Source organism: Zea mays, chromosome 8 (genome assembly GCF_902167145.1).
Source record: "Zea mays cultivar B73 chromosome 8, Zm-B73-REFERENCE-NAM-5.0, whole genome shotgun sequence".
NCBI lineage: Eukaryota > Viridiplantae > Streptophyta > Magnoliopsida > Poales > Poaceae > Zea > Zea mays.
In genome coordinates this window covers 22,743,428-22,815,516 of record NC_050103.1, presented here as the reverse complement: position 1 = coordinate 22,815,516, position 72,089 = coordinate 22,743,428, and the positions used below count along the sequence as shown (strand labels likewise).

The window sequence follows — 72,089 nt, the reverse complement described above, 5'->3', positions numbered from 1 at the left end:
GGCCTTGATGTTGACATGAAAGCTTTAGTAGGATGTGTGAAAGTTGCCTAGAGGGGGGTGAATAGGCAAGTTAAAACTTTTTCAACAAAAACTAGAAGCAAACTGGGTAAAACTGAATTAATCTCGAAATTCACCCAGTTAACTTTGGAAATGAGATGTTCTAAATGATCCACAGGGTTCAAAGTAGTAGATCTGAGAAGGGCACTTCTCAAAATCCACTCACCAAAAAGATATAAACAAATCTTCCACGCAATGGTGAGAGAACGAAGAACACAAACAAACACAATGAGCAAGAACACAAGAGACACAAGATTTATCTCGAGGTTCGGTCACACCACAAAAGGTGCCCTACTTCCTCGTTGAGGCGCCCACAAAGAGCCGGGTCTCTTTCAACCCTAATCCTCCCTTTGCCGACCACAAAGGTCAAGCCCACACAATAATCTTTGCTCAAACGAGCGGGTAATACAAACTTTCTTGTGGTCTTCCACAAGATTTGGAGACTCACAAGAGACACCTAGTCGTCTAGGAGCTAGAAGCTCCAAGAGTAATGAATCCACAAAGAACTCGATGTAGTACCAAAGCTCGAATGAAGAAGAAGAGCAAGAGAGATTTAGAGATGAAGCACAAAACCGCAGCTCTCAAGCTCACTCAAAGATTTCTCTCAAAAGATTTGAAATGGGAGAGGCAAGAGATGTGTGAGAGAGAGAGGGAGGTGTTTCTTGGGTTAGAAATGGAGTTCAAATCGTGCTCTCTTCTGTGGGGAGAGAGGTAGGAGGTAGTATATATAGGTGGAGCTCAAAACTAGCCGTTGGGCAGATTTTTCTGTTTGAGGGCGGTTGAACCTCCCCCTAGGGCGGTTGAGCCTCCCCTGGCAGGCCTGGCAGCCTGTCTGCCAGTCTGACTGGCAGACTGACGCGCAGACGGACCGCAGACTGGTCAAAGTTGACCAAAACCAGTTGAACCGCCCAGGGGGGGCGGTTGAACCGCCCCTGACAGCTCCTGGCGACCTGTTTGCCAGTCTGACTGGCAGACTGCAGATCAGAGGTCAGAGGGGTCAGAGACCAGCTGAACTGCCCCTCAGGACCAGTTCAACCGGTCTTGACCAGAGAGTTTAGGAGAGAAAACCCCAGCTCAACTGCCCGGAGGCAAGTTCAGCTGGTGTATGGTCAAAGAGGTTCACAGCTGAAGTTGAGTTCAGCTGAAGTTCAGCCCAGCTGAAAAGCTCAGCTGCAGCTGAAGAAGCTCAACTCAGCTGAAGTTCAGCTCAGCTGAAAAGCTCAGCTGTAGCTGAAGAAGCTCAGCTCAGCTGAAGTCCAGCTCAACTGAAAAGCTCAGCTGTAGCTGAAGAAGCTCAGCTCAGCTGAAGTCCAGCTCAGCTGAAAAGCTCAGCTGCAGCTGAACAAGTTCAGCTGCTTTTCAGCAAGAACACTCTAGGTTTCTCAAACCTAACCATGGTCAACCATAGAACGATAAAGAGTTTTTTGCTTTTCATAAATAGCTTTTGAATAGAGAGGTTTGAGCTTTGGCAAACACCAACCTTCTTTTTGGATCCCCCTTTATAGTACGACGATTCCTATACTCAAGTTAAATAAAATAAAATGAAGTAAACTCCTTGAGTCATTGGTGTCTCATGTGTGATTTCTCCATGGCATTGCTTCATAAGGATCACAAACATCTTTGTCTCACCTTTTGAAGCAAACTCAAATCAAACCCTGTGACTTGTACCATATCACCATATGTGAGTTCAAATCATGGCTTCAAGTCACTGTACTGATGCATCAACATCTTATAACTCTTCATAGCTGATTAGTTCATCGACTTAGTGCAAGTACTCTCTTCTTCACCTTAGCCATGGTACCTCGGTCCACAAGCCGTCGCTTGGCCTTCACCTTCGCTTAGTTCCTCGAAGCCATTTCCTTGCTATCTTCACCCTATCAAGCCATTCTTGAGTCACATCATATTGATCATCCATTGAGAGAATCATTTCTTCAATATTGTGAACCTTGCTTGAATGTCTCCTAGATATAACCGTTAAGATCAATCAAGCTCTAGTTTGATTCTCATAGAAGCATATATGGACTGATAGTAATATGGTCAAGCCAATTCACGATTCCTCATATCTTATTCACTTTGGCTTGACCTATCCTCTTAATCACTTCATCCTTTATTTTGATCATATGTATGTAGTGATTTCTCGGGTCTTGTCCATATATTCAAACCAATATAGAGATCATATAATATCCATTTGCATTGTCTCATTGGTTATTTAACCTCGTGTTGAACCTTCGTTCACTGATCATTATACACTATTCAAGTATGTTCATCATACCGAATTTCCTGTTCAACACTTAGCAAACTCGTTAGACCTTTAAATGTGTTGTTATCCAAATCACCAAAACTCACAAAAGGGATGAATGCACTTTCAATCTCCCCCTTTTTGGTGATTGATGACAACACATTTAAAGCTTACATAAGATTTGATAAATAAGATTTTAAATCCTATGATATAGTTTCCTCCCCCTAAATATGTGCATTTCAGAAAATAACACTTTTGTACTCAAATGCCAAAAGCACATATTTAGGTCAAAGTATAGACAACTTATATCATACTATTCATAGGGTGCAGTGTGTCATAAAATAAACGTGATGCTCATGACATGGAATGCACTTATCAACTTTCTTCATCTTATGTTTCCCTTTTTTGTTAATTATTTCTCCCCTTTTTAAAAGTCTTCTAACACTTAGTTACATAAGACTAAAGGTAAGCTTTAATGCACAATTTCTCCCCCTTTGTCATAACTCTCCAAAAAGGATACAAAGAATATAAAGGATAGAAATTATGATTAAGCGAGATGTGAACACACTATCATGAAAGGGATCCTTAGATGGCACAAAGGTAATGGATAAGTGTCACAAGTGATGTACCTTTGCGTTTTACCTTTTCAAGGGGTTTCCAGACTTGTGTTGTATTTAGAGTTCATTTTGCAATCTCTTGTCGGCATAATTGTGACATAGGTCCAAGATACCAAATGAATATTGTCATACTAATTGAAAGATAAATCTTGATACCTGGAGTCTAGATGTCACCTAGCATTTTCTTATCATAACAAGAGGCAGCATGAAAATTGCACAAGTATGGATTATGCAACTAGTGATCATGTATGAAAAATATCAATTGAAAAACACCAATTGATACAATTTGATAGATAAATAGATCACTAATAGCATATTACACTAAGTTCTCCTCAAGTTTTAGTGCACACATATATATATGAATTCAATTGATATCTGTTGAGAGTACTTATTTGAAATTTAAAGTACCATTAGCATAAAAGGAGTATCAATTGAACATAATCATGCAACATAAGGAACATGTGCACTATTTAATCAATTAAGTTCTAGACAGGAGAATCTATAAGCTATGCTACTTTAGATATTTGTAATCCAAAAAGATGTGATACATATTTACCAATTTTAGATGACGTTGGAGTAGCATATACAAGAGAAACTCATTCTCTTATGAAATGTATAGAAGTTACATTTATTGGAGCAAAGAATCTTTGATACTCATCAAAATTTGCAGTGGAAGCGATTGTCTTTGCTTTGAAGATACCTTTCTAATTTGAGACTTTGTTCCATGCCATATGGTCTTCATTATAATCATGAATTTCTATCTTAGCTTTTGATAGGCTTGACATTTCAAAGAGAAACTTATCCTCTTTAAACGATCAAGAGAAACTCATTCTCTTCAAAGAACTACACAAATTCACTAAAAGAAAATGTTAGTCTTTAAGGACACAAGATATAGAATGAGCTCCCCCTAAATGTATGCATCAAGTACTCGAATTACTTGTAACATGCACTTGATTCAAATAAGATTCTTAGAGGAGTTCATCATATATCTTGGTCAGGGCATAATATATATGAAACAATTGAATTTATGCTAGAGAACACATATCATTCCTCAATAGAACTAATCCATGGGGTGACATGTGGTAAATATTTGATCATTTCCTTGGAACCACTCATCCTCATTTGATGTTCTCCAAGGTGTGAGACTACACAACATGAACTTGAAAGAAATCATTAGTCTCACAAGATATAGGCTAAACTCTCTTATGCATACAAGAGTACACAAAGTACACTTATGCACATCAACAATACGAGGTTAAAGGAGATGTTTGCACTATATCTTGGTTTAACATAACATGCTTTACATAGATGATGAAAATTAAACCAATTGAAAGTTTAAGAACTGAAGTATATCAATTGAAATTCAATGATTGAAACAACCAAGACTCTTATATCCGTAGATTTTGAATCCATCTTGAAAGCACTTGGAAAGACCTTATTGAAACACTTAGAAAAGAGAGCATTAAAAACACATGGGAAGGTTTCACAAATGATGATCCTTATATGTGGATGAAAATGAATCATCATTCTTGAAACCCAAAAAGATAAATTAAATTCCTTTAAATTAGTGCACACATATAGTTGATGACAAAGTTATATGCACTATTGAACATTTTATATTGCAAGGAAATTAACCTATACTATGGAACATCCCACTAAGGATAGAATACTAAAACAACTGAAGGAGAGGAAGTATTCATACCTTGGCCTCTTATCAACTTCATCTTACTTTAGTTGAATAGTATCCTTTAAGCTTGTGGTTTATCCAATGTAAAACAAGCACCATCTCTTAACATAGATTTTCTATGGATAAACTCAACATAAGAGATGACATTAGTAGCACAAGCACTAGTTTCTTATTTAGCAACCCTTTTATATGTGGGAGGCAAGCGAGTTGCTAAAATAGAGAAACCTCATAATATGGACTAAATTTCCTTGAACCCTCATGCACAATATATTTTGAATGACATGAATAATATGCATGGTTATTCAATGAAGCCTAGAGGGATGACTTAATCCATATTATGGTGAGTGTCTAATATAGAAGAATCAAATCCAAATTAACTAGAGAGAGAGTACATCACATAGTTTTGGATTTGTTGACCATATGATAATATTCATTTATCTTCCAATTAGACCATTATTTCATAATCAATAACTGATGTATATCCTCAAGTGCTTCTTTTCCCTTAGTGGCTACACATGTCACAACAGAGATAAGATTTGAAAATAATATGCACTTGAGATTCAGTTGTTACCACCCTTGCTACTATCTCCAAATATGATTTATATATTCATCATCGAGCACCCAACTTGATCCATTGAAGGAGTGATCCTGCAAAACAAGTTTAAGCTTCGTATTTTGGTACCCAATTTTAATTGGGTCCTTTGAGATTAGTAGTAAGAGCCTTGGGTACCCACACATTTCTTATTGTGGCCTTTCTCTTTGTGTAGGCACCCACATATACTTGACAACCATCTCACATGGTTTCAAGTCAATATTTAATCACATAGATAAAAGCTAGAGTTGAGAATAGGAGCCTTTTCTCCTTTTCTTGATACATCATTGTGTTGCCTTCTTGATGATGAACCTAGCTTGACCTTGGGTGCACCTAGCTTATCATGGTTAGTCGCACAAGCATTCATATCATGAAGACAAGTTATGCATGGAATTTTCAACTTAGTGATCCAATTCAATGTGAAGCATATGGATACCGATTGAAGTAGATTTCTAAGATATCAAAATATGGGTTTCCAAAATTTAAAGAGTATGGATCACTAATTGTACCTTTTACAGTTTAAAAATCATATCCATGTTAGTGCATATGTATGTGATGAATATCAACAAAAAAGATTCTTATGCACTTTTAGATTTAACGATAAGGGAATTTTAAACTGCATCAAGAGTAGCTATATAGAAAACAAAGATTACAATCCATATGAATGAGATACAAATTTACCATTTTGGATTGTCCTAGTATAGCTTACTCAAGTGAAATTTATTCTCTATGACACAAGATATATAATGTTCTCCCACTAGATATGTGCATCAAGTATTTGAATGACTTGCCACATGCACTTTCAATTCAGTTAAGAGTCTCATGAGGAGTATATTACATATCATGGTCAAGGCATGACAAATTTGCAATGAATTAACTTATGCCTAAGAATACTTACCACCATATAGAATGTACCATTTGTTATACCAATTTGACAGATCTTACTATCTATGGTGGTGTCACCTTAGTATTCTTCTTTTCATCATTTGTGGAGACTTCCTTCTTTGTTATCTCTTTTCCTTTTAAAACTAGTCGATAAAACACCTTGAAAAGAGGTATTAGTAGTACAAGGAAGTATTTAATGAATGATGATATCTATATATGAAAGGCAAACAAATCATCATTTATGAGGCATAAAGGCATAAATTAAATTCCTTTTAAATTAATGCACATGGATGAGTGAACTAATAATATGCACCAATTTACAAATTTAAGCCAAAAGGAATTTAACATTCATATTGGCATTTCTTTCCATAAAATAGATTATTACCAATTGAAAGGATGCCACTTGAAAGGAACTATTATTGGTCACATACCAAATGAAACAACTAGTTCCATACCTTTGCCTTGAGCATTCTTAATCTTTCTTTTAGGTGAAGATTAACCTTTAATGCTTGTGATTTTACCAAATGAAAGAGCACAATCTCTACTTATGAATTTCCATAAAATGGCTTAAAAGAGATTGCATTATAAACACAAACAATAGTTTCCTATTTAGAAACCTCTAGTATATGAATGACAAGAAGGTTACTAAAATAAGGAAACCTCATGATATGAACTAAATTGCCCTTACAAGCATCATGCATAACACCAAAATTAAACAAGGTGAAAAAACATGATTATTTAATTAAGTTTACATGGCAAGTTTAATTCATAGCATGGTGAGTGATTAATGTAGAAGACTCAAAACCAATTTAAATGAGAATGAATACATCACATAGTATTGGTTCGATCTTCTTTGAATGTTGAATGTCACACTCCATTTGAGAAACACATTCTCATGTTGTGAGACTACATAAACACTTGGATAGAAACATTAGTCTCACAACTCTAGTCATATAGAGAATTCCCTTTTGGTAAGTGCTTTAAGAATTTGAATTTCTTACTTAGCACTCTATTCATTTAAGAACATGGGATAATACTCTTTATGTCTAGGTCATGGCAATAATATGATGAATAACTTGAAATATGCCACAAGATACATACAATCAATTTAAAGCATGTAGATTGTCACCATATAAAAATATGAACTTGCAATCTACCATATATTTAGATCCTTTCCAAAGCAAGGTAAAATCTTTTAAGTTCATTCTCAAGTGCTTCATTTTTCCTATGTGGCTACAAAAGACACGAAGGAATATACCAATTAAAAGCAATGTGCACTTAAGAATTAATTGTTACCATCCTTTGGATATCACTTGGTTGTAGGCCTTTTGCTTGATTCCCACAAAGGTTAATCCTTATTCCCTACAACACAAGTTCTTGCTAGAGATGAATATGAAGTTAGTGATATAACAACTCAATTCATCTTTGGGTCAATCTTAAAGGATAGACAATGTAAGATTGATAGCTTGAGATAAGAATTGAGTTAAACCGCTCAAGCACCCCAAAGCTTCATATCATCTGTGGGTACCTGCAAAACTTATCAAGTACATTTTGGTACCCATCTTTGGATGGGTCCACCAAGGTTAGCTAACAAGTACTTAGGCACCCAAATGGCCTTTGTGCTAGTTTTAGGTGAACTAATTACCTTTCTAGCACAAATGTCATTTTTGGGTCTCCTAAGCGAATATGAATGAATTGACATGGTAGGCTTAGGATACTTACTCATGGGACAATCCTTGCATAGGTGTCCCTTTCTTCGGCAAGTGTAGCAAATCTGATTTTTAATTTTGCAAGACTCCTTCTTGCCTTGCTTCTTGTTTGCTACATGGTTAGTGAGCCTCTTTCTTTCTAAAGTTAAGCCACTATCTTTTATGTAGGGACATGACTTAATCTCATGTCCCTTCTCATGACATTGATAACACTTTCTAGTGCATCTTCTCTTATTTGGAAGAGTGGCTTGTTTGTTACCTTGTGTGGAGCATGTGGAGACGTGGTTGATGCACTTGTCATGAGCTTTGGATTTCTTATCTTGATGTTTGCTCATGACTTTCTTGGAAAGCTTGGTATTCTTTTGAAGGGGTTTTGTGCATGCTACGGTTGTCCCCTTCTCAAGCTTTTTCACCATATTATCACGGTTATCTTGAGAAGGTTGAGCATGACACTTTCCCTTCAAACGAGTTAAGCTCCTTCTTAGCATTCCAACTTCTTCCTTGAGCTCTTTATTTTCTTGTGTGATAGAAATATCACTAATTCCTGAAATTTCTAGCTCAATGGAAGATCGGCTTTCTTGAGAGCAACATTTGTTAGCACATGATAATATAGTTTCTACTTGAGTACATGTGCATATGTGAGGTTGGTATGATTTCAAATTAGTTAACACAACCTCATGAGCCATTTCTAACATGATATGTGAATCCATAAATTTATTATGAGAGCACACAAGCATATCATGTTTTTCTTGCAAAGCTAGATTTTCAATATTTAGCCTTTCTATCGTGTTCTTGAGCATAGTATTTTCTTTTTCTAATTGAGCAATGCAAGATAAAGCATTTGAAGTACTAGTTTGCTCAATTGAAATCTTTTCATACCTTTGGACCAAATCATCATGAGAGCACTTTAGCTTCTCATGCTCTTTGGTCAACTTCTCCAAGTCTTTGATTTTTTCGATGAGGATATCTTCTTGCTTATGAAGCATTTCCTTTTGTTCTTCCGCTCTTTTCATAAGTTTGAGCAAGCTCATCCGGTTCTTCTTACTTAGTTGAGCGAAGAATTTTTGAAGATCATCCTCATCTTCACTATCACTTTCATGCTCCTCCTCATCCTCACTTTCGCTTTCACTGTCACTCTCATTAGCAACAAAGCACATATGAGAAGTGGATTTGAAAGACGAACCTTGTGAAGAGGTGGATTCATCGTTTGGTCTCCATCGATCATTTTCTTCTTCTTCAATAATGTTCTTCGCCTCATCTTCCTTCATTTTGAGGAACATCCTTTCGGCGATTCTCATGGCAAGATCTATTGCCCTAGGATCAACATCTGCACCAAAAGATAAAGTCGAGGCAACCTCAACTTTTTCAAGCTTAGAAGCACTTTTGTTTCTTAGTCCCCCCGACATGATCTTTCCTCACGCGGTTAAGCGTTAGAACGAGGATTAGGCTCTGATACCAATTGAAAGTTGCCTAGAGGGGGGGTGAATAGGCAAGTTAAAACTTTTTCAACAAAAACTAGAAGCAAACTGGGTAAAACTGAATTGATCTCGAAATTCACCCAGTTAACTTTGGAAATGAGATGTTCTAAATGATCCACAGGGTTCAAAGTAGTAGATCTGAGAAGGGCACTTCTCAAAATCCACTCACCAAAAAGATATAAACAAATCTTCCACGCAATGGTGAGAGAACGAAGAACACAAACAAACACAATGAGCAAGAACACAAGAGACACAAGATTTATCCCGAGGTTTGGTCACACCACAAAAGGTGCCCTACTTCCTCGTTGAGGCGCCCACAAAGAGCCGGGTCTCTTTCAACCCTAATCCTCCCTTTGCCGACCACAAAGGTCAAGCCCACACAATAATCTTTGCTCAAACGAGCGGGTAATACAAACTTTCTTGTGGTCTTCCACAAGATTTGGAGACTCACAAGAGACACCTAGTCGTCTAGGAGCTAGAAGCTCCAAGAGTAATGAATCCACAAAGAACTCGATGTAGTACCAAAGCTCGAATGAAGAAGAAGAGCAAGAGAGATTTAGAGATGAAGCACAAAACCGCAGCTCTCAAGCTCACTCAAAGATTTCTCTCCAAAGATTTGAAATGGGAGAGGCAAGAGATGTGTGAGAGAGAGAGGGAGGTGTTTCTTGGGTTAGAAATGGAGTTCAAATCGTGCTCTCTTCTGTGGGGAGAGAGGTAGGAGGTAGTATATATAGGTGGAGCTCAAAACTAGTCGTTGGGCAGATTTTTCTGTTTGAGGGCGGTTGAACCTCCCCCTAGGGCGGTTGAGCCTCCCCTGGCAGGCCTGGCAGCCTGTCTGCCAGTCTGACTGGCAGACTGACGCGCAGACGGATCGCAGACTGGTCAAAGTTGACCAAAACCAGTTGAACCGCCCAGGGGGGCGGTTGAACCGCCCCTGACAGCTCCTGGCGACCTGTTTGCCAGTCTGACTGGCAGACTGCAGATCAGAGGTCAGAGGGGTCAGAGACCAGCTGAACTGCCCCTCAGGACCAGTTCAACCGGTCTTGACCAGAGAGTTTAGGAGAGAAAACCCCAGCTCAACTGCCCGGAGGCAAGTTCAGCTGGTGTATGGTCAAAGAGGTTCACCGCTGAAGTTGAGTTCAGCTGAAGTTCAGCCCAGCTGAAAAGCTCAGCTGCAGCTGAAGAAGCTCAACTCAGCTGAAGTTCAGCTCAGCTGAAAAGCTCAGCTGTAGCTGAAGAAGCTCAGCTCAGCTGAAGTCCAGCTCAGCTGAAAAGCTCAGCTGTAGCTGAAGAAGCTCAGCTCAGCTAAAGTCCAGCTCAGCTGAAAAGCTCAGCTGCAGCTGAACAAGTTCAGCTGCTTTTCAGCAAGAACACTCTAGGTTTCTCAAACCTAACCATGGTCAACCATAGAACGATAAAGAGATTTTTGCTTTTCATAAATAGCTTTTGAATAGAGAGGTTTGAGCTTTGGCAAACACCAACCTTCTTTTTGGATCCCCCTTTATAGTACGACGATTCCTATACTCAAGTTAAATAAAATAAAATGAAGTAAACTCCTTGAGTCATTGGTGTCTCATGTGTGATTTCTCCATGGCATTGCTTCATAAGGATCACAAACATCTTTGTCTCACCTTTTGAAGCAAACTCAAATCAAACCCTGTGACTTGTACCATATCACCATATGTGAGTTCAAATCATGGCTTCAAGTCACTGTACTGATGCATCAACATCTTATAACTCTTCATAGCTGATTAGTTCATCGACTTAGTGCAAGTACTCTCTTCTTCACCTTAGCCATGGTACCTCGGTCCACAAGCCGTCGCTTGGCCTTCACCTTCGCTTAGTTCCTCGAAGCCATTTCCTTGCTATCTTCACCCTATCAAGCCATTCTTGAGTCACATCATATTGATCATCCATTGAGAGAATCATTTCTTCAATATTGTGAACCTTGCTTGAATGTCTCCTAGATATAACCGTTAAGATCAATCAAGCTCTAGTTTGATTCTCATAGAAGCATATATGGACTGATAGTAATATGGTCAAGCCAATTCACGATTCCTCATATCTTATTCACTTTGGCTTGACCTATCCTCTTAATCACTTCATCCTTTATTTTGATCATATGTATGTAGTGATTTCTCGGGTCTTGTCCATATATTCAAACCAATATAGAGATCATATAATATCCATTTGCATTGTCTCATTGGTTATTTAACCTCGTGTTGAACCTTCGTTCACTGATCATTATACACTATTCAAGTATGTTCATCATACTGAATTTCCTGTTCAACACTTAGCAAACTCGTTAGACCTTTAAATGTGTTGTTATCCAAATCACCAAAACTCACAAAAGGGATGAATGCACTTTCAATGTGTATTAGCAACTTGCTTTCCAGCTTGACATGCACTGCATGGCTTGTCTTTTTCAAACACCACATCCTTTAAACCTCTAACCATATCTTTCTTTAATACCTTCTTGAGTGTGCTCATCCCGACATGTGCAAGCCTCCTATGCCAAAGCCATCCAAGAGAAGCTTTGGTGAAGAGGCAAGTTCTTAAGTCTGCATCTTCTGAAGTGAAATCCACTAAGTAGAGGTTGTTGTATCTAAAACCCTTGAATACCATTGATTCATCATCCATTTTTGTTACAATAACCTCTGATGGAGTGAATAAGCATTGAAGTCCAAGATCACAGAGTTGTCCCACTGATAATAAATTGAAGCTCAAAGGTGCAACTAAGAGAACATTTGATATTGATAAGTCATTTGAGATTGCCACCTTGCCAAGTCCTTGTACTTTTCCTTTTGAGTTGTCTCCAAATGTGATTTTATCTTGACCATCAACATTCTCATCTAATGAGGTGAACATCCGTGGGTTGCCTGTCATATGTTGTGTGCATCCACTGTCAATAACCCAATGGCTCCCACCGGTCTTGTAGTTCACCTACATTCACAGACAATTCAAGCTTGAGTTTTGAGAGCCCTATATTGCATAGGACCAGTGACTATCTCAATTAAGGACTTTGCCACCCAGATTTGTCTAGGTCTACTCTTATTTGGTGGACCTAGGAATGTAACCTTAATCTTTCCATTTGCAACCTTTCTTAGAACATAGTGAGCATTGAAAGCAAATGGTCTTGAGTGCTTAGGCAAGGGAGTTGGTGGTTTAGCTTTGCAGTTGTGGGCAAAATGACCTTCATTTCCACACTCAAAGCATTTGATAGGCTTGTGAGTCTGCTTTGGCTTGTATTGAGTGATAGCTTTCTTTTGCACAAAAGTATTGTATCCAATACCACTCTTGTTATTTTTCATAACAGTGTTCATAAGCAGCTCATTTTGGAGGTATTGACCCTTGTTGAACTTTTGCACACTTGTTGCAAGATGTTCATTTTCACTTTTTAGTTTCTTGACCTCATTCTTAAGCCTTTGATTATCCACTGCCAACTCATTGTTGAAATCATTGTTCTCAATAGCAACTTTTCCTCTAGTAGTTGCATCAGTCAAGTAATTCTTCAATTTTTGGTTGTCTAAAGTCAGGACTTCAACTTTTTCAGTCAATTCATCATGTAGACTAGTTTGCTCTTCTTGAATCAAGTCATCACATGAGGTTGCTACATCAAGCTTAACAACAGGGTTAATAGCCTCATGTGTTTTGCAAGATAAAAGTTCATTTTCAACAAGAAGATTGTCATGATCAAATTTAATTTGAGTATAGTCTTCCTTGATCTTTACTAGTCTATTTTGCAACTCCCTATTAGCTTCATTTAATTTGTCATATTTTTCCTTAGCATCTTTTAGGGAGTTTGTGAGCTCATTTATGGTTGATGACATAGTTTTATTTTCTTCTTTTATTTCATCACTAGCCTTTATAACTATGTCATACTTGGCATTTAAAGATTCATTTTCATTTTTCAACCTATCACATTTAGCTTTTGACTTTCTAATGATTTGAGTATATTCTTTAAGTAAGTCAGCTAACTCATCATATGAAGGTGAAGCAAATTCTTCATCACTATCACTATCACTATCATCATCAATATTAATATCATTTTGTACCTTCCGTTCACCCCTAGCCATGAGGCATAGGTGAGAGGTGGATGATGGCGATGGTGGTGGTGAAGAGAAGTCCCCGGCGATGGCAGCAACCTTTTCATCATTTTCTTCTTCACTTGAAGAAGACCCACTTGATGATTCGATGTCGGTGAGCCAGTCGCCAACAATATAGGCCTTTCCATTCTTCTTCTTGTGGAACCTCTTTTGCTTCCCTTCCTTCCTCTTGAAGAATTTCTTTTCCTTCTTTTCATCATCGCTGTCATCTTCCTTCTTGCCCTTGAACTTGTTCTTCTTGGGCTTGTTGCATTGATGAGCAAGATGACCAAGCTCACCACAGTTGTAGCAGTCCATCTCAGAAATGGGCTTTCTTTTGTTGGAAAAGAACTTCTTCTTTCTTGAATCAAATTTGATGCCTTCTCTATTTAGCTTCTTCAACATCTTGGTGGTCTTCCTTACCATCAAGGCAATGTTTGCATCAAGGTCATCATCACTTGAGGACTCTTCCTCAACTTGTATTTTTGCTTTTCCTTTTCTTTCATGATTTGCTTTGAGAGCCAAATCCTTTCTTTTGGAAGATGATTCTTCTTTGTTGATGTGCATGTACATTTCATGGGCATTGATCTTTCCCAAAATTTGTGTAGGTGTGGTAACTGAAAGATCCATTTGATGTAGCACAGTGACAATGTGTCCATATTTGTCTATTGGGAGGACACTGAGAATCTTCCTCACAACATCCGGTTGTGAGATTTGAGTAAGCCCCAATCCATTGACTTCCTCTACAAGAATATTGAGTCGTGAGTACATAGCGTTTGCATTTTCATTAGCAAGCATTTCAAAAGAATTTAACTTTCGCATAGCTATGTGATATCTTTCCTCACGTTCACTTCTAGTTCCTTCGTGTAGAGCACAAATGTCCATCCACAAATCATGAGCATTTTTATGATTCCGAACTCTATTGAACACATCTTTGCAAAGGCCTCTAAAAAGGGTGTTTTTGGCCTTCGCATTCCATTTCTCATAATTGAACTCATCACCCACAAGATTTGTGGGATCTCTAGGTTGGGGAAACCCTTGAGTGGCGGCTTTATAGACACCAATGTCTATAGCCTCTAAGTATGCTTCCATACGAATTTTCCAATAAGGAAAATCGTCACCATCAAAAACGGGAGGAGGTCCATCCCCACCGGACATCGTAACTCTAGCGGTTAAGCTAATCTATGAGCAACAAGGCTCTGATACCAATTGAAAGGATCACGATGCCCAAGAGGGGGGGTGAATTGGGCTTTTCTAAAAATCAAAAATAATTAAAACCTAAGCAAGAGCTAAACAAGAGCCCAACTTCACCCCAACAACTAGCACTAAGAATATAATACTAGAAATGTAACAAAGCTAAGATAATACTTCAAATACTTGCTAAACAAATACCCAATGTAAAGTGCTTAAATTAAGTGCGGAATGTAAAGCAAAGTTTAGAAGACTCCTCCAATTTTTCCCGAGGTATCGAAGAGTTGGCACTCTCCACTAGTCCTCGTTGGAGCACCCGCGCAAGGGTATCGCTCCCCCTTGGTCCTCGCAAGAACCAAGTGCTCACTACGAGATGATCCTTTGCCACTCCGGCGCGGTGGATCCCTCGAGACCGCTTACAAACTTGAGTCGGGTCACCAACAAGATCTTCACGGTGATCACCGAGCTCCCAACGCCACCAAGCCGTCTAGGTGATGCCGATCACCAAGAGTAACAAGCCATAGACTTTCGCTTGACCAAGAGAAGCCTAATGCAAGTGGTGTGTGCTCTAGGTGGCTCTCACTAGCGCTAATGAGGAACAAGCGCGGATTATGATTCTCTAATCTCCTCACTAGGCTTTTGGTGCTTGCAATACTCTACCAAGGTGCTGGAATAAATGTGGAGTGCAAGACTTTGAATATGGTGGGTGGAGGGGGTATAAATAGCCCTCACCCACCAACTAGCCGTTACAGGCAATGTGCTGCTCGATGGCGCACCGGACAGTCCGGTGCGCCACCGGTGCGCCAACGGTGCGCCACCGGTGCGCCAACGGTCACTTCCAACGGCTAGTTCTGACACAGAGCCGTTGGACTCATGGCGCACCGGACAGTGAACAGTCCACTGTCCGGTGCACACCGGACAGTCCGGTGCGGTGTCCGGTGTGCCACTAAAATTCATCTCCGAAGGCTGCGCTCTCGGGTTTTCGCGACTAGGGAAGACTCTGCTGTGGACCAGCCTGGCCCCACCTGGCAGAGGGTGCACCGGACAGTCCGGTGCACACCGGACAGTCCGGTGCCCCAAAGCCAGAAACCCTAAGTCTTGTTTTTCAGCTGATTTTCAAATCGGTTTTTGCTCTAACTTGTGTGTGAGTTCTAGAGTGACACCTAGCACTGTATATGAGTGTGATTGTGCACCAACACTACACTAGAACTCTCTTGGTCAAACTACTCATCGACAACCCCTCTTTATAGTACGGCTAAAAGAGAATAAAAGACCTAACTAAATCGCGAGTGTCCACATCTCCTTGACACTCGGACTCCGTAGACCTTCACCTTTTGTTCCGTTGTTTTAGCCGTCGCTTCGAGTTCTTATCTCCGGGATTGCTTTCACATTGTAGTGCTTTTACCTGTCATGCGACCTAACTTACCATTTGTCTCTGCAAAACACACGTTAGTCACATATAATATTGCGTTGTCATTAATCACTAAAACCAACCAGGGGCCTAGATGCTTTCAGACCGGAAGTTTGGGAAATGGTCGCCAAGCTGGGAGGGGGCTTATAAAGTAAAACATATAATGTCTGGTAACACCTATTTACTATAAATATTAAAAGGCAATGATTTATCCAAGGCTTTGAATGAGCGTTTACTCAAACAGTACCATCCTAGTATGTGGCAAGATGCCTAAGAGAACCAATGTAATCACATCGAGTTAGCTACTTTTGGTTTGCTTAGCTCTACCAAAAGGCAGGGGGGCATATGTTGAGCACTAAATTGAGCGGCGGACGGTCCGTGCGTGCGCAGAGCAGATTAGGGTTCCGAGTTTTGTGCTACGGTTGTTAGCTAGATTCGCGGAAATAGCTCGAAAATTAGTTTGTAAAGGGTCCAGCCCCCGGCCCCTCCTCTATAAATAGAGAGGTATACAGGCGATTTGTAATCATCAATCGAATCAATAACACTTTTATCTCGCATTTATTTCCTGTACAATTAGGAGTAGTTCTAGTCTAGTTCTAGTTTAGCCTCTCAATCCCCAAATTCTCCGCTTCTTTTCGACTCTACGTCGATTAGAGGAGTCTAGGTTGGTCTGCCCGAGCCTAGACATCACTTAGGATCTCTCCTCCCCGACGGGGTCCCTCCCGGGAGCGAGATCCAGGCGTCGCCGGCGATCTTCCGCCGCCCCTGCGCACGCACGGACCGTCCGGCCCTGGGGCGCTACAGGAAAACACTTAATTCCCGTCGGCCAAAAACCGACGGGAATAAGCCCTAAACCGACGGGAATTACTTATTCCCGTCGGTTTAGGGCTTATTCCCGTCGGTTTCAGGCCGACGGGCGTCCCTTGTCGGGGATAAGGTTATCCCCGTCAGCAGCTGACGGGAATAATTAATTCCCGTCGGCTAGATAGTGGCCGACGGGAATTACGTCTAATTCCCGTCGGTTCTGGAGGCCGACGGGAGTTATTGATTAATTCCCGTCGGTTCCCTAGGCCGACGGGAGTTATTAATTAATTCCCGTCGGTTCCCTAGGCCGACGGGAGTTATTAATTAATTCTCGTCGGTCCCACGTGGCCGACGGGAATTAACTGGGCCGACGGGAGTTAATAGTTAATTCCCGTCGGTTCGACCATAGCCGACGGGAATTAACTGGGCCGACGGGAATTACTGTATACTGCTACAAAACCGGCACTAAATTCTGTCACTATTTCTGCACACATAACATATATCAAACATAATCACATATAACAGCCACATTACAAACACATGTAGAGATACGACATCCACAAACACATGCATTTAGACATAGTGCATTTATAATTAAAACATCCACCAACGTGTACGACATAGTATTCAAACATAACATCCACCAACATCAAACAACGAGTACGACATAGTATTGAACATAACATCCATCAACGAGTACGACATTTCAAACATAAGTTTAAGTGTTTAGAGATAACCACCACTTGGGTGGTTAGAGCTATGACCGCTGCCGCCTTCACCACCAGGAGGAGGGAACGCGAAGAGCGAGTCAACAAATCCAGTCCCTACTGCTGGATCAGACCCACTGCCACCCGCTTCAGGCGTAACCTATGCAAGTTAGCAAATATCAACACGTTAAATGCAAATATCAAAAAGTATACAAGTGTATAAATTAATGGAGAGTTATCAAACGTACCCTATCTCCAGGTGCAGGTATATGTGTCGGAGGGGTGGTGAACTGTGGTGGTGGAACTGGTGTGTTTGCAAATTGGCTCCATTGTGGTGGCGGTGGAAAATTTGATGTCATGCCCTGTTGCTGCATTAACTGTTAAACACATATGTGTTACTACTGAAGATGTTGTATTGAAATATAATAATTTAGAGTTCGGATTATGTGTACTCACTTGATACATCGCTTGATTATGAGCATTGCAAGCTTCCATAAATTCGCGTTGTTGTCTCATCTCTTCACGCATCCTCATAATCTCCAACTCCTGCTCGTTCGGTCGACGAGAGCATGAGCTACGGGAAGATGAACCCGTCCTCTGAGATCTCACCGACGACGAGTCAATGAATCCGTCGAAGAGTGCGTATCTATAAGTGATTCAAAAAATGTTATTACTGCATAATCAATTTAGTGTCAACCATATAATTTCATAAGTTAGAGCTTACCGTCCATGCGCTTTGCCACCACCACTTGCGTACACCACCGAGGGATCCACCGGTTCATGGCGCCAGTCGTAGTCAGGGCCATGGCGACGAACCATCTCCTCCCCATATTCCGCCTATACATCATTCACAACCTTACAAATGCAGGAATTTATATACTTTGAACGTTTGAACTTTTGAGCCAAAACTCACCAAGCGATCCGTGGCTGTCTGGCTGCAGAGCTGGTCAGGGTTGTTCGGGTCTGGTCCTTTGTGGCCCTCCTGGTAGACCTCAATGTCACTAGGCTTTTGGCCACTCGTAGCTTCCTGTATAAACAAAAAACATTCATAAGCAATCGTATTATTTGTTGATCGACATAGAAAGATGAAACTTACCATTCTTTTAGCTTTTCGTATCATGTCGTCACCGCCAAACTTGTGGTTAGGATTGGTTCCTCGACATTGTCTGTGATGCGCTGACGCTTTCTGGAAGCCTTCGGAAGCCCAATATCGACACCAAGCATAGTACGCATCAGGCACGGGCGCCATCCATGGAACCATCACCTGCACACACACAATGTTACATATTATATCAATCACGACAATAAATATAAAGGGTAAAACAAATTGAATACTAACCTCACGATATTGATCCTCAGTCAAATATATCTTTGAGGACCCTTCCTTTTTATTCAAGGGGCCTGCTTCTTCCGGATGCTTTTGAAAATACAGGTTTGTAGCCTGAATTCTCGCATAGTATATGGCATCCTTCACCAGCTTCTTTGCATTGTTTTGCAAGACACGTTCAGCGTGCCCCATGTAATCCTCTCCGTCAGGCAACCGATATCGAAGCTACAACATAAAGAATACAAATGGTATAAGTCATAGATTTACAATATTAAGAAACATAACAAAAATAATAAAGAATTCATACCCAAAAGTCATTACGCACAAGTCCCTGTCTGTCGGTGTGGTTTCGTTCCTTTTTAAACTTGTACTCATCCCAGGTACTGACGAGCACCTCATCCTCGGTATCACCGTTTGACACCTTCACTATACCAGGGTAGTGAAGGCGGCAAAGAGAACCCAACGTAAGGTTAACCTGAGTGTGGTGTCCCTTGCCGTCAAAGGACAGGTCCTCCCAATTCCTGCATTACACAAAAACATTAACAATACACATAATAGTTATATTAGATAAGTTAATATATTACACTCACCGATCTCCATGTGGCATGATTAAAATCCTATCAGCCTCTCGCTCTATCGCGTGACGAGGCTTTACTGAGTGGCTTTTTCTTGAGCGACGTGTGCATGTCGCTGAAGAGCCTCCCGAGCCATCATCCATCGGGTTGTCAGCCGGTTCGCCCTGTTGGCCCCACTGGTCCCACGCCTGTTGCTGCTCTCTCTGGTGGTCCCACTGGTCCCATGGGTGGTGATGCTGTGCGGCCTGGTCCCATGTCACGTGCTCCACCTCCTCATTGAGCTCCACCTCCTCATTGTGCTGCTCAGCCTCATTGTGCTGCTCCTCCTCAATGTGCTGCTCCTCAGTGTGCTGCTCATCCTGGTACATACAACTCAAGATTTATTTGTAAATATGTAAACAAATTTATTTGTACAAGATATGTTACCTCATCTCCATGTACCGCGCTCAATAGCTCTCGACGTCTGCTGCTGCTCGAAGAACTGCCCTGAAAAAGGCCCAGGCCCTTGAACAACCCCTTCACTGACTTCTTTGATTTTGGCGGCATCCTGCATAAAAAATAAGAAATTATTCATTAGTGCATCAAAATGACATAATACTTAAAATATAAATAAATGAAATAACAAAACAACTTTACTTGTTAAATATCATCAAAATCAGGATCTATTTGTTCTCTTCTATGCAGAGGTCGCCATGTAACTTTTCTCCTAACAGGTTGTCTTCTCCGTCTCTCGGGAAAAGTTAAGTCGTTAACGTCTGCAACTAGTGAATCTAATGCCGGTGCAGGATCAATATGAAAACTAGTTGGCAACTCTTCTTCTTGAAACACCTCATCAACCTGCTCAAGGTGACCAATTTGATATTCGTCCTCACCAGGAGTGTATAGGCGTTCTCGGGGATTTACATTGTACACAACCCTCCATTTAGACAACTTTTTGCATGGATATGTCGAGAAATAAACTTGGTCTGCTTGATGGGCAAGGATATACGTGTCGTGTCCTTGAAGCAATTTCTCAGGTTGGATCTGTGTCATCCCAAATTCGGTCCTATAATACTTCGGGTCATACCATTTACACTCAAAGAAAACTAGCGCTAAAGGCTTATTTCCAGCAAATGTAATCTCGATTATATTTTTGATTTTCCCGTAATAGCAGGCTTCGTGTCCTTCCATGTCGGTTGCCCTAGTAACGACTCCACTATTTTGAGTGGCGGCCATAGGATGACTTGATTCGAAAATGCTTGAACGAAAGCGATATCCATTGACGTCGTAACGTCCATAGCTTTTGGCAGTTACGCTTCCAATAGATAACTGACATAAGTCATCATTCAAATTCATTTCCTCCCCAAACTGTCAATCATGCCACAAAGCATTAGCAAATTCTGTAATATTAGTTAAATGAAATTAGCTCTCGGAGCCACATAATTAAGACTTACACGGTCCCGAAGCCACATAATGAAATTAGGTCGCCCATGCATACCATCGTGTCGCAATTTGTCTATGTCTCTCGCTGTTGGCCTACCGAGATACCTCATGTTTTGTTCATCAAACTCGCTGTCAAATATTATTGTATGACATGAGATATTTGATAACATAAACTAATTCACATATGAACAGTTTAAGAAAACAAGTCTTACACAAAGTATTTCTCCACCTCAGGCATATTCGTGAACATGTACAGTAAAGCAGACTTCCGTTCTTCCATACTGAGGTGATATGACTTGGGTGGACCAACGGCTTTGCCGTTTGTCTGAAAAATCGAAAGATCACTACACGGAGGCATCTCTCGTTTATCATCATGGTACCTTTTCTTTCGAGCAAATACATTATGTTCTTCTGCAAAGTAACAACTTGTGAAGTGTGCTACCTCCTTTAGTTTAAATTGTTCCGCAATACATCCTTCAACTCTTGCCTTATTGCCCACCATTGCTCTAAGCTTCTTTAATGCTCTTTCTATATGAAACATCCACCTATACTGAACAGGACCACCGACCTTAGCCTCATATGGAAGATGTATAAAGAGATGCTGCATAGGATTGAAGAAACCCGGTGGAAATATTTTTTCCAATTTGCACAAAAGCACCGGTGCCTCTTTCTCCAGCTGTTCCATCACATCTCTTCTGATTTCTTTAGCACACAACTGTCTGTAGAAATAGCTAACTTCAGCTAACGTTTTCCACACAGCTTCGGAAATGTACCCACGAAACATTACAGGCATGAGTCTCTCCATAATTATGTGGAAGTCATGGCTCTTCAGTCCATTCATCTTCATTGTCTTCAAGTTCACAGATCTTCTAAAACCAGCAGCATAACCATCGGGGAATTTAATATCCTTCATCCACTTCATCACTTCTTTCCGTTGCTTAGATTTCAGACAATAGTCAGCTTTTGGTTTGCCTCCGTTTTCTCTAAGCACTTGGGTTGGACGATCACATATCACTGCTAAGTCCATGCGTGCCTTGTCATTGTCTTTCGTTTTATCAGGGAAATCCATGCATGTATTTATGAGGGCTTGGCAAAAGTTACTCTCTTGATGCATGACATCGATGTTGTGCATCAAAATCAATGACTTAGCATAAGGAAGCTCCCACAAGCCACATATGTGAGTCCAGTTATGCTCCTCACCGAAACCTTGATACCTTTTCCCACTCTCGTCTAGGACAAGTTTCATATGCTCTTCTGTAATTTCTATCCCACTACGTCGCTTGGGCGGCCCCTTCGTGACAATGGTGCCCTTCCTAAATTCCTTTCTCTGCCTTCTGAAGGGGTGATTGAAGGGTAGAAAACATCTATGGCAATCAAAGTAACATATCTTGCCACCAGCACTAAGACGAAAACAATCTGTATCTTTAGCACAATAAGGACACGTCAATCTACCATGCACGCTCCATCCAGAGAAAATACCATACGCCATAAAATCATGAACCGAGAACAGATATGCAACACGAAGATTGAATTTCTGCTTCTTGAAGCAGTCATAGGCTTCCACACCTTGCCATAGCTTCTTTAACTCTTCAATCAGTGGTTGAAGCATCACATTGAGGCATAAGCCAGGATGCTCAGGCCCAGGTATAACAAGACATAGGAACATAAACTCATATTTCATGCAAAGAGCATGTGGAAGGTTGTACGGTATGGCAATGACAGGCCAACATGAATACGACGCAGCGGTCATATTGAACGGCGTGAAACCATCAGTTGCCAAGCCAATACGAACGTTTCTTGCATCGCTGGCAAAATCTGGATCAAATTTGTCAAGAGCCTTCCATGCATCACCATCTGACGGGTGCACCATTAACCCATCTTGTCTGTCCGTACAATCTTTATGCCACCTCATGTGCATAGCGGTCTTCCTCGAGAGAAACAAACGTTTCACTCTAGGAGTGAGGCATGTACCGAAGCTGTTTATGTGCAACCTTTGTCACCACCTTCTCACCATCTTCATTTACAAGCTCCACGTACCTCGACTTCCCACATTTTAAGCATTTCTGTTCTCTGCCATGTTCCTTCCAAAAAAGCATACAATTGTCTTGGCAAACATCAATCTTCTCATACTCCATACCAAGACCTTCAAGCAATTTTTTGGACTGGTACATGTCTTTGGGCATCTTGTGACCCGTAGGAAGAACCTCACTAATCAAATCCACAAGCTCCTTGTAACAATTAATTGAAAATGCAAACTTGGACTTGATTGACATCAGTCGGGTCACGAATTCGAGCACGGTCACGTTAGTGTGCCCGTGAAGAGGCTCTTCTGACGCTTTAAGTAGGTCGAAGAACTTCTGAACCTCCGGTGTAGGTGAATCATGATGATCTGGTGCCAGTTCAGGCTGCAGATCCTCAAGCATCTGGTCCATCCTATCAACATCATCTTCACCGTCATCAACTTCTACTTCTGCTGCTCGTTCAGCATCTTCACCATGGAGATACCAGACCTTATAGCCTGGCACGAAACCATGCGAGCACAGGTGTAGTGTGACCTGCCTCTTGGTGTGGCTCGTCATATTTCTACATTTATTGCATGGACACCTAATATTATCTATTTGTGACAAAGCAGCTGCATGGTCCAGAAACATCTGCGTCTTGGCAAACCATTCACTTGTGTGACACCCACCCTTCTTGAAACCTTCATACATCCAATCACGTCTATCACCCATTATTGCGGCTGTGTGTACGAGTAAAGAGTGTGTGAGACAATATCACGTTTCTAAACGTAACACATACATCTATATGTAAGTAGTAAAACTATATATATACATAAATAACTATATATATACATAAAAACTATATATATACATAAATATATAGTTATATACATAAATAACATTAAATTTATCAATAGCGAAACCTTCATACAACCTAATATGATAAGTTAAATCTATTCAATAAATAACATCAAATTCAACAATTTAATAGAATAAGTTAAATTTATTATAATAATAAAAATTTTGAATTATACGTAACATCAAGGCACACATGTGATATTAAACTAACTCTATTCACACTCTAATCACATGTTATATTAAATTAACTCTAATTACACTCTAATCACACCCTAAACTAACTCTAATCACATGAAAGTTAACTCCCGTCGGCCATAAAAAACCGACGAAAATAAACATTTGTACACACATTTAAAAATAACACTCGCATCATTATAATTCAAACCATAATATACCTTAACGGTCCGGGGCGGCTGCGGTGCTCCGCGGCGGCGGCGTTGGTGGCGGCGAGCAGCGGGCGACGCTTCGGGGGCGGGCGGCGCAACGGGGACGGGCGGCAGACGGCGCTCCGGGGCCGGCGGCGCGGCGGACGGCGCTCCGGAGGCGGGGCGGGCGGCGGTCGTTGCTCCTAGAGCGGGCGGCGCTCCGTGGGCGTGGGTGGGCGGCGCTCCGGGGGCGTGGGCGGACGGCGGGCGGCGCTAGGGGGCGGCGGCGGGCGGCGCTACGGGGGCGGCGGCGGGCGGCGCTACGACGCCGGGGCGGTGGCGGTTGGGGGCGGCGCTCCCGGGGCGGCGGCGGGCGCGTTCTAGGCCGCGGGCGGGCGGCGGGCGGCGGTGGTGAGCGGCAGCCGGCGTCGAGAGGTGGTGAGCGGCGGCGGCGTGAAAACGACAGAGGCAAGCGAGAAAATGAGCCGCGCGGCGGCGGCGTCGGGCACATAAACATTTAATTCCCGTCGGCTGGCGTCAGGGCCGACGGGAATTAGTTAACTCCCGTCGGCTGGCGGCTGGGCCGACGGGAGTTAAACTAAAGCCCGTCGGCTGGTGGCTGGGCCGACGGGAATTAAAATAAAGCCCGTCGGCTGGCGGCTGGCCGACGGGAGTTAAAATAAAGCCCGTGGGCTGGAATTGAGCCGACGGGAGTTATTTAATTCCCGTCGGCCCGCGCTCGGGCCGACGGGAATTAAAGTGGCCGTCCGGCTGTCAGGCAGGAAACTCTAGCCTCGCGTCAGGTCGCGGACCGTCCACCCCTGTGCAGAGAGCACCACCACTGGTTCGTGTTGAGTGATTGGCGCACCAAAAAGGTTTATACACGATCACATTTGCAGCACAATGGTTTCCGCTTCTCCAAATTAAGGACCATATATGCATGTTTGCATATTTGACCTTTCTTCTTATTCTTCACTAGACCAATTATTTATTGGAAACAAAAAGGCTGTTGTCTTCAATGGCGGCCCAATTAAAAAAAAACTTGATTTTGACAGCAACCTCGCTTTCGTTGACGTACGTTTCGGAAGGATTAGTTTTGGCGTCATCAGCTGCATAAGCGCATGTGGTAAGCTTTTTGCTTTCACGTGTGTGGGGATCGATAGCTGGCACTGCCGCACACACACGGGTGTTGCTTTCGCGCGCACATCCTATGCAAGCCGACAGGTAGTTAGAAACATCGTCGTCATTAGGGGTGAAAACGGTCGGAAACGATCGGTAAATACAAAAAACATTTTTGTTTTCATATTTTTCTTCGGAAACGAGATCGAAAACGGTAACTCCGGAAATGAAAACGATATCAGTAATTCGAAAACATCGGAAACAAAAGTTCGGTACGAAAATTACACCAGTTACGATCGGAATCTAAAAATTCGATCGGTAAAAACTGTAACATGTACCCTCAATTGACTTCAAAAATTCACGTAAGTCATACATTTATATAAATTAATAATAATATATAAGGTAGGAGGCCACAATAAATATATAAAGTAAGAAGTCATAAAACAATAAAGTCGTTATTATGTATTTAAATGAAGTAGAATCAAGATGTGTATAATGATATGACACTTACATTCTATTTATACACCTACTACTTGGTATAGTCAATATAATTAGTGTCCTCTTGGTACTTCTTAAGTTCTCATGCAAATTATGAATATATGTATCAAGAGTAATAACGGGTAAGAAAACATAAATAAGATTTATAAAAGTTTCAAACGATTCTAAACTATATACCATTAGATAGATCTTGATTTTAGAAAAATAATAAAATTAGTTTCATACTGATACAAATTAGATCTAGTTTATGATATATATTGATACAAATTATACTACATGATGTAGCTATTTATGACTGCGTAAAAAATCTGGCATGTTGTTCACTGGTGGACGCATCTACGGGTTGGAGCGTAATAACCTTAAGTTTTGAGCATAAAATCCTTCAATTATAAGCGTAAATACCGAGCCAATGTGAGAGGTTGAAAGCTCTAGTAGGTTGTTATTACGATCCTATTTTTATGGCAGATCCAAAAAAACATGGCAGCCGCATGCATGCGGTTATACAGATCCAAAAATTATGGCAAAATGTATGCATTAGTCAAACACGTTCCCTTGCATGCGCGTAAATTTAGAAAAGATATGTGTGGCGGTTTCTATGTTAAATGCTTTATTTCCTCCATAAATTTAGGATCGCTGCAACAGCCATGCAGCTAGACTCGTAATGACCATTTTATGATATATACTGATACTAAATATGCCACACTTTGTAGATAATTATGCAATTCGGTATGCTGCGTAAAAAATCTGGCATGTTGTTCACTGGTGGACGCATCTCCGGTGGAGCGTAAAAACCTTAAGCTTTGAGCATAAAATCCCTCAATTATAAGCGTAAATACCGAGTCAATGTGAGAGGTTGATAGCTTTAGTAGGTTGTTATTACTATCCTATTTTTACAGATCCGAAAACATGGCAGCCGCATGCATGCGGTTTCTATTTTTTATACAGATCCAAAAAATATGGCAAAAATCGTGGGAGCTTCCATTGCATGCGCGCAAATTACGAACAACATAAATTAAGGAATTGTCTTTCCAATGTGCATGCAGTAAACTGATATACGAACTCTATGTTTAAGCATAAAATCGTACAGTTTTTGGCGTAAATAATACATGTGGTAGGCATAAAACACAATAATCGAAAAGAAAACTGCGCCGAATCGGAGGATGTCACGCGCAATCATCGCTGCGCGCATCTCGGGCATTCCGTGACGCCGCTCGCTCAAACATCGCACCTCATGCGTCGCCGTCGCTACTCGCACGTCGACGGACGTCGCTTGCTCGCCGGCCTTGGAAGTGTCGCCTCCTCGGGACCTCGGGGACGCCGCCGCTTGCCCGCACAAGGGCCCCGCTGTCGCTCGCCCTCTGGATCAGGGAGCCGCCGCCACCGATCTGGGAACCGCCGCCACTACTCCGGATTGAGGAACCTCCGCTACCGCGCGTCGAGGTTATGGAGTTGCGGCCACCGGTTGGGGGTCCACCGCCGCGCACGCTCTGTGCAACCGCCATCGTCGCACGCGGCGTCGCTAATGAATCGGGGTGGAGCATAAAAAACTGAACTCTAGCACTCCGGGTCCTATTTTATAGACGTCCGGATGTGATCTGGCTCGACCGGATTGCACCGTCCGACCTGGGCTTCCTCTAGTTATTGGAAGCTCAGACTTCCTTATATATATATATATATATATAAACAGCGAAAGCTAGCTTAATAATAAAGACGACAGAGGGCATGGTTCGTGAACTAGATTTTGACTAGTAGCAGAAACAGTTCGGTAATTATTTCTTTTTTTTTCTTCTTTGGGCATCATCACGCTCGCCAGCGCGATAACGATTGGTGGAGCAAGCTAACGCGACGAGTTGATTGGTCGATTGGATTCCAAAACCGATGTACTCTGTATTTGGATTTATGTTGTCCAGCTAGCCGCCGTAAAAAGTAGCCATCGATCGTCGTTTCGTTTGCATTGGAGATCTGGTACAGATCTCTCTGCAGTCTGCACCCGGCCGGCCGGTCCTGGCGATGGATCGAGGATGAGATCTCCCAGGATATACTACTATACATACACACGTGGATGTCTCCCCTGTTGTCCGGCCGGAGCCGGCCGGACGGCCGACGATCGATGGAACCTGTCGGTGTCGGCTGTGCCGTGCGTAGAGATGGCAACGGGTATCCGCGACCTGATACTCGATTGATATTTACTTCATTAGGGTATGTATGTAGGCTAAATATTCTACCCGCGAGTCTGTTATTGGGCAAAAATCTTCACCCAATGGGTAAACGGGTATTAGAACGTTCCGGCTTCACCCATACCCGTTAACCCGTGGATATAAAATACCCAATATAAACTTAGCCCAAGCATGAACTTGAATTTAGTCATCCATCTTTTTTACTATTTAACAATCTTTTAGACCATAATGTCATAAAAGATTAACGACAATTTAATGACCATGTAATGAAACATGTAATGTGCTATGTAGTACTATCCTAGTGTTACTATTTTATCCAATTATTTTTGGTGTGTTGAATGGATGGTTACATGATGCTAGAAAATTTTGTAATGGTATTTATATGGATATACTTGACAATTGTATAGTATAATATTTTGATAGATGTTTAATTTTCGTGGGTATGGGTGACCCGATGAGTGATCCATAACCACATGGGTATGGGTATGGGGATAAATCCATACTCACTAGTGTATATGGTTGACCCGGTAGGGTTATTTTTGTGTCGCGGGTATGAATATGGGTAGTAATACCCGGTGGGTATTTACCCATTGCCATCTCTAGCCGTGCGTGCGTGGCCAATCTGTCGTCCGTCGTCTTTGATTGATCGAGCTAGCTGTGCTGCACGCTGCGGCTGCTGCGTCAACGAACTCCAATCGAGTCGTCGTCGTCGGATTCCGTCCTGGCTTTACTGAAACAGGCAGGCACTATCTTCTAAGCTTTGACAAGTCGCGGATCTGGTTGTTTGTTCGTTCCTAGCAGAGAGCTTGACGCAGGTCAGGACGATTCAGATGGATACAGCCATACAGGTGAATATCCCAGTCCTGAATGGAAACGGATCCGCCCGCGATCGCGCCGCGCGGCTGGAAAGAGACACTACTGATCCCATCAGCTAGCTAGCTAGCTAATCCGGCAGCAGCTAAACTGAGCTGCTGCGCTGTGTGATTCTTCGTCCAATCGCTATCTAGGCTTCTTTACCGCGCCGTATGCACATAGTACACAGGCCAAGAGATATACGATTAGAGATGGCCAAACGGGCCGCCCGGCCCGGACCGAGCCCGGTGAAGCCTGGTCGTAAACTGGGCCGGACCTGCTGAGCCCGCGGGTTCAATTTTCTGTCCGAGCCTGGCCCGCAGCGGGTCTAAACGGGCCGGGCCGACCCGTTTAGCATGAAAAAAAGCGGCCCGAACGGACCGGTAAGCATGTTTTAGTGTAAAAAAATGGGCTTAGAGGTAAACGGACAGTGCCGGGCTAGCCCGCCGTGCCTAGTTTCCTGTCCAAGCCCGGCACGGCACGAAAAGCGGACCGGGCTCGGACCGGGTCTAAAAAACGGGCTTCATGCCGGGCTCGCGGGTCTCGTGCTTATTGGCCATCTATATATATGATAGATATACGATGGTGTCATGCATGATCCACTCTTCGGAATTTTTTTTATGTGGTGCTCGATCGCCTGCTGGCCAAGCCCTGACAGCAGCATGTCGTCATTTGATCACGAAGGAAAATGCTGTGTGTGTATATAGCTTATGTTTCTCATATGTTTGTTGTATATATATCATATCTTTGTTGTATATATCTACTTATCCAAAATTTACTCTAATTTTCTAAAGAGTCATCCAAAATAAATATAAAAGAAAAAGGGAAAAAAACTACATATAAATAAGCAGATATCAGGTTTTAGAGATGAGACAGGATTTATACCCTTCATTTTATCTCTACTAACTATTAAGAGCACAGTGTAGACTGCCCCCGCCGATTCCCTTACCCCGCGGATCACGCGCACGGCCGCCCACACCCCCCGCGCCGTCCCTACAAATCCTGCCGCACATCTGCACGCCATGCCCCTACGAACACCCGCCGCCATGCCGCTCCCTACGCCCGCACAGCCCGCCGCAAACCCGCCACGGCCGCCGCGATCGCCGCGAAGGTGGATCCGGTGCCATCTGCCCCCGGCCCCGTCCCCATCTTTGCTGCATTTCCGTAATGGCGTCGGGCTCCTCTCACTCCCAAATCGACCAGGTAAAACCCTAACCCTAGCACCAGGCTACATTCCCCTCCCTACATCCGATCCCTAACTCCTCCCTGCGGTTCGTCGGCAATGGTGGTGGCGGGGGCGAGGAGGAGGCCGGCGAGAGCCGCAAGCTCTTCACCGCGAGTGGCACCGCGAAGCCATCCGCGCTGTACGGAGGCTCAACGACGAGAAAGGGTTCGCGGTCGCCGTGATGATGGACACCGAGGGCAGCGAGATCCACATGGGCGACCTTGGCGGCGCGCCCTCCGCGAAGGCCGAGGTCAGCGCGCGACCCTGCTGCCTCAGCTTCATCTCGTTCGTTCGCCATCCTAGATTCATTCCATGCTTAAACACTGGCAGTTTGTTCCTCGCGCTCCTCGCCTTTTGTTCCTTGTTTTTGCAGTTTGCTCATCGGGCTCCTCGCTCTCTCGCAGCTGTTTTCTCTCATCTATCGACGGGGAGGAAGCCACGCCGATGGAGGTTCGTCGGGGGGGGGGGTGGGGGTGGCGGTTGAAACTTGTGTATTCAGGGATTGCGATCTGGTTGGCCATCTCCAGCGCCCTATCCAAGCGAGGAGGTGGGAGCATTCAGTGAGTGCTTCAGTTTTGTCTCAGTATTTGAACCCTAGCAAGTTTCTTTTATTCAATGGAATCATTCTGGTGCTTCGGTTCCACTTGAAATGTGTGCAGATTGGGACAACTAAATGGAATAGCAGTACTACATATTTTTTTGCAGGTTTTTTGTATGTGTTTTTATGCCTTTTTTGTACTCAGACATTTGTTTTTTAGTGTGTCAGTCATTGTTGTGTGTAGGGTTTTTACCATGAACTTTTTTAATGATCAATTTGTTTTTTGACTTCATAAATGTTATTTGTGAATGTTTTTTGGTGTGCTAAGTCATTGTAATTGTGCAGTTAGTCATTGTAAACTATGCTTAGTCGTTGTCAGTCATTGTAAGCGTGTTGAGTATTTTTCATTGTAATTTGTGTAGTCAGCCATTCTAATAACATATTATACATTACAATTTTTGTAGTCAGTTATTCTGTTTTTTTACATTTTTAGGCTACGGCTATCAGCAGAGTAATTTCAAAAATCAAATCAAAAGGCAAAGCAGTTGTTCCAATTTCTGATGATGACAGTGATTTTCCAACTTCACTAGAGGAGAAGAAGGGAAAAATAGTGAGATTTACAACTGATGTATGCTCTATCATTTTTTATTTAGTAATTCATTGTATTCAGTTATTGCAGTTTATTTTTGTGCCGGTCATTCCTTGTTATGAGTTCAGTTATCAATGCCGAGTCACTACATCTTTTTTTAATAGTTAGTCATTTTTTAGTTTTGTTATGTGCAGTACTGTTCTAGCACATTTCACATTGAATGAGAAGTTGCAAGTTGCATCGGATGGGCGTGGTGGGCTATGATCTCTGTGTTGTTGGGTCAACGATGATCATTCTACATGCTCCCCAATAGAGGACCCCTAGCTCCGTGGAATGGATTTGGTAGAGCTTGGTAGAGCAAGTATATTCTCCAAATTATTCTCATTATCTTTTCTGTTGATTACTGCAGACCTGTTTGCACCACTCGCGCCAAAAGTATACTTGCATATCAAGGGAACGACGAGGTTGGGAAGCAAAGAGAGGATGACTCCCTTGCATGTGAATTCATCACTATTGTGCGGCAAGCATGCTTGGTGTCACATGTGTTCTTTCTGAGACCCTCTGCTGCAGTTGTAGACAAAATCCGGTGCGCACCCATCAACACCAGGTCGAGGCAATTCCAAGCTTTTGTAGAAATTGTGACCAGCACACTGTTTCCAAGTCAGTGCCCACAATATTTCTTTACCTGCACTGTCCCCCCTAGGATGATTTAAAAATAGTTGCCATGATAAAAAAAATTGTTGGAGACTCATATTCGACCAACTATTCAAGATGACAGTGGTGACATTGAATATTCGATCTGTGTGTCTTTCCCTTCCTCCCCTTATGTGTGGTCTGGTCTGCTGATATGAAGATTTTGGTTTCCTTGCCTTACTAGAACACTATCCTTTCAGAGAAATAGGAATAATTAAGCTTAAAATGCAAGGTGCCTGTAGCGGCTATTCAAGTTCATCAGTCACATTGAATTCTTGGATAGAAAACATGCTTATGCACTATGGGCCTGTCAGGCCCAAGCAGCATCCCATGCCATTGATTTTGGACGCCTGATGGCTACGATGGAATGCCTGGCAGGCATCTGCCTGGGAGGTTGCAATCCAAACTGCCCATTGTGCCTCATGTGATGTGAAGCAATTTAATATGTTCTTTGTTGATGATATTTCCTAATGCCTGTGGTTCAAAAATCAATGTTCTCTATTTGATAACTAGAATGTGAAGTGATTTACTTTGTTCTTGTTGTTGTTTCTCAAAAGATATTCTCTGTTAGGTAACCAGAATGGTTGTCATTTGGGAAATCAGCTCCTATTGCAATTGTTATCTATGATGGGTTTTCCTTAATTATCCATCTATTCTACTGGGTGCTTGTGGTTCAAAAAACAATGTTCTCTATTTTATAACTAGAATGTGAATTGAGTTATTCTGTTCTTGTTGTTGTTGTTCCTTAATGCCCGTGGCTCAAAAGATGTTCTCTGCTAGATAACTAGAATGGTTGTCATTTGGGAAACAAACTTCTATTGCAATGTTTATCTATGATGGGGTTTCCTTAATTATCCATATATTCTACTGGGTTTTCCTTAATTGTCAATTGATCCAACTATTCTATTCTCATTGGTAGTTCGCAAGTTAGGTCTGGTGTGCACTGCGCAAGATCATGGGTGTCGAGCGGTTCGCGCGTGCATCGGCTGGACGTGCTCTAGCACCGCCAGAGTGAGAAGCTGCAGCAGCTCGTGGATCGAACGAGGCCTAGAAGGTACGATTTCCCTGCCTGCTTCTCGGTCTCTCTCGCTTTTGTCAATTCTCCTCTCGCTTTTGTCAAGATCATGGGTGACTGATGCTTGTTAGTGTGGTGCCTTGGCGAGAGTTTGGCTACCAGGTTAGGATTGATTGCTGCGTTGAGGTGCATACACTATTCAGAAATTAGCAGTATGCTCAATCGCTTGTAAAACAGTTTCATTGTTCGTAAGTAGCATTATGCTCGATCTCTTGTAGTATGATTGTGCAATTTCCCTTTTGCAAAATGGTTGATAGTGACCTACGTGAGTAATTAATTATTTTAAGGGCTCATTTGGAGCGGAGGAAATTTTCCCGTTTCTTGCGTTTTTCCTGTGAAAACGAACTGATTCTTGTATGATTCCTCTAAAATTATGTTTAATACTAATTTTTAACTCTCGTGGCAACGCACGGGTATATATCTAGTGATTAATGAAGGGAAAAGACGACTTTTAGCATTATTGTTTACGTAAAATGGACATTTGTTTAATATGAATAAGGTCTGGCCTACAAATGACCCTGAGAAAACGGCCCATAATCACAATGACGGCCCAGCAGCGGAACTCTAGGCCTCCACTCCACTCCACGCTCCGCCGCAAGCATCCAACTGAGCCCGCAACCAGCAGCATCTCCCCGCCCGCATGGATCTCGCCGCCGACTTACCCCCGACGCGGGGCCGAGGCGGCCCCGGCGCGGGGCCCGTCGCGCTCGCTTCCGCTCTGCTCCGACGCGAGAACCACCGGCGCCGCGCGCTCGCCTGCGGGGCCGTCCTCGCCTCCGCGCTGCTCCTCGTGGCCACGCCGCGGTTCCGCCACACCCCTGCGCTCCACCTATTCGCCGACATGCGCAATCTCCTCGGCGTGCCCAACACGCTCAACGTGCTCACCGCCTACCCGCTTCTACTCGCCGGGGTCCCGGGCCTCGTCCTCTGCCTCTGCGGCAGCGGGTGCTTCGGCGTCAGGTGCCCCCCTTGGCCCTTACCCTACCTTTGTTTGATGAAATGTCTAAAGAAGTTCGTCTTATGTCCTAGTTTAGTAATTTGCTTACACCTGAGTCAAGTGAACAGATCGATGATCCTTAAATTGAATAATTTTTTTTTGGCTAACCAATGCTTTTGGCATAGTAGTTGTAAAATAGTCCGATCTTTTGAGTCTTGCTTGAAAGCTTCGGAACTCAGAAGAGGTCAAGAGGAGGCAATAGGTGTTTTTTTTTTCTATTATGTCCGAATGAGGTTCCACTAATCCTGTGGATTTTTAAGTTAAACGAGATGGCACTCATGAATCATGTTGAGAACCTTTGCTTATACGTCTTCTAGCCATCTGCTTGCTTGCTTGAGGAAATGCTTTGCTTCAGAATGTGCAATTTAATCTTGCCATATTATAGAATGGCTGGGTAATGGGGATTTGAATCATGGGCGTTCAATTAAAAGTAGGTTGATATGCTTCAATGGAAGCCAATAAATGAAATGTGTGCGATCCTCCTACTTTTTCAGATAAGCCTCTTCATGTGAAACTAATCTGGTTTTCTGTGAGGTGTGCTGCTTCAAGAACTTTTTCTATCGCTCATGGCAACACTCATTGCCTTGGATTAAATTTCACAAATTGATAACATGCCACTTTGTGGAATCAAGTAGCTTTAAACTATATATGATTTTCTGTGAGGTGTGCTGCTTCAAGAAATTTTATATAAGGAATGACAGCATACTCGTTCCCTTGAAATAAATTTAAAAATTTGATAACATGCCATTTTGTGGAATCATGTAGCTTGAGGTGGGAGGCCTCGGGATGGTTTCTCTTTTATGCTGGGAATGTAGCAGCAGCATTTGGCTCAGCTTACTATCACCTCAAGCCAGATGATGACCGCTTAATATGGGACAGGTTGCCGGTACCTGAACACTACTTTCTTGCTGTCACCTTTTCCTCTACTGTTTACTCATTCCTTTTGTTTTGGCATGGTTTGGATTCCTTTTTGAGAAATTAGTGTTCAAAAAATGAGTTTAATAATACAAATCTTTGGCCATAACTAAAACTGTGCACACCTAGGTTTTCAGGGTTTTAAGTCCAGAATGCTAACAGCAGCAACAAAGGCTTTTAATCCCAAGCAAGTTGAGTTAGGCTAGAATTGAAACCCAACCGAAACCGCAAGTCAAGGTTTAGGCACATGAATAGCTATTTTCCATGCACTCATATTGAAGACTAAATCTTTAGTTATATTCTATCCCTTTGAGTCTCATTTACTGGCTCTTACCAGTTACCATGTCAAATTCGGTTTTTCCCTACCTCTCGTTCCGTTGCTATCGTGCCTTAGAGTTCTACTACACACTGGTGTCTTTGGAGACCCCTGTTGGACATGTCAAAACTATCTCAACCGGTGATGGACAAGTTTTTCTTCAATTGGTGCTACCCCTAGCCTATTACGTATGTCATCATTCTAGACTCGATCTCTTCTATTTTGACCATAAATCCAACGCAACATACACATTTTCACAACACTTATGTGTTGAACATATCATCTTTTGTAGGCAACATTCTCCACCATACAGCATATCAGGACTAATTGTCGTCCTATACAACTTGTCTTTTAGCTTCTATAGTACCATCTTGTCGTATAGAAAAAGCCAGATGCCACTTCATCCACCATGCTTTGATTCTATGGCTAACGTCTTCATCAATATCTCCGTCTGTTTGTAGCATTGAAAGTCCAGATTGCCCATTACTAATAAATGATTTGAACTGAAGAAGTCATTTGCAAATACACAATGTGATGGATGAATATTGAATATATTTTTTCCTGATTATTCTTACTGGATGCTCTTGCTATGCAGATGATGATATCATCCTCCTCTCTTTTGTCAATATTAGTAATTGAAAGAGTTGATGAGAGGGTTGGGCTATCTTGTTTGGTCTCACTCCTATCTCTTATATTAGTGAGCAGTGCATGTGAAAGGTATAAATATTTGTCACACTCCTTCAGCTTGTTCCTCCTACGGTTTATCTTGAAACAAAAATTCTGGAAACGAGTCCTCATCATTTCTGCTGGCTAATTAGGGTTCTTGATGATATGCGCCTATGGGTGATTCTGAACTTTGTTCCTTGCATCGCCATTCCTGCAATGCTATTCTTGTTTCCTCCCAAGTATACGCATTCAAGGTTCTGGTTCCTTGCTACAGGTAGCCGTAACTGACACCAACGCAATCAAAGTCAGTTCGCCCTTAGCGAAAACTTTTATCTGACTGACATCTGGGTGCCAGGCTTGTACCTTCTGGCAAGATTTGAAGGCTTGGCTGACAGGAAAGTCTACAGCGTGAACCGGTACTTCATCAGCGGCCATTCCCTGGAGCACCTTTGCTTTGCCCTGGTGACGGTTATGCTAACTGTGATGCTGACCTTCAGAAACATTAAGATTGCCAGGTAAACCACATGATTAAATGTTATGGTACTTGAACCCTTTGAATAAATGTTATGAGAACATGATTGTATAGGTGGGGTGGATGTCGCCCAGGCAACCATGGTTCTGTTGTTACACTTTATCTATTAAAAATGCATGCTAGGATGAACATCCTCCCCTCTAGCCAAGTTTTTCTTACAAACACATGACTATTATGCTCGGTCTACGCTGTGGTTACTTGAGACAGCATATTCGAGCATAAGTCCATATTGGTGCGAGCAGCTTCATGTGCTTTTACACTTTCACGTTTCAAACTTTCTCTTAAAATTTCCATACCATATCTCTCTCTTTTTTTGTTAATGTTCTGCATCTTCTCCACAGGGACTCCTGACCTGTCACTGATTGTAACTTGGGTGCAGAAAATTCTGTGAAAAAATTGCAAGTTTGGAAGGCAGACTCCGAGACGACACAGAGATTCGGCTAGATGATGCCTAGTAGATAATATTCTACCTTAACATTGTCCCGTTTGCCGGGGCTGATTCACCCTTTTCCCCGTGTTGTTTCAGACTGACGGTGGCATAGGTCATATAGAGGACGCAATTTATTGGTCTGCCCGATTCATACCGTGGAAGGTTGTCTGTGTCCGTAGTTTTGTAGACAGAAAAACTGGACGGTCAGATTGCATTGTATACAAACATCCAACTGTGAAATGACTTGTTCTGTTACTGTGCCTCTAGACTAGCGACAATTAGCTGTGGTCTGAGACTCACATCGCTGATCTTGCTGTGTTCGTTCTGGTCTACGGTCTATCTGTAGTTCTATGATAATCCGATTATTTGTCCACTTAAAGGCATTTTCGTTTTACTCTCGATCCATGTGGATTGGATGAGTTTCAATACCAAATAAGTCGAAATCTTTCCTATTTTTTTCCAATCCCATCAACCCTCCTTGGGTGTTAAATTTTGTTTCACAGAGAAGTTTCCAAACATGTGGAAAAACGAAGTTGGGATTAGCCGATTAGGTCATTGATGTAGAATTTAGCTGATCTGCGTCTCCTCCGCCGTCGACCAACCAATCTGTTAGTCTGTCTTCAGCACCTCTTCTAGCTCATCTTTTATTTCACCTTCTATTTTCACTCAATAAACAGTGATGGAACAGTGTGGAGGCATGCGCCCAGTGTCGTGAGCTGGACGTCATCATTGTCGAGTTCGCGTCATCACGGGACATAGAGCGAGCACTGCAGCTGTTCAGACAAATGCAGCAACGGTGGGTTTTGCCGAACGTGGTGATATTAGCGACAGTTCTTTCAGCTTGCACAGAATTGCTGGCGCTGCGGCTGGGTCAGGAGGTCCATGGCCACACGATCAAAACAGCCCTATGCCCGCACTCGCTGGTACAGAACCCTCAGGGCCGGCATGTATCACGACACAACTCAATCTGCCCAGAATCAGGCCAGGATCTTGACAGAAGGCCGCGGCGTTACACCAAACGGTTCGATGCAGGCATACAGCAGCTGCTCTCAAGGGTTTCATGCCTAGACACTACCGATGTTGAGGTCTGCTATCGTCAGTGAGCCCAAGTAGCAGGGGCATTGTGTCCTACTTGGACGAGACTGATCTCATCTTCCCGTTGCGCTGCCAGAAGGCGGTGTCCTCCTTCTCCCGAGCCAGGAGCTCCTCGAACGATATTTCTTGAGCCTCCAGCTCCATTGCACTCAGCTCCATGATCTGCCATGGCAAAACAGTCCACACACACACACACAAACAGGACGCTCAGGTGGCTACAACTTACAAGGACAAGAGAAGCGGCGTACCATTTTGTATGGCGCTGACTTCTGAAGACGCTCTTGCACAAAGTTGTAGATGGCGGCGTCTTTCTTTAGGCTATCGCTTTCGGTTTCCAATCTACGTACCTATGAAAACGCCCGAGGGTACAAAGAGGAGTAATGAACTGAAGTCAGCACAGACAGTACGCAGGCGTTACACGTAAAGTTTGTTTAGCTGCCTTGGCAATTTTATCCCCCTTAAATGACTAACCTGTTCAAAGAGGCGGTCGTATGAAGTCCTATAGTTTCGATGGTTCGATAGCATCGCCTTCTTTATTTTGAAGCTTCTTTGTACATTCTCGTACCTGGTAAGATCACAGGAATAAGACATTGCAAAGAGGTTTGCAAGACATCTGGAGTGATGGATGTCAGAAGACAAGTTTCGTGTAAAGAGCAACGTACCTCTGCAGCAGCTCGTTTCTAGCATCTACGAGACAGTTAAGAAACTCGTTAACCTGAAAAACAAGGCAGAGAGCATGTACCTTTGTAAGTACACCCTGTGACTATTAGAGCCCTAATGCGGGGGGAAACAACCATATCAGTGATCCAAACATAGTAGAATATTCATTAGGTGCACTGACAATAGTTGTGACCACAAAAACAAAATGTGCAAACCTTAGACTTATAGTGGGCATTTTGCTTTATGAAGTAACTTTTCGCATCGATGTGAGATTCTGAATTAGTCATGCAATTTTGTAACAGCAGCTTTCTTCTATTCTTTTTAAGAACTTGTATTGCAGCATTACAGTCCATACCCTTACTCATAGCAATCCTGGGTAATGCATGAGATCCACAACACAAGTTCTGACCTAAAACTGTTGGCCGACATCCTGTGTGCCAAATAACAGAACACCTGGATGAATTAGCATCTATAAAGCTAAAAAAACACCAGGAGAAGCAGTACCTGCTGCAATAATTATATTTGTTTTTTTACGACCAGCCTCTCCTTTCCAAATTATAAACCGCTTTGGCTTTTCTAGATCTAAACATAGCGTAGATCTAGGTGTATAGGAAAAGCTATGTATCAAGAAAAGCCAAACCGACTAACAATTTGGAATGGACAGAATAGTTGGTTGTCCGGCAACATGGGGAAACTCGAGCTATGCACCATCCCGTCCCATAATTTTAGCCCACAGACCATTCTAATGTCTTACAACCCGTTTTGACAGGGATAATTGCTCTAGAAATTCTGGGGATTCAGTCGAAATAAAAAAAACGAAGGATTTGAAACCCATCCCCAACAGGCCCTTCACTCCCATGAATAACCGATAACAAACTACGTAATTGATGAGAAAGCATTTCTGTTTCAAATATTGAGCTTAAAATTTAAATGTACCCTAGATAGGACCTCACCTGCACTTTCTCATTGAATTCTTTTTTAAAATCTCAATGAAATCATCTTTTTAAAAGGGCTTGTATGATGAAATAAGCAAATCCACAGTAACACTTAGTTTGTCAAGGTTAAGATGTTTACATCCAATTCAGACTGCAGAGTATGAACAAACGTAAGTAGTGTCGAGGACCTGACCATTTAATCAGGTCTACAAGGTCGTAATTGCAACCATGATCATCCACCATACACAGGACATGTACCACAAGATTTTTTTCAACAATTCACTCAACTTTATACTTGCCAGTAGATAAAAGTTAGTAATGTTTTAGAATACATGTAATCAATGCGATTTAATCTTGACCAACATTATCTTTATAGGTATATAAATTGATCATATGCAAATAATAAACATATTTTTCCTGAAAAAAAATACTTCAATGATATTAAAACATATATTATGTGATAATAGGATAATAAACACATGTTTTAGCCATTTAACCGACTCAACAAATAGTTTATCTAAAAGTAGGCATATCATGATCTAACAACAATGGGTGTTACTCATAACAAAACAAGTACAGTTATCCTCCATAGAACAAGCTGACAGTTGAGGAAATCAGAGAACACAACAACAACAGAGCATTTTAGTCCCAAGCAAGTTGGGATAGGCTAGAGTTGAAACACAATGAAAACCACAAGTCAAGGTTCAGACACACGAATAACTGTTTGCCATGCACTCCTATTCAGGCTAATTTTTTTTAGTATATTACATCATTTCAAGTCTCTTTTTACTGTCTCTTCTCATGTCAACTTCGGCTTTCCCCTGCCTCTCTTCCCATTGCTATCACGCCTTAGGATTCTACTATGCACTAGCCTATCAACCGGTATTGGATAAGTTATTCTTCAATTAGTGCTACCTCTAGCCTATCAAGAAAAGGAATGCAGTGTTTTGTTCCAACACTACTGAACTGAAGTGATCTTGAATGCAGTATTTTGGAACTACACTCGCCAAGTAATATTGCACCCTGCGAAACAGCGAACGACTCAGAAAATAGGGTTTCATATTTCAATTCTAATGCTAACCACAATATCTATGATCAATAAGCACTAAAGCTACCCACTTCAAACATAGTGCACCACTCTGTCTACTAAAGCAACATTTTACAGTCTTAATTCTGAATTGATCTTGAACTAACAAGTGAACAATATGCTGCTACATTTGGTAACTTCATTCAATCCTAAATGAACTATCAAGAGCACAAGTGCTGTTAGTAGATATACTGTATCGCTACACCTCATACCTTACAAAAAAAGTAAAGAAATAAATAAAGGAGCATTGCAGAACTGTCTAAGAATCGCCTTATTTATCTGCAACGTGAGGGTTCAATCTACATCAACCTGATAAGGAGTATTAGAGTTAACTCCAACTCTCCAAGAAAAAAGAAGCAGATCTTTAAATCCTGCTATTTGATAAGAGATGCAACTTTGAACACCTTTTTTGAAACACAAATGGCAGGACCTCTGCCTTTCATTAAAGAGGGAAAAGAGTTATAGAACAAAGATCACAGATCACACATGGCAAGGTGGGTAAGTTCTTGAGTTTTGCATAGAAATTTGTGATTCCCCAATATAGTGTGTGTACCTGCACGTACATGTGGAAGGACGAAGGATTCATTCTCCTTAGTTTGGTTTACTTCTAAGTTTTAGGCAAGGTGACAGTATGAAGTTAAGTTCTATACGTGAGCACCAGCGCAACTAGGATACCTGGCATTTCATGCCCATATGTTAAAACCAAAATGGCAAAATTCTATAGGCGTCCTAGTAGGTAGTAGCCCTCATCAGGCGTGCATCATTGAAGCCAAATTGGCGTCGGAAATGCGCATTTGAAGCCCTAATCTATCCCTAGATTGCAACCTGAGCAAAGAAACAGGCGAGGAATCAACAGCAGGTAGCTTTGATTTTCATTGGTCACCCGCCACATTGCAAGCAGCAGCAACACTTGTCGTCCAAGCAGCTAGGCTGCAGCCTACGTTTAACTCGCAGACAGACACACTGAAAGAGAGAGGAAGCAAAGGCATGTAGACTGTAGAGCCCTGGGCCTGGCAGAAGCAAGCAGAAGGGTAATGCGGTGCGGCGCACCTGCTCGATGGTGAGGCACTGCGCCTCGCTGGCCCGCGCGAGGTCGTCGTACCGCGCGTGGATCCGCCGCTGCAGCACGCCCGCCACGGAGGCTAGCGGGAACTGCGGCCGGCGGGGCAGCAGCTCCTCCTTCCCCGTCGCCTTCGCGGCGGCCCCGTCCGCGCCGTCGCCACCACCACCCTCCGACGCCGCCCCCTCCTCCTGCTGCTGCCGCTTCCTCCGCGCTCTCCTCCTCCTCCGCTGGCTCTGCCGCCTCTCCCCACCGCCTCCTTCCTCCTCCTCCTCCTCCGCCTCCGCCTCCTCCGCGGCGGCCGGCTCGAGCGGCGGCGGCGGCGGGACGTGCTGCCGGGGCCTGCGGCGGCCGCGGATGCGGCGGTAGAGCGCTGCCGCGGCGAGGACGAAGTTGAGGAGGATGATCCCCGCCAGCACTAGCGTCTGCGTCGGTGCGGCCATTGGCGGCAGGCGCGCGTCATCCCCAGACGCCGGCCGGGCGTGCTGCGGTCTCCACTCGCTTCTTTTTTTTTATTTCTTGCTTCTCTTCCGCCACTTCCTTTTTTTTTGTCGCGGGAGTGCGCGCGCCGTGTGCTTGTGTGGGCAGAGGCGGACTACACACTATGGCCGCGTTTGGATCCAGCAGATTTCTAGAATCTAGACACTGCACATTATCTAAGATAGCGTTTGGTTTCAGCCTGTTAATTAATGTATAACTTTATTTAATATAGAGTCTTTTAAGGGTCTCTAATGTTCTAAGTAAAAAAAAATATTGAGACGGATACTTCGTTAAGGACCTGTCTTTTCACGAGTTTCTATATACACTGTCTTTTCACGAGTTTCCATATACATTGTCTTTTTAGTTGCATTAATGATCCAAAGTCTTAGGGTTGTACCACATAGGCCGCGTTTGGTTCCATGAAATAATGAGAATCCGGCATGAAAATTCAGAAGAGTAACCAAACCGAGTGTGTTTTATACCTTGGATATCGCGACGCAAGAGAGAATCCAGTACCTGCCCATCTAACTGGATAGTCTTGGATAACGTGAAGAGCTAGATTTTAAAAATCCGTTGAGATCCAAACGGGGCCATAATCTCTTAGTCGTCTTTTATACTTGGAAAACCGAACTGGTGTCTTAAATTGCACATGCCCTTCGGATGAAAGACTTTGTTCTAAGGAGTGTCTCCTCCGAGAAATTTTGAGGAGCCAAATTATTTCAACATTTAACTATAATTTTCTATTTTTATAACCACTTCATCTATATAGAATCAATCCAAATAACAAAAAATTGGAAGCAGACAATGGCCACCATTTGCAGCATCCACGCCTTTCCACAGGAAGAACCTATAAACTTTGTCAATTTGCTTCCTGGTCAGATGATAGGTCATCATGGAGGAGAGCACCATGGTGGTGACCAACGTGAGGCACCCTCCTCGGTTGAGGAGGCTTCCTTTCAGGCCCGCGAGTCACTTTCCAATTTTTTCCAAAGGGCTTGGAAATGATTTTTCAGAAGCCTAGTTTGGAGTTGGAGGCCAAGGTATCGGCAGGAGGAGGTCATGTGACTGCCTAGGAACGGTTGGAGGATGTCCGTCAAATCCATGTTCTCGTAGCTGATCGGGTGAAGCGAGTTTTTTCCGAAGTTTATGGTGAGACCCGTGGCGTCTTCAAAAGCATGGAGGATTTGCTTAATAGATTGAAGTTGATCCGTAGACGGGTTTACGAATATCACAGCATCGTCAACATAGAGCGAAGTTCTCAATTTTACTACAGCAAGGGAGAGGGGTGTGAGCACTCCATGTTGTGTGGCAAGGTCTAGAATCCTCTGGAGTGGATTGATGACGAGGATGAACAACATAGGAGTGAGAGGGTCTCCTTGTCATACCCCTAGCTTGTGGTCGAAGCAGCCGCTAGAGATTTGGAGTTTGCTGTACCAAAATCACGGGCCTGAAAAATCTCTAATAGGTAGTGTTAGCTACATGTCCCCTGTAATGGGCTACCTGTCTCCTGTAATGGGCCTGGCCCAGTATTGTGCTCTATTAATATACTATACCCAATCCATCCTAGGTTAGGGTTTCTCTATGTTCAATATGGTACCAGAGCTACAATAACGTTTCCTCCCTCTCCTCTCCCCTCCCAACCGCTAGCCGCCAGCCACCTCCCTCCCAGTCGCCGGCCACCCTCCCCTCGCCGGCTGGTCGCCGCCGGCTGCGCCTGTGCCCCCGCGCAAGGGCTACCCGCTGCGGCGCCACTCCTCGCTGTGCTCTACCTCTTTCGGCCAGAGCAGCAGCCGCCGCCAACACCGCACGTCTCCCCTCCCTTCCCCAGCCTCTGCCGCCGACCATCCCTGCCCCCTGCCTCTACGCCGCCCGTGCGCGCACTCCTCCCTGCCAGGCTGCACCGCCCTCTAACGGGTCTGCGCCGCCACCGGTCGTCCCTGACGTGCCCCCGCCCATGGCGAACTTCCCTGGTCGCGCCACACCACCCCAGCCGCCGCACCGCCCCACGGCAGACCTTCTCGGCGCACCTCCTGCCCCGGTCGTCCTCCCTGCCCTCGCACGTGGACGAGCCCATCCACGACCCCCTTGGTGGCCACCTCTCCTACGCCGCCATGGCCGCCCCCGACCCCCCGGCAGATCCCTCATCGCCGCTACCCCCACAGCCATTGCGCCCACACGCAGCGCCATTGTTGCAGCAACTGCTGCCGCCACTGCTGCCACCGTGCGTGCAGCTGGACTCGGTCTCCTAGGCTACCCGATGGACGCGGGTGCCCTCGCACTCGCCATTGACTCCGCAGCCCTGTTGCCGAACCGAGTCTCCCGGCCGACGCCCCCTGGATTCCCAACTAGTCGCCCCATTCCCGATGCCACTTGGGCTCCCACGGCGCCCCCTGCCGACCTCACGCTGGCCGCCACCATCGCCACCATCCAGGCCGTTGTCGCCGCTTCCCAAGAGCATCAGCGTGCCACGTCCCTTGCCTAGGAGCAGGAACACGCTATGGGGCAGGCCTTGACCACTCAGTTGGCCAATGCCCAGCGTCATCTCCACGGCCCCGACACACCGCCCCCTCTCGTTGTGCCACCCCTGGGGGAGGTCCCCGCGTTCCCCCATGCCTCTGGACTCGACGCCGACACCATCGCCGCCCTCCATGCCCAGGCCGCTGGGGTTCACAACATACGGTCCCTTATATCCGTCATGTTGGACCCGGTGTCCTCCCACTACCCTCGCTGGCGTGCTCAGGTCGTCATCACCCTTCGGCGCTTCACCCTCGCTGACCACATCCTCGCCGAACCTGCTGCCCCGTTGTCTCCATCATGGGTTTAGATGGATAGTGTGGTCATCTCGTGGCTCCACGGCACCATCATCGTCGAACTGCAGGACATCATTCGTGATCATTCGAACACCGCCCGTTAGGCGTGGCTCGCTCTCGAGGACCAGTTCCTCGGGAATCGGGAGGCTCGTGCGCTCCACCTCGACGCCCAGTTCCACCTGTTCTCTCAGAGGGAACTCTCCGTGGACGACTACTGCCGCCAAATGAAGGGCATGGCGGACTCTCTCTGTGATCTCGGCGAGCCTGTCGCCGACCGCACCCTGGTGCTGAACCTTCTCCATGGCCTCAGCCCCCGGTACGGCCACCTGAAGGCCCTCATGAAGCGGACCGTGTCGTTTACCACCTTCCATGCCGTGCGGAATGAGCTTCTCCTCGAGGAGCTCACCATGATGCTTGAGGCACCCGCTCCGGCCCTGGCACTCTACAGCCCCACTTAGTGGTTCGGCGCCCTCCGGGGCCATGGCCCTCGCACCTCGTCGATCGGGGGCCCTACCCGCCCTCCTGCCACTGCCCTAGCTGCCCCTCGTCTGGCCTCCACCATCGATGGTGGTCGTCGCCCTTGCAAGGGCGGACGCGGGGGTAGCAGCTCTACGCGTGGAGGTTCCACCGGCTGGGGGCGGCCAAGGCCACGGATGGCCATCGGTCTACAACCCCTGGACCGACACCATCTCCATGTGGCCGGGTCAGGCTCCTAGTGCTTCCAGTCCTCCTTCATAGGCGCCGACTCTCCAGAGTGCATCCACCTATGGAGCTCCCTCACCACCTGCCTTCGGTATGCTCCCTTACGGCGTACTCCCGACGACCCTGACCCCACCTCAACTCGTGCCTCCGGTGACTCCCTGGTCGCCCCTGGCTGGAGGTTGGGACACATCCTCCCTTGCCGCCGCCTACAGCACCATGGTGTTGGCTCCACCCTCCCCTGATTGGGTTGTCGACTCTGGTGCATCCTACCACACCACCCCCACGGCAGGCATGTTATCTCGTTCTCACCCACCTCATTCCTCCTACCCCACTTTGATCGTTGTTGGGAATGGTTCCACTCTCCCGATCACCTTAGTAGATGCCTCGGTTCTCCCTGGACCATTCCATCTCAATGACGTTCTTGTCGCCCCTCACATCACTCACAATCTCCTTTCTGTTCGTTGGTTCACTACCAACAATTCCTGTTCCATTGAGTTTGACACTTCTGGTTTTTCTGTGAAGGATCTGGCCACCAGGATCCCATTCGCCCGATATGACAGCATCGAGCCCCTCTACACGCTCCGCCCTTCGTCCACCGGTGCGTCCCCACCTCCCGTCCTGGTCTTCGCCACCACCTCCACCACCTGGCATCGTCGTCTCGGCCACCTAGGACCTGACGTCATGACCAAGCTTTCCAGTAGTCTAGACTCTACTCATAGTCGGAAACATTTTGAGGGCCTCTATCATGCTTGTCAGTTAGGCCGACATACGCGTTTCCTGTTTCCCACTTTGTCTTCTCAGGCTGAGCAGGCTTTTGACTTGGCTCATTGTGATCGTTGGACATCCCCTGTAATCAGTCTCTCTAGATACAAATATTATTTGGTGATTCTAGACGATTATTCCCATTTTCTTTGGACTTTTCCCCTATGATTAAAGTCTGACACTTTCACCACTCTCACACACTTCTTTGCCTGGGTCTCCACCCAGTTCCACCGCCCGGTCCATGCCCTGCAATGTGACAACGGACGTGAGTCCGACAACCACGCCTCCCGGTCCTTCTTTCTCACCAATGGCGTCCAGTTACGCCTCTCATGCCCCTACACCTATGCTCAGAATGGATGGGCCGAGCGCATGATTCGCACCACCACTAATATGATCTGCTGCCTTCTCTTTTAGGCGTCTCTCCCTGCTAGCTACTGGGCAGAGGCCCTACACACCGCCACCCACCTACTCAACTGCCTTCCTTCGACGGCGGTGTGCCTTCCCACTCCCCACTTCGCCCTGTACGACATAGCCCCCTCCTACGACCACCTCTGCGTCTTCGATTGTGCTTGCTATCCTAACACCTCCGCTACCGCTTCGCATAAGCTATCCCCCCGCTCCACCCGCTGCCTCTTCCTTGCTACTCCCCTGACTACAAGGGGTATCGCTGCCTTGACCTCGCCTCCCACCACATCATCGTCTCTCGCCACGTCGTTTTCAACGAAGATGTGTTCCCCCTTGTAGGCTCCTCCCCACCCCCCAATCTCGACTCCCTCCTTGAGTCCGATCCGATTACACCTCCTCCCCAAGTGCCTCGCCTTGCGCCGTTACCCGCACCTCACGCGATCACGTCGACCTCACCTGTGCCTTGCGTGGCTCCGATGCCTCTGCTCGTCCTTCTACCCGCGCCACGTGCGACCCCGTCGACCTCTACCGCACCCATGCCATGTGCGGCACCGTTGGCTTCTCCTACGCCACGGGCGGCCACGCCCGCGCCACGCGCTTCGCCGACCCTGCCATCGTCTACCACCGCCACGGGAACTCCACCCCTCGGCACCTGCGGACCCGTGCTCGTCGACGAACGCAGCCCGCTTTGCCGAACCCGCTGTCATCTACCACCAGCGCGTGATGACTGCGCCCACGACACCCAACGTCCCGACATCCCGCTCTGAGCCGCGGGTGTACCACCCGATCGCCATTCACCGTGACCCCGGGCACGTCCACCCCATGGTGATTCGGCGTGCCGTCGATGTACTTCGGCCGGTCGACCGACTGATTCTTGTAGCTGATACGACCTCCACTCCACCGGACGCCTCCTTGGTCCCCTCCTCCGTTCGTGCCGCCCTCGCTGACCCACCCTGGCGTCGGGCTATGGAGGAGGAGTATGCGGCCCTGCTGGCCAACCACACCTGGAACTTAGTTCCGCGTCCTCCCGGCACCAACGTGGTCACCGGCAAGTGGCTTTTCTGCCACAAACTGACATCGACTGGCTCCCTCAACCGCTATAAGGCCCGTTGGGTCCTTTGAGGCTTCACCTAGCGCCCCGGCGTGGACTACGACGAGACCTTTAGCCCCATCGTCAAGTTCGCCACCGTTTGTGCCGTCCTCGCCCTCATCCTCTCCCGGGACTGGGGGATCCATCAGCTCGACATCAAGAATGCCTTCCTCCATGGCACTCTGGTGGAGACCGTCTACTGTAGTCAACCCACTGACTTCGTCGACGTCGCTCAGCCGGATCTGGTCTACCGGTTGAACCGCTCCCTCCACGGCCTCAAGCAGGCGCCGCAGGCCTGTACATCCGCTTCACCTCCTACTTAGCCTCCATCGGCTTCATCGAAGCCAAGTCGGACACCTCGCTCTTCATCTACCGACGAGGCAAGGACACCGTCTACCTCCTCCTCTACGTCGACGACATTGTGCTCACGGCATCCACCGTCGACCTTCTCCAACGCACGATCACCACCCTCCATGAAAGTAGCCTAGAGGGGGGGTGAATAGGCTAATCTGAAAATTTTCACAACAAAATTCAAAAGATTGTTAAATACACAGTTCAATTGGTGTAGGCCGGTTCAACAGCTACGTGCGCAAGTTGAACCACTCTGAACCAATCCAACTATTTTATAAACTTTAGACTATAATCTACTCGAAAAAGTATTTTGCGAGTCCATTTAAGAAGCGAAGTATAACTAAGTTAGAATGTGAAGATGAATATATAAAGGCTATTTCACTTCTAGATCCACTCTACGGAAAAATCTATATGTCAATCTTGCGAGTAAAAATATCTTAAGTTGAAGACAAGCAAGAACACAAGACACAAGATTTAACTCAAGGTTCGACCACACCACAAAGGTGTCCTACTCCCCATTGAGGAGTCCACAAAGTGTACAATGACATTGAAGAGGGGGTGGAAGGTTGTATTTATAGCCATAGCTCAAAAACTAGCCGTTTGACCTGGAACCCGGCTGAAGACCGGTTGAACCGCCCCTTAGGGCGGTTGAACCGCCCCCTGGCAGGTCAATAGACTATCTGCTAGTCTGACTGCCAGACTGACTGGCAGACTGACCTGCAGACTGGTCAGGCATGACAGGACCGGTTGAACCGGCCCTGACAACTCTAGTGATCTGACTGCCAGTCTGACTGGTAGACTGCAGGTCAGAAGTCAGAGGGGTCAGAGACCAGTTGAACTGCCCCTCAGGACCAGTTCAGTTGGTCTAGACCAGAGAGTTTAGGAGAGAAAACCACAGCTCAACTGTCCGGAGACAAGTTCAGCTGGTGTATGGCCAAAGAGGTCCACAGCTGAAGTTGAAGTTTAGCTGGAGTTGAGAAAGCTCAACTCAGCTGAAGTCCAGCTCAGCTGAAAAGCTCAGCTGCAGCTGAAGAAGCTCAACTCAGCTGAAGTCAAGTTCACCTGGAAAGCTCAGCTAAGTTGAAGAAGTTCAACAGCTTTTTAGCAAGAACACTCTAGGTTTCTCAAACCTAACAATGGTCAACCATAGAATGTTAAAGTGATTTTTGGTTTTCAAAAATAGCTTTTGAATTTAGGAACTTGAGCTATAGCAAACACCATTACCTGTGCGAAAAATACTAAGGAAGAATTACATCATGCAACTCAAGATTTACATAAAATTTTATACGTCCGTTGCATGAAGTCCTTGTTGCTTCCTTGAGTTCCTGTTGCATTCTAATCATACACTGGGAACAAAAACTGTTAGTACCCTTATTTATTGTGTCATTAAATCACCAAAACCCTCACTAGGGGTTGATTGCACTTACAATCTCCCCCTTTTTAGTGATTGATGCCAAAACAATTAAGGTCAAAAGGATAACCATTTGAAATAGTAAAGTTCTTTTGAATGATTGTATGTAGATGGCTCCCCCTAAATGTGTGCATGAATGTGAATCAAGTGAGTTGACATAATATGTCATATGAGCAACACATTTAGAGATAGTGACCAAGTCCATACTAAATACAATCATCCGAGGGGTGCAAGAGTGTCATAAAAGGAGTTGTGATGCATATGACTATCTCTAAACACACATCATTTGTACTCCATAGCAAAGTAATCATTACAACTGATGGGACAAAGGATGATGGCCAGAAGACCATCATATTACATTGAATAATATGCCAGCATATTTATTTCATACATTAATAAGAGGATACAAGCCACAATAGTGGCCAAAACAAAAACAATAATCAAAAGAGAAATACAGAACCAAAAGAACCATAAACAGAAAAGAACCACAAACAGAATGACTAGAAATTTGGATTTCTCCCCTTTTTGGCAGCAAATACCAAAAACGAGGAGAGAGGGAGAAGAATACATAGGAATCAATATCCTCCAGGAGGAGGATAGGACGAAGGATAAGACAGAGGATAGGATGTGTAGTCGGGAAAGAAGGTCCGCATCATGTCTTCTTCGAGTGAGGAGTCCCTAGGGGGCTCATCACCCGCAGAAAACCGGATGCAGAAGACGTACGATGAGGAGGAGGAGGAGGGTGGTGATGGTAACCAGAGCCGGAAGGCCACGGGTCACCAGGAATGGGTCCTAGACCCGGGTAGGGAGGAGGAGGATAGTGACCAGAGTCGGACAGCCTGGGGTCACCGGGAGTGGGTCCCTGACCCGAGTAGGGAGGAGGAGGATGAGGAAGATCCGAGGTGTAGTAGGGGTCATCAAAGTCCTCGACCTCATCCTCCGGGGTAATGAATGGCACACCAAACTCCTGTTGGTGCCACTCATTAAGGTCTGCGGGGAAGGTAGGGACTGGAGGTGGAGGGGACCCGGGAGGGAGAGGATGACCTGTCTCGGCTGCATAACGAAGAAAATCCTCATGCATAGACTCCTTGACCGCCCGAGAGCGGCACATGGCGAAGACGCCAAGAAGGCCCTTGGCCAGACGAATGAAAAGTCCCTGGCCTCGACCCTGTCCCTGGCCCGAACCACTTCCTCTCCTGCTGTGGTCCATCAGACGTGAGGCAACGGCGGCGCGAGAGGAGGATGGGTGATGTGGAGGATGAGGAGGTGGCTCATCAGAAGAGGCAGGGCCTCCAAACCCTGAGGGAGCCCACTTCGTACGAGCAGCTAGGTTGGTGGAATCAACCCAATAGGGTACGTAGCGGGAGTGTTTGACAGGTTTTTTGAAGTGAGTCTGGGTGACCACTTCGATCATCTTCATAATAAAGGGTGCATGAAGACACCCCTTGAGAGGAGACCAGGAAGCACGAAGGATCTCTTCCCAGATCATGTCAAACACATTGATGCGGGCGAGACTGTTGGGAGCAAGGAGGAGAAGGAAGACCCGACTCTCCCCAAGGACGTTCATTTGATTCCCGCCCTTCGGGAGAACGGTCATCCTGGACAAAGAGTTAAGGTACCTGTAGTACCTATGCATGTTGGCGGTCGTCCAGAACTCCCGATCCATAGAGACATGAATAAATTCAGTCTCTTCCCGCATGGGCAACCGAATGTCATGAACTCGCATGTTGCTGCCTTGAATATCAGCATCAGAGAAGCCCAAAATATGGGCAAAACGACGGTAGCTGACTTTGTGCAAGTTCCCCTGGATAAAGAAATACATGACTGGGTAATCATACCCATCAGCTTCTTCATCTACTTTCTTGACCTAGAGGGTGGCATAGAACTGAGCTATCACCTCGTCATTCTAGGGGTATTCTATTGTCATAATATTTTTTAACCCCTCTCTCTCCAGGTTACGGAGAGCTGACGTCATGTCAGCATCTCCCATATTCTCACATCCTTCCCAGTCAATAAACCGATGCCTAACGACTGGGTGTTTCTTGGTCAAGATGACAGAATTATAAAAATCAGCCTAGAAAAGATTCCAGAACAGAGGGTCCTGGACACTAGGATGACGAGGTGTGAGAGTGGGGTTAGTGAACCTTAGACGTTGAAGGGCGTCCACCCTCTTTAGAGAGAAGTCGAACGAAGGTTCATTAGGGCCCCGGGATACATTCACCGGATGCATGTGCAGGCCGGTGATGTAGGGAGCGTCAGACGGCGGAAGATCAACGACGTCGTCGAATGCTCCATCCTCCTCCTGGCAAGGAGCGTATCCTAAGGAGGAGGTGCTGCGACGAGGACGAGTGGCACCAACCTTTTGGCGCCTCCCGTGAGCAGGGTGCGAGGGCATTGAGGATCCCTCTCCTTCTATCCGGCCAGAGCCGTGTCCTCTCTTGGAGAGGGAACGATGAGGCGGAGGAGAGGGAGCTGGTGATTCCTCCTGAATCTCGTCAGAGTCGCTGTTGAACTCTATCATGGATGGGTTGCGGCGACGCACCATGTTTGGAGAGGCTTTGGGAAGTTGGACCGGTTGAAATGAGTGAGTGAGGAGGCTCAAAAGGCTAAAATGCTAAGGCTTGAACGTTTGTGAGTGAGGGAAGAAAAGGGGGGAAGCCTATAAATAGGCAGCTAAACTGGTCACCAGGGACCGGTTCAACCGCACCCCCCATACCAGTTCAACCGGTTTCGTGCAGTGTGGTCTGGTGACCAGATTCGGTCAAGGGAATAAAGGCAAAAAAATCTGACGCATCTGCAAAAGTGACAGCTGACAAGTCTTAAAAGTGTACAGTACCTGCCGCAGTCTGAAAAGGCGCAAAAAAGCGACTGACGCGACAGGAAAAGTGACTGACGCGACATAAATTAAAGCTGCAGATTCTGTAAAAAGCAAAAGCTGAAAATGCTGCAAAAAGTGTGATATGACGTCTGAAAAGTTGTTGCACAAACTGAAAAAGGCGCTGCAAAAGGGCTGACACGATCTGCAAAAGTGGTCAGCGCAGACAGAAAACTGGTCGGACTGACCGGTCAGACTGAACCAGACTGGTTCAACCGGCCCCCCATACCGGTTCAACCGGTTTCGGTCAAGGAGATTCCTGGTTATTCCTGGTTAAAACCAGCCGAGCTGAAGTTCAACTCAGAAGTTCAGCTGGTCTCTTCCAGCTGAACTAGAAAGTTCAGCTGGCCAAACCAGTTGATCTTCGAGTGAAAATTTAAAATAATTTTTAACACTAAGCCACATTTTAATTTTAACATTTTCACAAAGTTTTGAATGAACATCACTAAAATTTAAACCTTTTAAACAAAGAACAGTGAATCCCTCAATGTTTGCTTCATCCATAGAAACTGAGCACAACAAGCACCAACAACTATGTATTCAGCCTCGGCAGTGAAAAGTGCAACACCGTTTTGCTTCTTAGAGCTCCAAGACAATAGGGACCGCCCAAGGAATTGGCAAGTCCCCGAGGTGCTTTTTCGATCTACTTTGCAACCGGCATAGTCTGAGTCAGAGTAGCCAAATAAATCGAAAAAGGAGCCCTTGGGATACCAGAGACCTAGATTTTGGGTGTGAACTAGATATCTCAAAATTCTCTTAACAGCCACTAGGTGACACTCTTTTGGGTTAGCTTGAAAACGGGCACACATGCACACACTAAGCATGATATCTGGTCTAGATGCACATAAATGTAATAGAGATCCAATCATTGATCTATAAAGCTTTTGATCTATAGTTTTACCTTCTTCATTTAAGTCGAGATGACCATTTGAAGCCATTGGTGTCTTGGCGTGCTTTGCCTTTTCCATGCCAAACTTCTTGAGCATGTCTTGTGTGTATTTGGTTTGGCACAGAAAGGTTCCTTCCTTGAGTTGTTTAACTTGAAATCCCAAGAAGTACTTGAGCTCGCCCATCATGGACATCTCAAACCTATTTGTCATAACCCTACTAAATTCCTCACAAAATGTTTTATCAGTACTGCCAAATATAATGTCATCGACATATATTTGACATACAAATAATTGATTGTCAACTTTGCGAGTAAATAAAGTAGAGTCTACTTTTCCTATTTCAAAACCATTTTTAAGCAAGAAATCTTTAAGACATTCATACCATGCTCTAGGAGCTTGTTTAAGCCCATAGAGCGCTTTGTGAAGGTAGACATGGTTTGGCTTCTTAGGATCTTCAAAGCCCGGCGGTTGCTCCACATAGACCAATTCTTGCAGTGGTCCGTTTAGGAATGCATTTTTGACATCCATTTGATACAATTTGAAATTATGGTTAGTAGCATAGGCAATTAATATTCTTATGGACTCTAACCTTGCTACCGGTGCATAGGTCTCTCCAAAGTCAAGTCCTTCCACTTGAGTGGAACCTTGAGCAACCAGCCGCGCCTTGTTCCTTGTGACCATGCCGTTTTCATCTTGCTTGTTGCGGAAGACCCATTTAGTTCCAATGACGTTTTGCTTGGGTCTTGCTACTAAGGACCAGACTTCATTTCTTGTGAAGTTGTTAAGCTCTTCTTGCATAGCGATGATCCAGTCTGGATCGCTTAGTGCTTCTTCTACCTTAAATGGTTCAAGAGAAAAGACAAATGAGTAAAATTCACAAAAAATTGCTAAACGAGATCGAGTTGTTACCCCTCTCCTGATGCTACCCAGGATGTTGTCCACAGGATGATCTCTCTGAATGTGAAAGTCACCTAGAGGGGGGGGGGGGTGAATAGGCAGAATCTGAAAATTACAAACTTAAGCACAACTACAAGCCGGGGTTAGCGTTAGAAATATAAACGAGTCCGAAAGAGAGGGTGAAAACAAATCATAAGAAAATAAGAAAGGATGGCACGGTGATTTGTTTTACCGAGGTTCGGTTCTTGCGAACCTACTCCCTGTTGAGGTGTCACAAAGACCGGGTCTCTTTCAACCCTTTCCCTCTCTCAAACGGTCACTTAGACCGAGTGAGCTTCTCTTCTCAATCAAATGGGACACTAAGTCCACTACAAGGACCACCACACAATTGGTGTCTCTTGTTTTGATTACAAGTGTTATGGAAACAAGAATGAGGAAGAAGAAAAGCAATCCAAGCGCAAGAGCTCAAAAGAACACAAAAGTCTCTCTCTCTCTAGTCACTAATTTGTTTGGAGTGATTCCAGACTTGGGAGAGGATTTGATCTCTTTGTTTGTGTCTTGTATTGAATGCTATAGCTCTTGTATGAGGTTTGAAGGCTGAAAACTTGGATGCATTGAAGTGTGGTGGTTGGGGGTATTTATAGCACCAACCACCAAAAGAACCGTTGGTGAGGGCTTCTGTCGTATGGTGCACCAGACAGTCCGGTGCGCCACCGGACATTATCCGGTGCGCCAGCCACGTCACCAGGCCGTTGGGTTCCGACCGTTGGAGCTCTGACAATTGGGGCCACCGGACAGTCCGGTGGTGCACTGGACAGGTCCTGTAGACTGTCCGGTGCGCCTTCTGGCGCCTGCTCTGACTTCTGCGCGCGCAGGCGCGCACTGTAGCGCATTTAATGTCCTCTGCAGACGACCGTTGGCACGAAGTAGCCGTTGCTCCGCTGGCACACCGGACAGTCCGGTGTTACACCGGACAGTCCGGTGAATTATAGCGGAGTGGCCTCCCAAATTCCCGAAGCTGTCAAGTTCAACATCGATCTTCCTGGTGCACCGGACACTGTCCGGTGCGTCAGACCAGGGCTGCCTTCGGTATACTTTGCTCCTTTGTTTTGAACACTTTCTTTTGACTTTGTATTGGTTTGTTGTGAACCTTTGTGTCGGGGACCATAATTAGGGGTACCCCCAAGACTCCTAATCTCAGCTGGTAACCCCCATCAGCACAAAGCTGCAAAGGCCTGATGGGTGCGATTAAGTCAAGAATCGGTCCACTCAAGGGACATGATCTCGCCTCGCTCGAGCCCAGCCTCGGGCAAGGGCGGCCGACCCTGGAGGATTCACGTCTCGCCCGAGGGCCCCCTCAAGCAACGGACACACCTTCGGCTCGCCCGAGGCCCAGTCTTTGCCAAGAAGCAACCTTGGCCCGATCGCCGCGCCGACCGACCGAATCGCAGGAGCATTTAATGCAAAGGTGGCCTGACACCTTTATCCTGACGCGCGCCCTTCAGTCAACAGAGCCGAAGTGATCGCAGTCACTTCGCCGCTCCTCTGACCGGCCTGACAAAAGGACAGCGCCGCCTGCGCCGCTCCGACTGCTGCGCCACTCGGCAGAGTGCGGCCGACAGCAGCCAAGTCCGGCCTCGAGCGCCATAGGAAGCTCCGCCTCGCCCAACCCAGGGCTCGGACTCGGGCTCAGCCCCGGAAGACGATGAACTCCGCTTCGCCCGACCCCAGGGCTCGGACTCGGGCTCAGCCCCAGAAGACGACGAACTCCGCATCGCCCGACCCCAGGGCTCGGACTCGGGCTCAGCCCCGGAAGACGACGAACTCCGCATCGCCCGACCCCAGGGCTCGGACTCGGCCTTAGCCCCGGAAGACGACGAACTCCGCTTCGCCCGACCCCAAGGCTCGCACTCGGGCTCAGCCCCGGAAGACGACGAACTCCGCTTCGCCCGACCCCAGGGCTCGGACTCGGGCTCAGCCCCGGAAGACGATGAACTCCGCTTCGCCCGACCCCAGGGCTCGGACTCGGGCTCAGCCCTGGAAGACGACGAACTCCGCTTCGCCCGACCCCAGGGCTCGGACTCGGGCTCAGCCCCGGAAGACGACGAACTCCGCTTCGCCCGACCCTAGGGCTCAGACTCGGGCTCAGCCCCGGAAGACGATGAACTCCGCTTCGCCCGACCCCAGGGCTCGGACTCAGCCCTGGCCTCAGCCGACGGTCTCCGCCTCGCCCGACTTAGGGGCTCGGACTCGACCTCGGCCTTGGAAGACAGACTCGACCTCGACCTCGGAGGAGCCTCCACCTCGCCCAACCCAGGGCTCGGACCGACCACGTCACAGGAGGCACCATCATTACCCTACCCCAAGCTAACTCAGGCTACGGGGAACAAGACCGGCGTCCCATCTGGCTCGCCCCGGTAAACAAGTAATGATGGCGCCCCACATGCTCTATGACGACGGCGACTCTCAGCCCCCTTATGGAAGCAAGGGGACGTCAGCAAGGACTCGACAGCCCCAACAGCTGTCCTTCCGCCAGGCTCCAGCGCTCCTCCGACAGCCACGACACCACACGAACCGGGTGCCAAAACCTCTCCGGCTGCCACGATGGCATGTACTTAGGGCACTAGCTCTCCTCCGCTAGACACGTTAGCACACTACTACACCCCCCATTGTACACCTGGATCCTCTCCTTACGCCTATAAAAGGAAGGTCCAGGGCCCTCTAACAGAAGGTTGGTCGCGCGGGGAAGGACGGGACGGCGCTCGCGTAAGGCCGCTCGGTCCCTCCCGCGTGGACGCTTGTAACCCCCTACTGCAAGCGCACCCGACCTGGGCGCGGGACAAACACGAAGGTCGTGGGTTTCCCCTTTTACGCCGGTCTCCCTTCGGCTTCTTCCCCCCTTCGCGCTCCGTCTCGCGTCGACCCATCTGGGCTGGGGCACGTGGCGACAATTTACTCGTCGGTCCAGGGACCCCCCGGGTTCGAAACGCTGACAGTTGGCGCGCCAGGTAGGGGCCTGCTGCGTGTTGACGAACAGCTTCCCGTCAAGCTCCAGATGGGCTGTCTCCAGCAACCTTTCCAGCCCGGGACGGTGCTCCGTTTCGGGAGTCTTGAGTTCATGTCCCTCGACGGCAGCTACAACATGATACTCCTTCCCCCGCCGCGCGACAGCGACAATGGCGGCCGACAACCTGCCCGCCGGCGGCGAAATCGACGACGTCTTCCCCACGTGGTGGAAGAACAACATTCGGGCTTGTCCCGTCCCCTCCCCCGCCGACGGAGGAGGAGGCGGGGCAACCAAGGCCAAGCAGGAGGCGGCACCTCGTCGGCTGTCGAGCAAGTCGACGGCGCCGGTGCCCCAACGGGGGGCACATCGGGCATCGACCTCGCGTCTGAGACGAAGACGAGTGTCGTCTCTCCGCAACACGCCAACCCCAAGCAAACCGACGACGCCAGCATGCTCGCAAAGGACTTGCTGGGCGTCACCCTCATACCTGAGACGACGGTGTAGTCTGCCCCTGACGTGACTTCGTCACCGCCCGTCGACCAAGAGGTACCGACCGATTCCCATCTCGTGCCTTTTGGATTCAGCCTCGACCCACCATGCGACTTTGCTTTGGTGGACGCTCTCATAGAGGCGAGTCCAAACCCTCTGGGGTATCGTATGCGGTCACCCTGGGACCAGATGACGACCGTCTCGACCTATGGGCCCTCGGGTTCCGAGGAAGATGACGAGCCCGACTTCTATTGGGATTTCTCCGGACTTGGTAACCCCAGTGCCATGCGGGACTTCATGACTGCATGCGACTACTGCCTTTCCGACTGTTCCGACGGTAGCCGCAGCCTCGGCGACGAGGACTACGGCCCAAGTCGTGAATGTTTCCACGTCGATCTAGGGGGTCCCGGCGAAGGCAACCATCTTGGTATACCGGAGAACGGTGATCCCCCTAGGCCTGTGCCTCGCGTTGACATCCTTCGGGAGCTAGCTATGGTCCCCGTCCCGGCGGGGGGTCATGACCCACAGCTCGAGCAAATCCACGAGAAGCAGGCCAAGCTTGATGAGGGAGCAAGAACACTTGAGCCGATCCGCCGGGACATCGGGCAGGAATGGGCGGGCCAACCTCCGGCCGGAGAAGTGTGTCACCTACCCCAAGGCATCCAGCACCGCATCGCCGACGATGTCAGGGTAAGGCCGCCACCGATTTCTAGTGGGGTCGGCCGAAACCTGGCTGCAGCGGCAATACTTCTCCGCGCGATGCCGGAGCCATCTACCACCGAGGGGCGGCGTATCCAGGGAGAGCTCAAGAATCTCCTGGAGGATGCCGCGGTCTGACGGGCCGAAAGCTCTGCCTCCCGAAGGCAGGGGTACCCCTTGGAACATCGCGCCGCGACTTCCCGATTCATGCGGGAAGCCTCGGTCCACACCGGGCGCACGCGCAACACAGCGCCTGCGGCCCTGGGTCGCCTCGGCAACGAGCACCATCACCGCAACCGTCGAGCCCACCTCGACGAGAGGGTGCGCCGAGGCTACCACCCCAGGTGTGGGGGACGCTACGACAGCGGGGAGGAACAGAGTCCCTCGCCCGAACCACCCGGTCCGCAGGCTTTCAGCCGCGCCATACGACGGGCGTCGTTCCCGACCCGGTTCCGAACCCCGACTACTATCACAAAGTACTCGGGGGAGACGAGACCGGAACTGTGGCTCGCGGACTACTGGCTGGCCTGCCACCTGGGTGGAACGGACGATGACAACCTCATCATCCGCAACCTCCCCCCTGTTCCTCTCCGACACCGCTCGAGCCTGGCTGGAGCACCTGCCTCCGGGGCAGATCTCCAACTGGGACAACCTGGTCCAAGCCTTCGCCGGCAATTTCCAGGGCACGTACGTGCGCCCTGGAAACTCCTGGGATCTCCGAAGCTGCTGCCAGCAGCCGGGAGAGTCTCTCCGAGACTACATCCGGCGATTCTCGAAGCAGCGCACCGAGCTGCCCAACGTCACCGACTCGGATGTCATCGGCGCGTTCCTCGCCGGCACCACCTGCCGCGACCTGGTGAGCAAGCTGGGCCGCAAGACCCCTACCAGGGCCAGCGAGCTGATGGACATCGCCACCAAGTTCGCCTCTGGCCAGGAGGCGGTTGAGGCCATCTTCCGGAAGGACAAGCAGCCCCAGGGCTGCCTACCGGAAGATGTCCCCGAGGCGTCAACTCAGCGCAGCACCAAGAAGAAAGGCAAGAAGAAGTCGCAAGCGAAACGCGACGCCGCCGACGCGGACCTTGTCGCCGTCGCCGAGTACAAGAACCCTCGGAAACCTCCCGGAGGTGCCAATCTTTTTGACAAGATGCTCAAGGAGCCGTGCCCCTATCATCAGGGGCCCGTCAAGCACACCCTTGAGGAGTGCGCCATGCTTCGGCGCCACTTTCACAAGGTCGGGCCACCTGCGGAAGGTGGCAGGGCCCGCGACGACGATAAGAAGGAGGATCACAAGGCAGGAGAGTTCCCCGAGGTCCACGACTGCTTCATGATCTACGGTGGGCAAGTGGCGAACGCCTCGGCTCGGCACCGCAAGCAAGAGCGTCAGGAGGTCTGCTCGGTAAAGGTGGTGGCGCCAGTCTACCTAGACTGGTCCGATAAGCCCATCACCTTCGACCAGGGCGACCATCCCGACCGCGTGCCGAGCCCGGGGAAATACCCGCTCGTTGTCGACCCCATCATCGGCAACGTCAGGCTCACCAAGGTCCTCATGGACGGAGGCAGCAGCCTCAACATCATCTACACCGAGACCCTCGGGCTCCTGTGGATCGATCTGTCCTCGGTCCGGGCAGGCGCTGCGCCTTTTCACGGAATCATCCCCGGGAAGCGCGTCCAACCCCTCGGACAACTCGATCTACCCGTCTGCTTTGGGACACCCTCCAACTTTCGAAGGGAGACCCTCACGTTCGAAGTGGTCGGGTTTCGAGGAACCTACCACGCAGTGCTGTGGAGGCCATGCTACGCCAAGTTCATGTTCGTCCCCAACTACACCTACCTCAAGCTCAAGATGCCGGGCCCCAACAGGGTCATCACCGTCGGCCCCACGTACCGACACGCGTACGAATGCGACGTGGAGTGCATGGAGTACGCCGAGGCCCTCGCCGAATCCGAGGCCCTCCTCGCCGACCTGGAGAGCCTCTCTAAGGAGGCGCCAGACGTGAAGCGCCACGCCGGCAACCTCGAGCCAGCGGAGACGGTTAAATCCGTCCCTCTGGACCCCAGCAACGACGCCTCCAAGCAGATCCGGATCGGCTCTGAGCTCGATCCCAAATAGGAAGCAGTGCTCGTCGACTTTCTCCGCGCAAACGCCGACGTCTTCGCGTGGAGTCCCTCGGACATGCCCGACATACCGAGGGATGTCGCCGAGCACTCGCTGGATATCCGAGCTGGAGCCCGACCCGTGAAGCAGCCTCTGCGCTGATTCGACGAAGAAAAGCACAGAGCCATAGGCGAGGAGATCCACAAGCTAATGGCGGTAGGGTTCATCAAAGAGGTATTCCATCCCGAATGGCTTGCCAACCCTGTGCTTGTGAGAAATAAAGGAGGGAAATGGCGGATGTGTGTAGACTACACTGGTCTAAACAAAGCATGTCCGAAAGTTCCCTACCCTCTGCCTCGCATCGATCAAATCGTGGATTCCACTGCTGGGTGCGAAACCCTGTCTTTCCTCGATGCCTACTCAGGGTATCACCAAATCAGGATGAAAGAGTCTGACCAGCTCGCGACTTCTTTCATCACACCTTTCGGCATGTACTGCTATGTTACCATGTCGTTCGGTTTGAGGAATGCAGGTGCGACATACCAAAGGTGCATGAACCATGTGTTCGACGAACACATTGGCCGAACGGTCGAGGCCTACGTCGATGACATCGTAGTCAAGACGAGGAAAGCCTCTGACCTCCTTTCTGACCTTGGAGCGACATTCCGATGTCTCAAGGCGAAAGGCGTAAAACTCAATCCCGAGAAGTGTGTCTTCGGGGTCCCCCGAGGCATGCTCTTGGGGTTCATCGTCTCCGAGCGGGGCATCGAGGCCAACCCGGAGAAGATCGCGGCCATCACCAGCATGGGGCCCATCAAGGACTTGAAAGGCGTACAGAGGGTCACGGGATGCCTTGCGGCTCTGAGCCGTTTCATCTCGCGCCTCGGCGAAAGAGGCCTGCCTCTGTACCGCCTCTTAAGGAAGGCCGAGTGCTTCACTTGGACCCCTAAGGCTGAGGAAGCCCTTGAGAACCTGAAGGCGCTCCTCACGAACGCGCCCATCTTGGTGCCCCCCACTGCCGGAGAAGCCCTCTTGATCTACGTCGCCGCTACCACTCAGGTGGTTAGCGCTGCGATTGTGGTTGAGAGACGAGAAGAGGGGCATGCATTGCCCGTCCAGAGGCCAGTCTACTTCATCAGTAAGGTACTGTCCGAGACCAAGATCCGCTACCCACAAATTCAGAAGCTACTATATGCGGTGATCCTAACGCAGCGGAAGTTGCGACACTACTTCGAGTCTCATCCGGTAACTGTGGTGTCATCCTTCCCCCTGGGGGAGATCATCCAGTGCCGAGAGGCCTCGGGTAGAATTGCAAAGTGCGCGGTGGAAATCATGGGCGAAACGATCTCGTTCGCCCCTCGGAAGGCCATCAAGTCCCAGGTCTTGGCGGACTTTGTGGCTGAATGGGTCGACACCCAGCTCCCAACAGCTCCGATCCAACCGGAACTCTAGACCATGTTTTTCGACGGGTCGCTGATGAAGACAGGAGCAGGTGCAGGCCTGCTCTTCATCTCGCCCCTCGGGAAGCACCTACGCTACGTGCTACGCCTCCATTTCCCGGCGTCCAACAATGTGGCCGAGTACGAGGCTCTGGTCAACGGGTTGCGCATCGCCATCGAGCTAGGGGTCCGACGCCTCGACGCTCGCGGTGACTCGCAGCTCGTCATCGACCAAGTCATGAAGAACTCCCACTACCGCGACCCGAAGATGGAAGCCTACTGCGATGAGGTTCGGCGCTTGGAAGACAAGTTCTACGGGCTCGAGCTCAACCACATCGCCCGACGCTACAACGAGACTGCGGACGAGCTGGCTAAAATAGCCTCGGGGCGAACAACAGTTCCCCCGGACGTCTTCTCCCGAGACCTGCATCAACCCTCCGTCAAGACCGACGACACACCCGAGCCCGAGAAGGCCTCGGCCCAGCCCGAGGCACCCTCGGCTCGGTCCGAGGCACCCTCGGCTCAGCCCGAGGCACCCTCGGCTCGGCCCGAGGTACCCTCGACCCCCGAGGGTGAGGCACTGCGCGTCGAGGAGGAGCGGAGCGGGCGCACGCCTAATCGAAACTGGCAGACCCCGTACCTGCAATATCTCCACCGAGGAGAGCTACCCCTCGACCGAGCCGAAGCTCGGCGGTTGGCGCGGCGCGCCAAGTCGTTCGTCTTGCTGGAAGACGGGAAGGAGCTCTACCACCGCAGCCCCTCAGGCATCCTCCAACGATGCATTTCCATCGCCGAAGGCCAGGAGCTCTTACAAGAGATACACTCGGGGGCTTGCGGCCATCACGCAGCACCTTGAGCCCTTGTTGGAAACGCCTTCCGACAAGGCTTCTACTGGCCGACCGCGGTGGCCGACACCACTAGAATTGTCCGCACCTGCCAAGTGTGTCAATTCTATGCAAGGCAGACCCACCTGCCCGCTCAGGCTCTACAGACCATACCCATCACCTGACCGTTTGCTGTGTGGGGTCTGGACCTTGTCGGCCCCTTACAGAAGGCACCCGGGGGCTACACGCACCTGTTGGTCGCCATCGACAAATTCTCCAAGTGGATCGAGGTCTGACCCCTAAATAGCATCAGGTCCGAATAGGCGGTGGAGTTCTTCACCAACATCATCCATCGCTTTGGGGTCCCGAACTCCATCATCACCGACAACGGCACCCAGTTCACCGGCAGAAAGTTCCTGGACTTCTGCGAGGATCACCACATCCGGGTGGACTGGGCCGCCATGGCTCACCCCATGACGAATGGGCAAGTAGAGCGTGCCAACGGCATGATCCTGCAAGGGCTCAAGCCGCGGATCTACGACGACCTCAACAAGTTCGGCAAGCGATGGATGAAGGAGCTCCGCTCGGTGGTCTGGAGTCTGAGGACAATGCCGAGCCGAGCCACGGGCTTCACACCGTTCTTTCTAGTCTATGGGGCCGAGGCCATCTTGCCCACAGACTTAGAATACGGTTCCCCGAGGACGAGGGCCTACGCCGACCAAAGCAATAGATCTAATCGAGAAGACTCACTAGACCAGCTGGAAGAGGCTCGGGACATGGCCTTACTACACTCGGCGCGGTACCAAGAGTCCCTGCGACGCTACCACACCCGAGGGGTTCGGTCCCGAGACCTCCAGGTGGGCGACCTGGTGCTTCGGCTGCGACAAGACACCCGAGGGCGGCACAAGCTCACGCCTCCCTGGGAAGGGCCGTTCATCATCGCCAAGGTTCTGAAGCCCGGAACGTACAAGCTGGCCAACAGTCAAGGCGAGGTCTACAGCAACGCTTGGAACATCCGACAGCTACGTTGCTTCTACCCTTAAGATGCTTTCAAGTCGTTCATACACCTCGGTCACATACAAAGTCTAGTCATCAAGGAAGGGTCAGCCTTGCCTCGGCAAAGCCCGACCCTCCCTCGGGGGCTAAAAGGGGGGAACCCCCTCTGCGTCAAAATTTTCCTCGGAAAAAGATCTTTTCTGCCAGAATGTCTTTCGTGCTTTTCGACTACTTCGAAAGTGGATCCTGAAAACGACGGAGTACACGTAAGCAGCCAAGGCTGACCGAGCCGAGGGACTCCTACGCCTCCGGGATACGGATACCTCACTCATCACCTTCTGCGATAAGTAACTCACGCTCGGATAAGTGATTCCGCGGACCAAACAAGTCTTCACGCTCAAAAACTCCTCTGCCGAAACGATTTTTCGGGCCTTCTCGACTACGTCGGTGACAGAACCCTATGGACGAGTAAGAGTGCACGTAAGCGGCAAGGCCGACCGAGCCGAGGGATTCCTACGCCTCCGGGATATGGATACCTCACTCGTCACCTTTCGTGAAAAGTAACTCTCGCTCGGACAAGCAATTCTGTTACCGATAAATAAGTCTAGATACTCGAGACAATAGGAAAAGGAACGCAGCTTTACAACACGACGACAGTATGTTTGGGCCTCGGCGGCCGCAGAAAACATACGCACACTACAAGATAACCCGATCCTGCAGGCTCGGATCTTGACAGTTGAAGGGAGCAGCAGCACCCTCGGCGTCAACTACACCTTCGGCGAGGTCCGGCCTAGCCTCGGACGGCGACGCGGTCGGAGGATCTCCACTCCGAAGGACGACATCAGCACCATGCCCGAGCCATCGCCGCCAGGGTCTTCTCCAGGAATCCGGCTCGAGCAAACGGCTCGGCCGGCCACCCCGAAGCCTCAGCTAGCTGTCCTCCGAGGACATCAGCCCGGCTCGTGGCATCGGCGACTCAACTCCGGTGTCGGTCCCGCCAGTGGACGACCCGGCCAGGCTCCGGCCGACCAAATCTTCTTTTCGAGCCAACTCTACCTCTGTCCGTGCTGACACCGCTACCTCCGGCTTCGGCTCATCGAAGAGCGGCCGAGGGTTCCTTTAACTAAGCAAGAGAAGCCTCGGATAGCAAGGCCGACCGAGCCAAGGGACTCCTACGCCTCCGGGATACAGATACCTCACTCGTCACCTTCGCACGAGGCGACTCACGCTTGGTGAAGCGGTTCAGATAGCCGACAGGCGAGTCTTAGTGCTCAAAATGAGGAAAAAACACGGCTCCGTGCCGAAAATACATACATGTTCAGGCCCCGACAGCCACAATGAACAAGACACCGGCACTCAAGGTGCCATTACAAACGGAACTCTGGTTCCACCTCCGCAGGTACGAACAACCCCACACGATTGGGGGGCCTACGGAGCAACAGAAGGCCGACGGGTGGCTTGCCGCCGCCCGCTCCAACAACGACGACGACGACTTCTGCTCCGAGGGGCCGAACAGCAGCAGCGATGACCTCAGGGCGGATGCTGCTGCCATAGGGCCCTCACCCACTTCCTCACTCGAGAGGCAAGGACGAGCAGAAGGCCGTAGAGTTGGAGGTTAGTCCGTGGGCGGCACCGGCTATCTCGTCGGCGGAGAAACCTCTTCCGGCTGTCGTGGCGGAAGGCGGCGCCGGAAGCAGCTCCGAAGCCGCTCGGGTCAGAGAGCCGAGCACGCGGCAGCTGCCAGCGCCACGAACGGCGAACTCCCTTCCCCCGATCACTGAGGGAAGGAGCGGGCCGCTGCCCGCGCAGAGAGCGACCCCAACTCGGCGCACTCCCCTCCCCAGCACTGATGATGAACATCCTTGAAGCTGAGGGAGGGACAGAGGCCGCAGCCCGGCTTGCTTCTCCCCACCCAGGGGCTGGTGGTCACCGTCTTGGGTGACCACCGGCGAGGGGATGCGGCCGGGCTGCCTGATGAAAATCCTTGAAGCCGAACAATGGTTGAAAGGTACCAACTTCCACGAAGTTGCGTTCCTCCAACGACAAGGCGGAAGGATTGCGGGTGTTCCCCATCCGGGGGCTCGGAAGGTGGAAAGACGCGATGCATAAGGGAGCGTGAAGACATGATCGCCTTTCAAGGGGATCACCCTCCTTTTAAAGGCGACTCTCCCCACTTGCGTCCTCAGCCATCGCGGGCTGAGTCTTCTCCAACATGCTCCAAGGTCCTCCCCCTACGACACGGGGGCTGGGTCCCACGCGTCATGCAAGCTGGCCCAGGGCAGAAGAAGCCAAACCGCCGCGCGCGGTGCATGCAACTGCCTAGCGGTTACAAGCATTCCTCCACTTTCGCCCAGACCAGCGGGTGAAAGGGCGGACAACCATGCAGTCGGCATGCAACCGCGCCAAGTGGGCGCACCCCTTCGACTCCAATGCGCCCAGCATGGAGGCCCAGGCCCACACGTCATGCAACCGTCGCGCCGGTTGCTACGTGCGAGCAACTGCACCGCCCCTCGCGCCACTACCGCGCCTCCTCGACTGCGGAACCAGTACCGTGACTCGAGGCAACCCTGCGCATGACCCAACAGTGCTAGCCAGGCGCATCGGTCATGGGCCAGTCAGCTGCGGGAGAAGGCGCGACGGTCGATGCAGCCAAAAATGGGCCGGCAGTAATGGCGGTGGCAGGCAGGCGGAAGCAGCGGTCACGTCGTCAGCCAAGCTCACGTCCCCTCATGGGACAGCGAGAGAACCCTCTCCCACGGCGTGAAGACGACGCGCCCGTGTTCCGTTCCTCGAACGGCTCGCGCACGCGCAACGGCTGCCCCGCGAACCACTCGCCCCGTCGCATTAACTCCGCGGCAGGACAAGCGGCACCTTTGGCAGGAGAAGCGGGCGACGCTTCGCCTTCGCCATAACGACCGCGTCAAAAAAGGTGTGCCACGTCATTCGATTCCGTATCCTTTTCCTCTTCCTCTTTCTCTCTCTTACAACAGGGACCGGGAAAGGGGATACCCCGAAAGGGATCCTTCTCCGCGAAGGAAACAGGCCCCGAGCCCCCCTACTGATCAGAGGTTCGAAGGCTGGCCCCTCGGAGGGGTTCAACAGCCGCCTTAGAGCGCTCGGGCTCCGCGCCCACTACTGGTCAGAGGTTCGAGGGCCGGCCCCTCGGAAGGGTTCAACGGCCGCCTTAGGCCACTCGGGCTCCGCGCCCACTACTGATCAGGGGTTCGTAGGCTGGCCCTCGAAGGGTTCACAGCCGCCTCAGACGCAGAGCGAGGGATGACCCTGGGTACGTTCGATACATAACCAAGGCTCGGGCTACGCTCCCGAGGTACCCTAGGACATTTCTGAGACCAGCGGGAACGATCTTATAACGGAATCCCATCAGAGGGAGGCATCGAGCCCTCGGACCCCGTCAAAAGGGGACCGGGTCCGGCAGATCACCCGCAGGTACTTTTGGAGCGCGCCTCCGGGCCTCTAGCCGACCCCTAACAAATGGGGCACGGGCGTCCACTCGGATTACCCATCAACAGCTCACTGGAGACACCATGTTCGGCGCCCTCCAAGGGCAACATGGCGCTTTTCCCCCCTCCTCCTTGCGGAAAGGCGACGCAGGGGCGTATGTAGAAAAGTCGAGTCTGTCCTTGACCGTCCTCTCGCCCTGTGTGGAGGCTCGGGGGCTTCTCTCGCAAACCCGGCTCCGGCCAAACCATTGACAGCGTCAACATACCAGCCCGAGAACTTGGGACTCGACCGTGCACCCGGGCTACGGCCAGCTCGCATGAGGGAACAACCAGACCGGCCGAAGCATCGTGAAACGCATTAAGACCTCGAAGGAGTCAAACTACTCCTCCGAGGCCTCGGGGGCTACACCCGGCGGGTGCGCTCGCGCGCACCTACCGGAACAAAATGCAACCGAGAAAGGCCGGTCCCCTTGCAAAAAAGTGCGACAAAAGCCTCCAAGCGAGTACTAACACTCCCTTCGAGGCTCGGGGGCTACAGTCGGGGACCATAATTAGGGGTACCCCCAAGACTCCTAATCTCAGCTGGTAACCCCCATCAGCACAAAGCTGCAAAGGCTTGATGGGTGCGATTAAGTCAAGGATCGGTCCACTCAAGGGACACGATCTTGCCTCGCCCGAGCCCAGCCTTGGGCAAGGGCGGCCCACCCCGGAGGATTCACGTCTCGCCCGAGGGCCCCCTCAAGCAACGGACACACCTTCGGCTCGCCCGAGGCCCAGTCTTCGCCAAGAAGCAACCTTGGCCCGATCGCCGCGCCGACCGACCGAATCGCAGGAGCATTTAATGCAAAGGTGGTCTGACACATTTATCCTGACGCGCGCCCTTCAGTCAACAGAGCCGAAGTGACCGCAGTCACTTCGCCGCTCCTCTGACCGGCCTGACAAAAGGACAGCGCCGCCTGCGCCGCTCCGACTGCTGCGCCACTCGACAGAGTGTGGCCGACAGCAGCCAAGTCCGGCCTCGAGCGCCATAGGAAGCTCCGCCTCGCCCGACCCAGGGCTCGGACTCGGGCTCAGCCCCGGAAGACGACGAACTCCGCTTCACCCGACCCCAGGGCTCGGACTCGGGCTTAGCCCCGGAAGACGACGAACTCCGCATCGCCCGACCCCAGGGCTCGGACTCGGGCTCAGCCCCGGAAGATGACGAACTCCGCATCGCCCGACCCCAGGGCTTGGACTCGGGCTCAGCCCCGGAAGACGACGAACTCCGCTTCGCCCGACCCCAGGGCTCGGACTCGGGCTCAGCCCCGGAAGACGACGAACTCCGCATCGCCCGACCCCAGGGCTCGGACTTGGGCTCAGCCCCGGAAGACGACGAACTCCGCTTCGCCCGACCCTAGGGCTCGGACTTGGGCTCAGCCCCGGAAGACGACGAACTCCGCTTCGCCTGACCCTAGGGCTCGGACTCAGCCCTGGCCTCAGCCGATGGTCTCCGCCTCGCCCGTCCCAGGGGCTCGGACTCGACCTCGGCCTTGGAAGACAGACTCGACCTCGACCTCGAAGGAGCCTCCACCTCGCCCAACCCAGGGCTCGGACCGACCACGTCACAGGAGGCACCATCTTTACCCTACCCCAAGCTAACTCAGGCTACGGGGAACAAGACCGGCGTCCCATCTGGCTCGCCCCGGTAAACAAGTAATGATGGCGCCCCTCATGCTCTATGACGACGGCGGCTGTCAGCCCCCTTACGGAAGCAAGGGGACGTCAGCAAGGACTCGACAGCCCCGACAGCTGTCCTTCCGCCAGGCTCCAGCGCTCCTCCGACGGCCACGACACCACACGAACCGGGTGCCAAAACCTCTCCGGCTGCCACGATGGCATGTACTTAGGGCACTAGCTCTCCTCCGCTAGACACGTTAGCACACTGCTACACCCCCCCATTGTACACCTGGATCCTCTCCTTACGCCTATAAAAGGAAGGTCCAGGGCCCTCTTACAGAAGGTTGGCCGCGCGAGGAAGGACGAGACGGCGCTCGCGTAAGGCCGCTTGCTCCCTCCCGCGTGGACGCTTGTAACCCCCTACTGCAAGCGCACCCGACCTGGGCGCGGGACAAACACGAAGGCTGAGGGTTTCCCCTTTTATGCCGGTCTCCCTCCGGCTTCTTCCCCCCTTCGCGCTCTGTCTCGCACCGACCCATCTGGGCTGGGGCACACGGTGACAATTTACTCGTCGGTCCAGGGACCCCCGAGGTTCGAAACGCCGACACTTTGGCACCTATAGAACTCATAATCTAGAGCAAACTAGTTAGTCCAATAATTTGTGTTGGGCTATTCAACCACCAAAATTCATATGGAAAAGGTTTGACCCTATTTCCCTTTCAATCTCCCCCTTTTTGGTGATTGATGCCAACACCAACCAAAGCAAGTATAAAAATGAAGAATTGAACTAGTTTGCATAATGTAAGTGCAAAGGTTGCTTGGAATTGAAACCAATATACTTATTTCAATAGATGTGAATGGATGGTTTTCTTCTTATTTAAAATTTTGGATCTCATTTGCACCACGGGTTTTGTTTTTGCAAATCCTTTGTAAAATTCTTTTCAAAACATTTTGCAAACAGTCAAAGGTACATGAATAAGATTGAAAGAAGCATTTTCAAGATTTCGAAATTTTCTCCCCCTGTTTCAAATGCTTTTCCTTTGACTTAAACAAAACTCCCCCTAAATAAAATTCTCCTCTTAGTGTTCAAGAGAGTTTTGCAAGTTTTGAAGATACTACTTTCTTCCCCTTTTGAACACAATAAGATAACAATTTTAAAAACTTCATTTTTAAAATTCGGTGGTGGTGCGGTCCTTTTTGCTTTGGGCTCATACTTTCTCCCCCTTTGGCATGAATCGCCAAAAACAGATACTTGTGAGTGAAATATAAGCCCTTTGTCAAACTTTCTCCCCTTTGGCAAACACAAAAATATGAGTGAAGATTATACCAAAGTGGAGAACGATGCGGAGTACCGGCAAATACAATTGGAGTTGAGTGGAAGCACCTTCTTTGTGGAATACTTCATTTCCCTTTCAATATCTATGACTAAGCAGAATATTATACTTGAAGACACATTAGTTATAGACATAAAAGAGATATGATCAAAGGTATATAAATGAGCTATGTGTGCAAAGAATCAATCAAAATTCCTAGAATCAAGAATATTTAGCTCATTCCTAAGTTTGGTAAAGGTTTTCTCATCTAGTGGCTTGGTAAAGATATCGACCAATTGATCTTTGGTGTTAATATAGGCTATCTCGATATCCCCCTTTTGTTGGTGATCTCTCAGAAAGTGATACCGAATGGCTATGTGCTTAGTGCGGCTGTGTTCAACGGGATTATCTGCCATGCAGATGACATAGGAGAGGGACTTTGCTAAACTTGTAGCCATAGTCCCTAAGGGTTTGCCTCATCCAAAGCAATTGCGTGCAACAATGGCCTGCGGCAATGTACTCAGCTTCGGCGGTAGAAAGAGCTACTGAGTTTTGTTTCTTTGAAGCCCAAGACACCAGGGATCTCCCCAGAAACTGACAAGTCCCTGATGTGCTCTTCCTATCAATCTTACACCCTGCCCAATCAGCATCGAAATATCCTAATAAATCAAATGAGGATCCCTTGGGGTACCAAAGACCAAACTTAGGTGTTTGAACTAAATATCTCAAGATTCTCTTCACGGCCCTAAGGTGAACTTCCTTAGGGTCGGCTTGGAACCTTGCACACATGCATACAGAAAGCATAATGTCCGGTCAAGATGCACATAAATAGAGTAAAGAACCTATCATCGACCGGTATACCTTTTGATCTATGGATTTACCTCCCGTGTCGAGGTTGAGATGCCCATTGGTTCCCATGGGTGTCTTGATGGGCTTGGCATCCTTCATTCCAAACTTGGTAAGAATATCTTGAATGTACTTTGTTTGGCTGATGAAGGTACCCTCTTGGAGTTGCTTGACTTGGAATCCTAGAAAATACTTCAACTCCCCCATCATAGACATCTCGAATTTTTGAATCATGATCCTACTAAACTCTTCACAAATAGATTTGTTAGTAGACCCAAATATGATATCATCAACATAAATTTGGCATACAAACAAATCATTTTCAATGGTTTTAGTGAATAAAGTAGGATCAGCTTTACCGACTTTGAATCCATTAGTGATAAGAAAATCTCTTAGGCATTCATACCATGCTCTTGGGGCTTGCTTGAGCCCATAAAGCGCCTTAGAGAGTTTATACACGTGGTTAGGATACTCACTATCTTCAAAGCCGGGAGGTTGCTCAACATAGACCTCTTCCTTATTTGGTCCATTGAGGAAGGCACTCTTCACGTCCATTTGGTAAAGCTTAAAGCCATGGTAAGTAGCATAGGCAAGTAATATACGAATTGACTCAAGCCTAGCTATGGGTGCATAGATTTCCCCAAAATCCAAACCTTCGACTTGTGAATATCCTTTGGCCACAAGTCGTGCCTTGTTCCTTGTCACCACACCATGCTCATCTTGTTTGTTGTGGAAGACCCACTTGGTTCCTACAATATTTTGGTTAGGACGTGGAACTAAATGCCATACCTCATTCCTCGTGAAGTTGTTGAGCTCCTCTTGCATCGCCAGCACCCAATCCGAATCTTGAAGTGCTTCCTCTACCCTGTGTGGCTCAATAGAGGAAACAAAAGAGTAGTGTTCACAAAAATGAGCAACACGAGATCGAGTGGTTACCCCCTTATGAATATCTCCTAGGATGGTGTTCACGGGGTGATCTCGTTGGATTGCTTGGTGGACTCTTGGGTGTGGCGGTCTTGGATTTTGTTCATCCTCCTTGTCTTGATCATTTGCATCTCCCCTTGATCATTGTCGTCTTCTTGAGGTGGCTCATCTTCTTGATCTTCTCCTTCATCATCTTGAG

General features: G+C 48.0%; 2 protein-coding genes across 2 annotated transcripts; one reads left to right on the top strand and one right to left on the bottom strand.

Annotated features, from left to right (window-relative positions):
- The first annotated feature begins 33,372 nt into the window (after positions 1–33,372).
- Positions 33,373–36,909, top strand: LOC103634937 (uncharacterized). Its single transcript, XM_020542406.2, has 6 exons — positions 33,373–33,735; positions 34,538–34,658; positions 35,599–35,720; positions 35,822–35,943; positions 36,025–36,184; positions 36,543–36,909. The coding sequence occupies exons 1-6, from the start codon at positions 33,416–33,418 to the stop codon at positions 36,550–36,552; spliced, it is 855 nt and encodes a 284-aa protein (XP_020397995.1). The 5' UTR covers positions 33,373–33,415; the 3' UTR covers positions 36,553–36,909.
- Positions 36,910–37,394: 485 nt separating this feature from the next.
- LOC103634935 (uncharacterized) lies at positions 37,395–42,064 on the bottom strand. Its single transcript, XM_008657513.4, has 5 exons — positions 41,459–42,064; positions 38,389–38,441; positions 38,198–38,291; positions 37,975–38,073; positions 37,395–37,888 (listed from the first exon to the last, which is right to left on the bottom strand). Exons 1-5 carry the CDS (start codon positions 41,909–41,911, stop codon positions 37,760–37,762), a joined length of 828 nt encoding a protein of 275 aa, XP_008655735.1. The 5' UTR covers positions 41,912–42,064; the 3' UTR covers positions 37,395–37,759.
- Positions 42,065–72,089: the final 30,025 nt, after the last annotated feature.

What these genes read in the sequence shown, in the direction of transcription:
- LOC103634935 (XM_008657513.4), bottom strand. Translation starts at nt 41,911, where the DNA reads ATGGCCGCACCGACGCAGACGCTAGTGCTGGCGGGGATCATCCTCCTC. An exon ending in AGAAACGAGCTGCTGCAGAG is followed by an intron (nt 38,292 to 38,388) that starts GTACGTTGCTCT and finishes TGATCTTACCAG; the next exon opens with GTACGAGAATGTACAAAGAA. An exon ending in ACGACCGCCTCTTTGAACAG is followed by an intron (nt 38,074 to 38,197) that starts GTTAGTCATTTA and finishes GCGTTTTCATAG; the next exon opens with GTACGTAGATTGGAAACCGA.
- LOC103634937 (XM_020542406.2), top strand. Translation starts at nt 33,416, where the DNA reads ATGGATCTCGCCGCCGACTTACCCCCGACGCGGGGCCGAGGCGGCCCC. An exon ending in AGCGGGTGCTTCGGCGTCAG is followed by an intron (nt 33,736 to 34,537) that starts GTGCCCCCCTTG and finishes GGAATCATGTAG; the next exon opens with CTTGAGGTGGGAGGCCTCGG. An exon ending in GTTCTGGTTCCTTGCTACAG is followed by an intron (nt 35,944 to 36,024) that starts GTAGCCGTAACT and finishes TCTGGGTGCCAG; the next exon opens with GCTTGTACCTTCTGGCAAGA.